This window comes from Balaenoptera ricei, chromosome 3 (genome assembly GCF_028023285.1).
Source record: "Balaenoptera ricei isolate mBalRic1 chromosome 3, mBalRic1.hap2, whole genome shotgun sequence".
NCBI lineage: Eukaryota > Metazoa > Chordata > Mammalia > Artiodactyla > Balaenopteridae > Balaenoptera > Balaenoptera ricei.
The window spans coordinates 22486410-22558498 of record NC_082641.1 but is presented as its reverse complement, the minus strand read 5'-3'; positions in this window follow the sequence as shown (position 1 = coordinate 22558498).

The following is a 72089-nucleotide window of genomic DNA, read 5'->3' as shown; positions in this document are numbered from 1 at the left end:
CTCTCTATTCCTCAAAATCAACTCCTGGGAAGAGGGAAAGAATGGTCTTTTAGATGCGTGGTCCCCTTCATGTGTGGATTTCCATGCAAAGAGGGACAGGTGCACAATATCTTTAGCTGGTAATGAACCACTTTCTTTGTTGGAGGACACAAGTTTGTGAATCTCATGACCTAGCTGGGATCACTTCATGTATTAGCCTGGATTTAACCTCCAAGAATCCTTTATCATCCACATACCATGTAGCTAGGAAGCAGAAATGAGAGGATAATTGAGAACTTGGATAAAAGGCTGTGTCCCTATGTGAAGGCAATAAGTTGGTCAGTCATTGCATTAGTCACTTGGAAAAAGGCAAACAGAAGTATTAGGTGGAAAAATACCAAAGGGAAAAATCAAAATGCCATAAATTCTACATTTTTATCTCAATAGGAGGAAAATCAGCCCGCCCTTCCTATACAGACTGCCAGTGGAGCTGATGACGTTGCAAAGCTACCCAGGCCTCCTATGTAATCCACCTGTTTTCCTTACCTGCTGTTATTACTCATTTAAAGTTTTTTTTTTTTTCTTTTACGCCTGTGCTCTCTTGCTGACTGTTCAAACTCATGTGAGCAAAAAGTGAGGTAGGGTGGCAAAGATAGACTATTACTTAAATCTTAGCAGCAGCTACTCAGTTTAGGGACAACATAGAGACAAGACAAAGAAAAGAAGAAATAATTTAAAGAATACAGTGTCTGCTGCTGCTGAGTTAGAACTATTTACTCAATATAACCCTTACTCTGTACATCCTCTGAAGGGAGCTACGAAAGAAACACTGTGTATCATTACTGCAAGAGGCCAGGACACTAGAAGATGGATTGTAGACAGAGACTCTGAGAAACACAGAAATTGCAGGAACAGGGCTTCAGGAAATCCCAGAAGGACAAAGTCCTCAGCTACGGAATAATTGGCAAATGGCTTAAAATTGATGGATTGAGGGAATCTCAGAGGTAATAACTGGTGAAATATGTTTCAATACATTTCCTGTATGCTATCTTATTCCTTGCCTTTTCTAGTACATACTGGTGATATTTATTCCATACAAGTTTCTTTCTTTCGAACTGATGAAAAATCAATATCAGCTGTTGGTATTTTTAGTCAGCCTTTCACTCTTTACTTTTCCTTTTCTTCAGTATTTTTCAATACAAATATGTTCTTCTAACTGAGGAACATGCTTTTTTCCCCCTCCCAATTCACCTGTAAATCAACTGTGGAGACATAGGTTATGCAAATTAAAGGCCTCCATATTCTGTATTCCAGATGGAATGATTATAGAGCTTCCTGGGGGAATAAAAGGCATTTTATTTGGTTATTTTGTCCTTTCTGAAAGAAAAGGGGGTATGACAGAGTGTCAGTCTCACAGTATGTTGGAAAAATATCCTCAATGGAAACAAATAAATGTATCACTTTGGGCCCTGGAGAATAATGATACTGGTTTAATTTGATATGTAAAACTAATAAATATAGCTAATAAAATAATAAGCCATGACCAGGAAGAAAATAATATCTTTTGTCAAGCACTCAATTAGGAGGAAAACAGTCATACAAGAATTAGAAAATGAGGGATAGGTAAAAAGGGAAGTCATTCTGCAATACTCCCATACTTTCAGTAAAGAGGAAGATAAATTTGATCAAGGTGTCACCACTCCACTGATGCCTTTTTCCCCCTATTCCTCTAGTGAATGAGTATTGAAGTTTTGTTGGTGCTTGCTTATAAATGAGTCCAGTATTTATGGCAAAGGAGTTCACAAGATTTCAGGTTTCTTCTTATTTTCTCTTGTTATTTACAGGAAAACTTGAAGAAATTTGTCCCACCAGAGAGATTTATGAATTATTTACAATGTAGATTATTTGCTGGTACTCTTGGAAACTAGACAGCAAAGGAAAACTGATACTTGTATTTGGCTAAGTATCCTTGCTTCACAGGGGCATAAGACCTCAGTAGACAAATTACAATACTGCCAAAATGAAATAAAGTATTTAGGGCATCTGTTGTCAGCTGAAGCCAGCAAGTGTTACAATCTAGGAGTCAGCTAATTGAGCATGAGACGGGCTACTAAAAACCAAAGAAGCAAACAACACCCAAATTGACAATTTGGGGACAAGTAGGATATCACAGACAGTGGGTCTCAGCTTTTGCAAAAGCCACAAAAACCACCAATGGAGCAATTATGTGGTAATTCTCTAGATCAGCAGTCCCCAACCTTTTTGGTACCCGGGACCGGTTCCATGGAAGACAATTTTTCCACAGGGGTGAGGGGGAGATGGTTCAGGTGGTAATGCGAGCGATGGGGAGCGACAGATGCTCGCCTGACACTCACCTCCTGCTGTGCGGCCCGGTTCCTAACAGGCTGTGGACCTCTACTGGTCCGCGGCCTGGGGGTTGGGGACCCCTGCTCTAGATCGTCTGGGTTTGCTCCTAGGAGCTGTAGAGATCTGTGAAAAATTGAAATGGGCTACAGTCTCTCTTTCTGCTTTGGGGATTCCAGACTTTGGGAAGCTTTTCCACTTGCTTTGTTATGAGAATAAATGTGCTGATAGTGAAATTTTAACTTAAAACTTGTGAGTAGACTAGAGATCAATAACATATTTCTCCATTCTTCTGCAAGTAGTGGCACTGGGGATGCCTGGATGCCTCCAAAAAGGTAAACAGAAGCCACACTTTTTTTGTGTGAGGGGGGGTTAATTTTTACTGGAATATAGTTGATTTACAATGTTGTGTTAGTTTCTACTGTACGGCAAAGTGAATCAGCTATACATATACATATATATATATCCCCTCTTTTTTTAGATTTTCTTCCCACTAAGGTCACCACAGAGCATTGAGTACAGTTCCCTGAGCTATACAGTAGGTTCTCATTAGATATCTATTTTATACATGGAATCTAGAAGCCACACTTTTGACAGAGCTCAAGCCCTACCTTGGGTTACCTGACAGCTACCTTACAGGTGCATAAGACCTGTAAACATTCATCAATGCACTGTCAAACTAGCTATGAATGAGTGCTATTTTCTAATCATGATATTACTTAGGAAATGCAGTTCCCTAAACCTTACTTTTAAAAAAAAATAAAATAAAATCAGATCCTGAGGAAACAGATGATCATGATTGCACAGTGATAACAGAGGACATTAGTCCCTGACTGGAATAACAGATATTCCTGTTCCGAATACATATGATTATATATAATTAGTGTGTGAGAGGGAGTAGGTGCACATAAGTGCATGTGTGTGAGTATTTGGTCTTTATCAAGCAATAGGGAACATTTGGAAAAATAGGGAATTCTTGATTTTGATGGGAACTAAAATGTCTCATGGAAAATTCATAGCCAATTTGTCAAAGGCTTTACAACGAGTTGCCTGCTTAGGTATCAGTAATCCATTGTAGAGCTTACACAAGGCAGAACAACAGAATTTCTAAAGGCAATGATTTTTTTGACAAAGCTGGAAAAAAAGCATTGTTAAAACGTGGCAGACTCCAAACTCAGAAGCCCCACTTTTAATACAATAAGAGATTTTCAAAGAATAGATACATGTATATGTGTAACTGAATCAGTTTGCTGTATACCTGAAACTAACACAATATTGTTAATCAATTATACTCCAATATAAAATAAAAATTTAAAACATCAAGTAATCCTATCTGGAATTGGACATGCAGATAGCTAGTATCAGTGTTGCCATGTACTCAAATACAATTTTGATTTTTTTTTATTCTAACAAGTCCTAATATCTTATATAATTCTCTGCAATAAACCCTCAGTGTATGAAGAAACAATTCTGAATGACATAGTTTTGTGAATAATGAAAATGCTGGAGGCAGAAGTTAAACTCATGATTACAAAGGAAAGAAAGTCTTATTGAAGTTAAATCATTCAAATATATTGAAACTTTATGATTTTTGCAACATGATTATCACTGTAAAGTGCTCAAAATTTCTCTTAGGAATAAAAATGTGAGTTGTACCTGACACCTGCCCCCCACAAAAGAAATTTTCATTCATTGAAAAAAGGCTTCACAGAGGAATTACATGTATTTAGAATGATAAAAACTCAGTAAGTAATGGGAATTATCTGATGAAATAATTCCTGTATCAGTCTTTATTTGCTTTGGTAAAATTGTTGTGTCACCAATAAAGCCATGTGAGTAACTAGACTCTTAGTACACCTACCAAAAAAGATGAAATTATTCAAAACATATTATAGAGACATGCTCTTTGTCAGAGTTCTTTATAGGCCACTTCCAAGATATATGCAGAAGTTTCCCCATTAACTTTATAAGGAATCTGGTGGCAGTTGGGTTTCATAAAATCAACACCTGTGGAATGTAAGAGATTTGGTATAATTATGGTATGTATGATATCTGGATCACCTAAAATCTTTTCCTTCTAAAAAGTTGATTATCAGACAGGAGTAATAGCTCTTATAATACACAAAATTCCTACTTTGGGGTATCAGAGCATATTGAATCATATAGGAATTAATTTTGTTTTCACTGCCATGTAGAAGTTACACAAACGTTTGTGGATATCTATTAGATATCACATTTCTTTACCCTCAGCCCTTTGAACAAATAGAATGGATGAACTGAACTCTAAAAAGAAAACAAAACCCAACAAAACAATTCAACAATTCATTGGCTAAGATTCAACAGTCTACCAGGTTAAAACGGCCTGGAGCTTTACTATTATACTAGCCTTGGTAAAAAGTACAGTAATCCTGCAAGCAAGAAATACCTTTCCCTTTGAACTTACGTTTGACAGGTCTACAGACTTGGGTCCATGATCCTGTCCTGTGCCTGATTTCACTGAATCCTCCATAATTGTTTTCAACATTTAAAAAAGGGCTTCTCATCAGGCTCCCAGACTTCAGATTTTACTACAAAGCTACAGTAATCAAGACAGTATGGTACTGGCACAAAAACAGAAATATAGATCAATGGAACAGGATAGAAAGGCCAGAGATAAACCCACCCACATATGGTCACCTTATTTTTGATAAAGGAGGCAAGAATATACAGTGGAGAAAAGACAGCCTCTTCAGTAAGTGGTGCTGGGAAGACAGGACAGCTACATGTAAAAGAATGAAATTAGAACACTCCCTAACACCATACACAAAAATAAACTCAAAATGGATTAAAGACCTAAGTGTAAGGCCAGACACTATCAAACTCTTAGAGGAAAACATAGGCAGAACACTATGACATAAACCACAGCAAGATCCTTTTTGACCCACCTCCTAGAGAAATGCAAATAAAAACAAAAATAAACAAATGGGACCTAATGAAACTTAAAAGCTTTTGCACAGCAAAGGAAACCATAAACAAGACGAAAAGACAACCCTCAGAATGGGAGAAAATCTTTGCAAATGAAGCAACTGACAAAGGATTAATCTCCAAAATTTACAAGCAGCTCATGCAGCTCAATATCAAAAAAACAAACAACCCAATCCAAAAATGGACAGAAGACCTAAATAGACATTTCTCCAAAGAAGATACACAGATTGCCAACAAACACATGAAAGAATGCTCAACATCATTAATCATTAGAGAAATGCAAATCAAAACTACAATGAGGTATCACCTCACACCAGTCAGAATGGCCATCATCAAAAAATCTACAAACAATAAATGCTGGAGAGAGTGTGGAGGAAAGGGAACCCTCTTGCACTGTTGGCGGGAATGTAAATTGATACAGCCATTATGGAGAACAGTATGGAGGTTCCTTAAAAAACTAAAAACAGAACTACCATATGACCCAGCAATCCCACTACTGGGCATATACCCTGAGAAAACCATAATTCAAAAAGAGTCATGTACCACAATGTTCATTGCAGCTCTATTTACAATAGTCAGGACATGGAGGCAACCTAAGTGTCCATCGACAGATCAATGGATAAAGAAGATGTGACACGTATGTACAATGAAATATTACTCAGCCACAAAAAGAAATGAAATTGAGTTATTTGTAGTGAGGTGGATGGACCTAGAGTCTGTCATACAGAATAAGTCAGAAAGAGAAAAACAAATACCGTATGCTAACACGTATATATGGAATCTAAAAAAAAAAAAAAAAAAAGATGGTTCTGAAGAACCTAGGAGCAGGACAGCAGTAAAGATGCAGACATAGAGAATGAAATTGAGGACACAGGGAGGGGGAAGGGTAAGCTGGGGCGAAGTGAGAGAGTAGCATTGACATATATACACTACCAAATGTAATATAGATAGCTAGTGGGAAGCAGTCGCATAGCACAGGGAGATCAGCTTGGTGCTTTGTGACCACCTAGAGGGGTGGGATAGGGAGGATGGGAGGGAGATGCAAGAGGGAGGAGATATGGGGATTATATGTATATGTATAGCTGATTCACTTTGTTATAAAGCAGAAACTAACCAAAAATATCCTTTCTATTTGATTTATAAATAAATAAATAAATAAATAAATAAATAAATTGCTGAGATGAAAGAGGAGGCTCATAAAGAAGTTTTGAAGTATATTTCTCTTTTCCTCCTCTGGGCAGGACAGTTGTGTTAAAAAACAGTTTAGCAAAAGAAATAGGATCAATCTGAAAGGGTCTGTGGAAAGAAAAAAAATGTAATGAAGCCTGTATTCTGTCACTGTCGCTGTTGTTATGATATAAGCGAGAAAGGATTGTATTCTTAAAGTGGGGAGGGAGGAAAGGCGGGGGTCCAGGAAGGCTAAATACGAAAAGTTAAGTGTCAACTGGGATGAGAACTTTAGATCCAAGTACTTAGTCATTGATAGCATCCTGGTGTGAGAGAAGTCATCTTACCTTTGACTGTGGTTTTTGCTTAACTCATCTATTACAACAAGTGACTGGAAACCCAGAGAGTTTGAATCATTTATCTATCAACTTGCTCAAGCCCAGGCTAACCCAGAGAGAAAATAGCGATGAGAAAACCATCTATCATTTTGAATTAAACACTTGTTACTAAATCATGAAAATTTGTCCTTTATCCAACCTATGTCCAAGATCAATAACAAAAGGTCATGTCTTGGAAACAAGGTGACTTGAAGGCTTCCACTAAATCTCTAGCCTTCCATGAACTTGAGCTTAAACCTTCAAAGACAACAGGGCATGGACTTTGGCAGCAAATGATCAATTACTTTAATTCTGATGTGAAAATAGTGACTCTCTTCATTTAAAACATAGTTTCACTGTGGATATTTCAAATTTTGTTTTGATTCTGGCTTTTAATAATTACTGATAAGTATGCAGAAAGGGATACTTTGGGACTTTTTATTTCCATATTGCCTATTACTGCCTCTGTTTAAAAAATCTGCTTATTCCAAGTAGGGTACAGTCAACTTGTGCATATTGGATTTAATTTTCTACTAAGCAAATAAAAATGTCTAAATGCAAAAAATACCAAAAAAACAAAAAAAAGGGCTTCTCCCTTCCCTGGAAACCAAAGTCATAAGGACCTAGGAGGACTGACATAGAGAAGTCTGTCCTTTCTATTGGGAGGTTTCATCTACATAAGTGTTCCAGAGGAAAGATGGGTTGTCCCATGCTGAAAGGGATCCTTTCAAGGACTGCTGATCATTCAGAAAACTATTACAGTGAAATGAATACCCAGTGGGATTCATGCTTCCCATGTGAAGCAGCACCTCAGGAGTACTGAATTGTGGCCTCAATAAAATAAATACCTGAAATCTAAGCTTTCCAGAGTAACTGATACTGGTACTAAACTCCGTTGAAAGGAGGTGTTCTAGAGAACTTACTATTCTAATATTTTACCTTACTATATACTATTCTTATATTTTATCTTAATGTCATATTCATTATTTCAACGACTTGAAGGATCAAATTGACAAAATTTAACTTGCAATACTACTTTTCTTCCTGTACTTCTCGTAAAGCATGCAGAAGGGAACAGCTGGGTACTGAGACTATGAGGCTACCCCAGAAAAGAGTGAAAGATGTAGAAAAGGAAAGCTTTTAATTAATAGACAAAATCTGGCATTTACAGACAGAGGGCTGCAAAAGACAGGTCTAATGTCACTCAGTTAATATTGGAACGTAAGTTCTTGCTGGTAAAAGTGAAGATAAACAAAGGTGGATGCCTATTATTCGTGGAGACATAATTAATTTATCATAATATACCTATTGATTTTGACCAATGTGAAAAATGGCCCACTGGTTGTATTTGTTCTAATGACTTAAAACAATTAGAGCTATGTACATTAAACACTAGAATTGCAATCTGAACACTTCAGTGAGCACCTCGTAATAAGACTTTGAAACCTTCTAATGGCCATGGGCATCATTGTGTTTCACATCCAGGAAAAATTATCTGTGAAGGCAGAATAATTACCAAAGCACCTAGATTAGTGTGTAAATGTAATGTTACTTATGTGATTGATGAAAACTCAAGAAAATTTATTGGCTTTACAACAAAAACTCAGATAAAAAAATTATCAAGCTAAAGAGTCAAGCAGTAAAGATATAACAAGTTGTGTAATTAATGTATGATAAGGAACAATTTTATCATATTGCTAATCAAGAATCTGCCTTAACCATTCATTATTAGTATGATATATTGAAAGGTAATTCCCCCAAGACAAACACTGTACTTGATTTAAAAAATTCATCCTATTGTAATTCTGATAATTGCTTTTTTAAAAATTTTATTAGGGACTTCATAGATATTTAGACAGCCAGATTTCTCTGTAGCTGCCTAGAGAAAGGTGGAACTAGAAATGGGGATAATGGAAAAATTGTAGTGTTAGCAACAAATATGAACAAAACAGGAGACAACATAAAGGTAAACACAAATCTAATAATAAATCTTAGATTTTCCTAGTGCCAAAAGGGAAACTGAACTAAACCCCTCTTTTAGCATTTTCCATAAAAAAAAAAAAAAAAAAGTGTTTGTAAATCATTTCTCCGTATCTTTGAGATGTATGCAATTTTTCAAAAAGATAAATGAGCCTCTTGCATTCCAGGGGTTTCTTTCTTGAGGATCTTGGAATATTAACATCAAGGAGGGGGGCAACCTGTAATCTATTCTCTGTGGGAGTTTAGCCAAGGCACTTGGCTCCAAGTTACAACTTCCACTTGTCAAAAAGATACAAGAAGTGAATGCAGTAGCAAAATTAAACTCATTTTCTGAAACTGAAACCAATAAGTGTAATATTGCCTTTTGGAACACTAAACATGTCTATAAGAATAAAATCCACAGCACAATATTTTTCTTCTTTACATATCTACCCTCATTACTCATTATTGTACTCACTTCCACTACTGGGCTTCTCATATACCCATAAATACTAATAAGGTATACATACCATTTTATTTCTCGTCTTGGTAGGACATATCATCAGTGTCTGTGTGAATAACCCCTACCTTGTACACTTGGAATTTAAAAAAATTATCCACATTGATGCTATAATTTTTATATTTTATAAACTATTGTTTGCTAAATGTTGTCAAACATCTTGGGAAAAATTAATTTTGGTGAAGTTCCGACCATTAGATGATTTCTCAAAGCTTCAACTTTTAAAAACATGGCTTCAAATGATTTAGGATGCCTTCAGTAGTATTTTTCTTTGCCCACTTTTTAGTGAATCCCTATAGTTTATAATAAAATACTACTGTACCAGTGTGAATACAATATAATATAGTTTTTAAGAAAAAGTAAATGTTTAATTTAGTTCCTGAACAGGTTTTCAAATGGCTATATATTTAAAATTTCTACATCTACTTCTAAATATTCCTAAAAGAAAATGTTTACAACTGTTGCCTAGAGAAGTAGTAACTGCTAAAATTGTGTCCATAGCATCTAGTGTGTACCTGTTCATATTTTCTTTTGATAAAACTACACATTAAACTTGAGAAGATCTTAATTTTTATGCCACTGGATGTGAAAAATAATTTTCCATGAACTGACTGTCTCCTATGACATACTACTGGATAGACGTTATCAATATTTCTTTTGAATATAAAAAAATATAATGGATCTAATAAAGTAAGAGGAGAGAGGCAGCAACAATTGGGCTATGGAAAAATGAATAGTTCATTAGTATAGAGACTTTCATTTCATCTGCATCTTTCAGAATTAGACTACAGTCTAGGAGTTTGTGTATTGCCATTTTTGACTGTTATTTATGAGTTTCTGGAGATAATATATCTGAATATTTGGTAAATTCAGATAACTTGATTTACATATAATTTATACAAATAGCATTTTGATATGCTAAATTTTGATTAGTCAAAGGGTCTGACTTCCTTTAGAAACAATAAAATAGCGGTTCATTAAATTGGTTAGGTCAAAAACAATAAATTGTTTTAATTATACTATGGTACTCTTTGTCAAGAAATAAAAAGTTTCTCTATTTTCACTTAGCTAGAAAGAGTCAATGCAGAGGGGAGAAAAAGAGTTCATATTTTACAATAAGAAACTCAGTTATACAGATATAAAATGTCAATTTGAAAAAAAAAATTAGAACATGGTGCAGCATTAGTCATACAACAGATAAGATTTTACTTTACATTGAAACTTCTACATTGTTTCACAGAGTTCATTCTAACTCCAGTATAACCTGAATCAAGATGGACAGTATATAATTTCGAAGGTATACCTAATTCTAGAGGGGAAAAAACATGATATTTAGTAATTGCCAACTATCCAATTTGCAGTAGTGTCCTTTCGGATATGAGCAACTGGAGATCATGTTTACCTTGAAATTACTGGTCTGTTTTAAAGAATTTTAGGAACCTCACCCCATCAGTTTCTGTAGCACCATGGATTCCAGGATATGAATAGATAGTTCCTGCAGTTGAGCTTTATCTTGAGTTTCACATTCACTTAATTGCCTAATTTGTATTTCCATCTGAATTTGTCAATACACTTCAATGATTCCAGTGACTTTGTATGACACGATATCAAAAGTGAAGAATTGGAATGATAGAAAGCAAACAGGCAATTGCTTGGGGTAGAAACATAGTGAATGATATGCCTAGAAGTGAAAATGGACATGGAAATTATTATGACAAAAGTAGGAAAGGCTGCAGTTATGTTTAGAGTTCTATGAGGCCACAGATATGGGAGAAATATATTCCCTCTCGCAGTCAGAGAACTCCGAGAGAAGAGAAACAAGGATAAGTCCCTAAGGAACACATTTAATGAACAAGTATTAAATACAGTTAGAAAATAAAAATATAGTTGGAGAATCAGATTTCCTGGTCATAGAAAAGAAGAAACAGAAAAGAAGTCAGGATGCCAAGATCTCCATGCAGAAAACTGTCAGCCAAACAGATGAGTGTTATTAAAGACTGGGTGCTCAAGTTGTGACTGAAAATAAATCTGTTGAAGCTCTGCCTGAATGGGGTAAACTTACTGTAAAGAGTAAATGAGTTAAAGCGATGCCAAAGGTGCCATGCCAAGATCCATTTAAGAGTCTGGGACACCCATCCTAGAACTGTTTTAACTATTGGATACTGCTGATGGTAACTAATTGTAAGACAGGCTGGGACCTGGGACCCTTTGCTGCAGTGCTTGCACCTAGACAAATGTCTCCTAGAGCAAAAAATACAAAGAAACTATAAGGGACTAAAAAATGAGTGCATGCGCAGTAGGGGTAAATTATGAACAACAAGATACAAAAAGACCGAAAACCCAGCAAAAGCAGAGCGTTGGGAGCAAAAGCAGGGTACTGAACATGCATGCACCCTGCACACAACATCTGCCACCAAAGCCACCCCTCCGGCCCAACCCCTGGACCCACCCCTACTCTCACCCCATATAAGAAACCAGCTCCCCACGCCTCCTCCAGGGAGGGGAGCAGGGGGATCTGTTACTTGTTTTCACTCTCTCCTGCTGCAGCATGAGTCCCAGTAAAGGCTTGCCTGAATTTCTTGTCTGCCCTCTTATCAAATTCTCTTAACAACTGAAAAATTGCTCCCTTCTCCAGAACGAATAACCCTAAATAGCGGCTATCTGGCCTGGGAGATTATGCACCACCACGCAGCCAGTATTTCATGAGTGAATGAATGGCATAATGTCATGAAAGTACAAAAGATCCACATTAAAAATGGGTAAATATGCAAGTATGTAAAATCATTATTGTCTGGGACATATTAAGTACTCTATTATTTCTCTACTACACCATCATTAAATATAGAAAGGTGAAATATTATTAAAGACAATCACCAAACACATCAACCATAACTTTGCTCACTTTGAAGGACATAGTTCATTGGGTTTCCCAGATGGGTTTCTATGCATAACCCTCATCCAACACACACTTGTTTTTAATTGCCTGAAAATACTAGTGATCAAATTGATTTTATATTAAAAAACTGAATTATTTAAAATAAAAGCTATTAAAAAGACCTACGGAATAGCACTATAAATAGCATAATGGATTGCAATTTTAAAATTTCTGTCATTTAGGTTTATTTCATATATTAACAGCAGATTGGCTAAAGCCAAAATATATTATAAAAGTGCAAATTAACCTTATGTATTAATGGAGATTTTATATACCCAGAAAAACACTATTAGTATTAGAATAGAAGAAATAATGAAGTAGACTCTCTAGAGTTTTAGGAAGAAAATGAGATGTCAGGGTCAAATCAACTTTAGCTTCCTCCTGAGAAAATTTTGTATCTTTTGATTTTATATAGTATAAATATCAAACTCAGAATTTAGAAAAAAACAATATTTAGGCTACTATCACAAAACATTAAATTATATAAGCACTGAATTGGGACATTCATCTGAATAGAAGAAACACATGGCTATTTATTATGTAAATATTTTGTGAGGTTATAAATGTAAAATTTGTATCTTACATAAAATGGCAAAATTATAAATTTCAATCTTAAAAGTATAAAATTAAGTTAGAGAATGTAAAATTATTTTGGTATATAACAAATACTGATTTTTAAAAATTTTTACAAAATTATGTAAACAGAAATTAGCATAAAATGAACAAATCAAACACTAACATATTAGTTTAGTTCATATATATAATCAAGTTAAAGCATAATTAGCATAAAGCTAAATATTTTCAGATTCCTCACATCTCCCTGATATTTTAATCTATTTGAAATACTTATTGAGTAAACAAATACATTCAAATAATTATTATTGAGTTTGTGATCTGGAGAATTTTTGAAAAGTACATTCACCACAAGATATAAATTAATTTAAAAACAATGTCAAGTACATTAGAAACAGTATATTAAATTAGGAGTTTAAAAGGAGAAAGGTGTAAAAATTAGTTGGAAGATGCAATGAACAGGAAAGACACTTATTCTATTAAACACCAGGATCACTGGAACGTTCATTCATCCTTCATCCAAGAAGTATTCGTTGAACTGTTACGTGTGCTAATAACGTAGTCATATGAGTTGTTAAGTTTGTAGTCATGGATAGATTATTTATTAGCCACTATCCTAACCTTCCCACTAGCACTACTCTCCTACACCCTGACCTTTACTTCAGAACCCCTAAACTCCCTGCAGTTAAAGACTCGAATCCAAGGAGAACTGGTGGTCTCATGGACACTACTTCAACTCTGACTCCAATCTACTGTGAATAGCCAATACTAGCATCATATGGCTTTAAACATTCTATTGTGGATACTATTGTGGATTTGTATTGAGTCAACTACATTTCCCAGAATTCTCCTCCCTGTAGGGAAGGGAACAGAGATACTTTGAGATGTTGAAGATGGAAGTGAAGCAGCAGACATATTCTTCTTTCAATCTCAAAGAGTCAGTGCAGGGCATGAAAGATTATAGCTCGTCACATAATTGTCTCTTCTGCCATTGGTATGAGGCAGCAACTAGGCTTCTCTACTTCCTGATGGATTTCTTAAGATTGTCCAACTACTGGACCAGGTGTATTTTTTGCTTCATGATGAAGGGCATCATCCTCTCCTGTGGAACATCTCTATCATTGAAGGTGAAGATGTCCTGGTATTGAGAGACTGAGGAGGGTTCTAGGCTATCCTTGTGGGTTCCAGCACATCCTCACTGGTTCAAGTTTTTCCTTGCTTCCCCAAATTTGTGTTTATTTCTCCTTGCCGATGGCCCTACTGACTTCAGGGTCTAACTGCAGATGTAAAAAAAATAAAAAAATAAAAAAAAATAAAAAATCACCCTCACCTAGACTTTTTAATTATCCCCAATGATGCCTGTAAAAAATGCTTCTATACATATTCTTTAGTGAGTTCTGCTGCTCTAATTTTCTGATACAGAATTTAGTACAGGAAGTGTTTCCAGTGAAACAGAACCTTAAAATGGATTATTTGAACTGTGTAGTTTATCCACAGTGATCTTATATGATTACAGACATTAATGACAGTATTTCCAATAGTAAAGACAATGCTAGTACATCATATAATGTGGAAAAACAGGGAAAGTGACAAAACAATGACTTAACATATCAGCTGTAATCCAGTGATTAAAGAACAAAACGTATTAGGTGACAGATTATTTGCTGCCATAAGAAATATAGTGGAAATAAACAGTATAAGGGTTAGGTGATTGTTTCAAAATATACTGGAGAACTTAGGGAATAAAACATGATTTTAACTACAAAACCCAAGGTCTTGCTTCTTTGAATACTCTAAATTCTTATAGCTCCAAGGTTAAGATTTCTGAAAACAAAACCCTAAACCTAATCCTCCTTGTGATCGAGTTATACCACAAAAGAAATTCCAAAATTTTCAAGGTCCATTATTTTAAAGTAGGGAATCAATTTAGTAGTAGAATTTTGAAAATTGGGATGCATCTATAATTAAATTCCAAGGAACTTACACTTTGAAATTGTTCTGATCCTCCTTCAACAGAAGTGTCTTTTCACACCTTCTGCAGGGAGGTTAATCTTCCCTTGCCTGAAAAAACTATAACTTCCTATGAAATAATGGCTTTATAAGACATATGACCCTCTTCAGGATTTATCCCCTTGTATTAGTTTCCTATTGCTTTTGTAAACAAACTATAACAAATTTTGACAGTACTTCTGCCAAGTACTAGAGAATATGTTTCCTTATCTTTTCCACCTTGTAGAGGATTCTTACATTCCTTGGCTTGGGTCCTCTTTCTCCATTTTCAGAGACAGCAGTGTAGCATCTTCCAATCTCCTACTCTTTCATCATCACCATGTCTCCTTATCTGACTCTGGCCTTCCTATCTTACTCGTAGACCCACCCAGGTAACCAAGGATAAAATTTCATCTCTTCTCTTAACTTAATCATAATTTGCAAAGTCCCTTTTGCCATAACAGGTAACATATTCACAGGTTCCAGGGATTAAGACAGGGACATTTTAGGGCGACTATTATTTGGTTTATTACACTCTTCCACTTTCTATCATTAGACTCAAGTTAAAAAGGACTTAGAGTGTGAGTGACAAAGTATGACCCCTTAGGAGATGTGATACACAATATAATCACTTGATTTTAGCAATTGATATCAACAGAAACTTGGGAACATGTGGAGATATATTTTAAAACTGGGGATCATTGTGGAAAGAACGTTGGCTGGATCAGTTTGAGTTTATTAAAATGATCTCTCTAAACAGATTTACGACTAGTTACAACAATGCGACCCAATTTAGAAGAGAATTTTAATATGTATAAGTATTTACTTGGTTTGAAATAATTTCTATATAATCATTTTTTTCTCCTTTCCTGTTTCCTAGCCCATGGATAATAGTTTAAGAGTAGTTAACCACATATCTCAGTATTAAGTTATGGGATATTAAAGGAGGAATTCCACAGCTTGAAGAGGAAAAGATCTCAAGATCGGTAAAAGTACTTTCCATCCAATTTGGAAACGGTTGCTGTTTAGAATATTTTATGAGTGAGAAGCATGATTTTGTCAATATTACTTGTATATTAAATTTGGTTGAAAGTAGTATGTATGAATACCAAGTTGATAATGTTAATTTGTGGTGGGTTTTGGATGGCATCAACCTAATTAAACTAGAACTCCATTTCCTAGCATTCCTTTTTTTGCATTGTTCCAAATTATTGTGGGCCATAAGATATTTTACAAGACTTGAAAGACAGAAGTTAGGGAAACAATTTTTTTTAAAGACATAGAGATTATCTGCATAAAAAAAAGAGAACTAAAATAGTCATTAAAACAAGGAATAAAGAAAAAAGGAGTTAATTTAGGAAGACAGCATAAGAGGCAAGAGGTAGTAAGTGCCAAACAGAGGAAGTGAAGGCTAGTTAAAAGAAAACAATTTACCCTGTGGTAGCAGTGATGAAGTCTTCATTAGATTTAGAAGAGAAAAATTCTACAGCACTTTGAAAAAAGAATGAGTAGAATATTGTTACATTATAGGTAATAACAGAAATACAGAAATTAGAACTGGAATTATTAAAATCTCTGCTTGATTCTAGATTTTGTTGGAGTTTTCTAAACTACAGAGATAAATTTACAGTAACAGAGTCAATCTCAATAATTTAAAACTCCGCACATTGTAATCTCATTTCCCACTTACTGAGAGAGATTAATCTTTGGGATTCAGAAACTAGAAATCAGAATTCTTAGGAATTCTATAAAATTTCAGAACCATGAGTTATTTTTTTAAATATTTTAAACATTTTCACACTTTTTATCATTATTATATATATATCTAAAAATTAAAGCATGAGAAATATAGGCTTACAATGGACTGCAGCCCGTGTTGAATAATGATGCACTGAGAAATTCCAGCAAATGTTATCAAGTAGTATTCAAGTAAACATAACCTTCGAATTTCCTTGAAAATTACCAAAGTTAGGGCACAATTTGCTCCAAAAGCAATTGTTTGTATTACCACTCATAGGGTTTGTATAACATGTACTATGTATATAAACAATATTTATGTTGTTTGCACAATGGCTCACTTTTTACAGAAGACAGGGCCATGAACACACACTTATAACACTTCAGTGAATACAAGCAGGACTCACTGACTAGATCATGACCACTTCTTGTCCTGTCTGGTCCTTCTCTGGGTCTCAGAAATGTTCAACTTATCCCTTGACAGCACAGCAGCATATCCTGATCTTGCTTTTGAACTGATGTCAGTGGATCCCTCTGAACCAGTAACATCTGTTGACTGTTATAAACCTAGTTCTCACAGGCGTAAGTTCCTAACCCATTTTCCCCAGAAGATAAGATTCAGAAAAAAATAAAAAACATAAATTTCTTAAGAATGCCAAGAAAATTCCTACCTGGGACCTATTCTAACTAGACTTGTTAGGGTTTTTACATCAGTTCCCCAGGATCAAGGAAGAAAAGCTGTCCCACTTCTATCTATATACAAGAAGCAGAAAACTCTTAATGTCCTCTCTTTTATTTGACTGTGCTGAGGTATGTAGGCATTTTGACTTTCCTCATTCCTCATTCTACTCGACCCTACCTTGTAGTTTCCTGGCCTATTAAGCAAAGTAATTTTTTAAACTTATCTAAATGTTCTGTTATATAACCCATTTTTCCTGTGGGTATGTGGTATTTTATACCCTATTTCTTATCCAAATTAAAGCCAATTGTACTTTGTCTTTTCAGAAGATAAAGATCTGAATGTGTATTGAGATCCTTATAAATATATTGACTTTTCTAAAAAGTCGTTTGATCTTCCTATAAAAAAAAACAAAACAGTGCTTTGGCACAAATATCAGCCGACAAAATAGATGTAAAGTGATTTTATACATAATAAATGAATACATATATCTCATATGAGAGGTACAAAGGAAAAGAACAGGCAAAAGAAGTCTCTTTCCGGAGAAAGAAGGTGAAAGAGATCATTCTGTGGATTTTAAGAAGTAAAATATAGAAAAGGACCTATTCTAATGGTAGAGGTGGGGTATAAAATAAATTCAACTTTATATATGTTGTTTCAAGACAGTTGTGACATCTGAGTAGTCATGTGTTACATTAGCTAGAAACGTAGAGTCAAATTTAACATGAAGACCCATTTTATTTAGAGAAATAAAAGCACATTGATGCTAGAGAGAAATTTCTCAGGTATTTAGTGAATGCAAATAAGAGATGTGACTAAAAGAAACACAAGAAAGTGACAGTGAGATACAGGGAAATTAAAGATGGTATTAATATAGAGGGTGATAAAGGATTAGCTGAGATGACTAATGAGCATCATTGAATGTTGAAAAAAAGTTAAAGGGAGTGAGGCCTGAGGAAAGAAATTATATTTGCCCTTGAAGATAGCACAGGTGATGCTATAGGATGGGTTTTAAAAAGAAGCCAGTTCACTAAATATAGATAAGAGCACACCCGAGCTTTGAGGACCTTCACTATGGAGAAAACAAGTGAAACCCAAATGCCCACTAAGTCCTTCTGATATATTAGTCAATAATTCTTGTGTAACAACTGGAAGAAAATAGACATATTTGGTAGATGATCATACTATTTATTTCTCTGCAAAAAAATTTTATTAGAATTGTTGATATTAGCAAAGAAAAAATATCCAATTAGGTTGGTCAATATTTCTAAATGTACTAGCCTAGAAATCAGCTGAAAATTCTGTTCATAATTTTTGTCATTAAAAACCCCTCCCTACTAAGAACCAATGAATGCATGATAAACTCATACTAATTCCTTTAAAGAAAAATAAATCATAAAAAATACTTCTCAAACCCATCTCTCATTGCCTTTATATTTTTCCTATTTTCTTCCCTCCCAGAAAAAAAAATCTGAGTGGATGGATTTATTTTCTTCTATTGTAAAAATCGCTGCAAAGAAATAAACCACATGAGAATTGCCTTTATTCCCAAAATCTGCAAAAGGCTGAAAAATAGGAAAAAGCTATTTTTTATTTATTTACCCTAAGAATAGTCACTGAAACTACAGTTTTTAGTATAAAAGTTCTTACTTCTAATACCAAAATAATTTTTATTTGTTTTTAGTGACATATATTCATAAGATAATCTGGGACTGGACAAATAACAATAAATCAGTTGGACAATTTTCCCATGAATGCCACTTGAATCAACAAAGATCGAGGCCTCTCAGCACCTCCGTGACTCACTGCTGCAGGATGCTACACTTATTCAGAAAGCTCAGTCATGCGTGCACCAAGCACTGCTTGCTCAGCAGGAAAGAAGCCCTTTTAGAACTATGGACTCAGCAGGATCACTAGATATAAGCTCCATAACAGACTCAGAAAGCTATAAACACTCCTTTCTTGTCTCCATATAGCAGTTTTCACTCTACATTTACAATGATGTACCATCTATATAAATATATATGTTGTATATATAAATGCCATATATGCATATGTATATATACATATATTTATGTAATCCATGATAATATACTGGAGAAGCAGACACTTTTCTCCAGTTGAACATGTTAGATGCCAAATATTCATTATATTACTTTTGCTACTGTTCTATAGTAATTTGAATTTATAAGCCACTTCATTAACTCTTAATTTACATCGAGCACTGTAAATTGAGCTCCATGCTAAAGGCTCTAAGATTTGAAGAGTAATTAAAGGATACATTGTTTTAAAACTGTAGGTGCTCAAAATTTGTATGGCATATGGATAAGAACATTAATAATTAATATATAGCAGCAGAATGTGGTACCATAATATTATAAAGATTTTTGATTAAAGTATACCTGTGAATTTATATCAGGCGCCCACCTCTACCATCAGAATACTATAGCTCCCTTTCTAAATTTTAACTCTTCTGAAAATTCACAGAATGCTATACTACTTCATATTTGTCCAGAAAAAAAAAGTCATTTCTTGTTACTTTCTAGTAATAAAATCTTGGGAAATAAACTTGGAAAGTAATGAGAACTTTCTAAGCCTTGGATTATTCAAATAAGATTTTATCATACAAAAATTATTTAATTTTTAAAAGTATATAATTGTGACATTTCTAACACATAAAAATGGGTATTGGGCCATTGGTCAGGTATTCCTTACAACAGCCCTTTTATACATCACCACTTTACAGTTAAGAAACAAAATATTTAACATTATCCAATTATAATGTTCAGGAGCTTTGTTTTCTTATTCACTTATTTTGATAGTTCAATAGTCTTCCTATTATAGTTTCATAATGAAAGTGTTTCATGAACTGATACAGAACATGAAGGAGCAAGATACTACTTTTCACTGCCCCAGAAAGTGGGAAGAAGGAAATGTGAACTAAGCTTGGCCACCAATTTGATGCTTCCACATAAAACCTCAAATCTTCCAGGTGACAATACAAGACAATGAGACAACTGAAAATTATAGTTCATGTGTTGCAACTGGAACTCTCATCGATGGTGGAAATGCAAAATGGTTCAAACACTTAAGAAATTTTGGCAGTTTCTTACAAAACTAGACATACCAATCCAGAAATCGTGCTCGTTAGTATTTGCCCAAATGTGCTGAAAACTTATGTCTACACAAAAGCCTGCACACGAATGTTTATAGCAGCTTTATTAATAATTGCCAAAACTTAGAAGAAACCAAGATATCCTTTAGCGGGTGAATGGATAAATTGTCTTACACGCAGACAGTAAAATATTATCCAGCTCTAAAAAGAAATGAGCTATCAAGCTATGAAAACACATGGAGGAACTTTAATACCTACTACTAAGTAAAACAAGCCAATCTAAGAAGGATACACACTGCTTGATTCCAACTACTTAATGCTACGAAAAAGGAGATATTACAGAGATAGTAAAAAAAACTCTCTCTCATTGCTTTCCTAATGAGTATAGTGGAATGTCATTGTGGTTTGTAGAAATTTGCATTTCTCTAACGATTAGTGATGTTAAGCATCTTTTTCTGTGCTACAGGCCATATGTATGTCATGGTCAGAGAAATGTTTATTCAAGCACTTTGCCTATTTTTGATTTTTTTTTTTTTTTTTTTTTGCTGTTGTTATTGTGTTATAGGAGTTCTTTACATGTTCTGGATATTAACCTATCATCAGATATGATTTGCAAACATTTCCTACTATTTGGTTTGCTGCCCTTTCACTGTTAATAGTGTCATTCGAGGCACAAATATTGTTAATTTTTATGTAGTTCAACATATCTACTATGAAGGAGCCTAAACACCGCTCTTTCCACTTTCATTGGCTACCTGGCTGCTGGTTTTCAAAGCCACTACAGAGGTGGGTCTTGGAGAATAGGAACAGGGCAAGTTAAAACATACAAAATGCTGTTAATGCTGGAATTCCATTGTTTTTGAAATAAACATTTCCTACTTTATGCAAGACTTTGGTTGATTTCCAGAGTTCTGGAAGAGTTGTCTGACTTTTTTTTGCCAGTTTTCCCATTGTTGTTATGGAAGAGAATTTTCAGATGTCTTTACTATTTTCACTGACATCACTCCTAGCATGTATACTAGTGACACATTTGTCAATGAATTATGAGAAATAAAAACTCAGGGGAAAGAATGGAGTAAAATAACATTTACAGGCTGAAGAAAATCATCTTATATAGCTCAACCTGAAACTTAATGAGTACGTTGAAAAATTACAACAATTCCTATTTTCTGTAAATTCAGCTTTACTTAATGTTTTATAACAGTCTGATATTTTTGATGTAACAATCTAAATAGGAATAGAATTTGAAAAAGAATAGATACAGGTACATGTATAACTGAATCACTTTGCTGTACACACCTGAAATTATCACAACATTGTTAATCAACTATAATCCAATATAAAATAAAAAGTTAAAAATAGGTGAACTATTTTAGGAAACTCACGTACTTTATCTAGACTGAAATGAGACACCATAATTATCCTGTTTATTCCAGCCCTAGCTTCTTTCTCTATTTCACATATTCTTGATTCAGTAAATCATTTATTTAAAAATTTGAAACATTTTTAAAGCTATATTAAATTAATGCTTATTGTCTATTTTCCTGTTGATTTTGTTTCTCTCAAACTTTTTTTTCCCCTGTGGTAGATAAGAAGAGTCCTTGGGAAGTAATTTTTTATTAACTTTTTTATCCTTGTAGTGGAGATATTAGTATCTATTTCATTTTTATGCCCCTTAAGATAGTCTACCTTTTCTAAAAGTGGGTGTTTAATGTTAATACGGTCTAAATTAAACATAATAACCACTGAATTTCTTATTTCTTCAGGATATGCTTCCATAGTACACAGCATTTTGGTGTTTCTATTTCTTATTTACAGCACACTGTACCCCAAAGAACAGAATTTGCATATAATTTGTGTCCTAATCTTCTCTTCATATTGGCATATAACACTGCTACTATTTGGAATTAAATTAAAGGAAGGGTGATTTCCTTGTAGAAATCAAACCTCATTACTCACCTGCCTGATTGTTTCATTAATTTCCACACATTTAATGTTAAATTCAAAAGTAGTTTTGTGCTTTTTGGGATTTATCCAAGTAATTTTTATGCATAAATTCTTTCACCTTTGTTTTTCATATCTGATTTTTTCCCCCCACATACATATCTTTCACGTGAAACAGAGCAAAGCGAACACTAAAATTAACACCTAAGTGTCAGAGATAGTGTGTGTGAGCAAGCATGCGTGTCTGTGCTTGCATGCATGGGGGGCAAGAAGAGAGAGGGAATCATGCAGTTGTTCATTCGTTCTTTCCTTCACTCTCTCCCAGCCAACAGTACATTTTTTAGTTGTTGTTTAATATTTAAGAAATCAGTTTGTAAACTATTTATGTTTATACTAAAAAAGAATCCAATAATATGTAAGAATTTATTCCATGATATCACAAAAAACTTGAGTATAAATTCTGCTTTCACCATTTATTAGCTTTGTGGCCTTAAGGGAATAAAACATCGTCTCTAAACCTCTACTCCATAATCTACCAAGACGTTACATTTGTTATACATATTTGTAAAGGGTTCAGAGAACTAGATAAAAGTTTTACTTCTAAGATTTATTGGAAATTTTAAACTTATGTCATTTAAAAATTATGATAACTTTTCCTCTGTATTGACGTAAAAATGAGTTGTTTCCAGAGTCTTTAAAAAGGCAACCTCCATGAAAGTTTGCATTAATACACATTTTATACATTAATATGTATGTTGAACATAACAATACACTACTGAATATCTAGTTGTTGTATTTAATATCTTCAATTAAAAGATGATGTTAAGTTTTATCTTTGCCACTCAGTCCTTCTGAAAACACATCTAGAAGTTTGAGTGTGCTAAGATGGCCCTAGATCAAACATTAAAGGTTCTAAACTCCATAGCAAAGAGCCATTTCATTCTAAGAGGTCAATGTGTCAACTTTCTAATGGAAAGTATAAGTAAACATAAGTTTATCTAGGCAAATTTGGAACCAAATCAATGGAAACAAAATGTTGCTGGCACTGGAGATTTTTGTGAGAATACAGTTCATAATAGACCAATAAATGTTCTGTACATCAATAATATAAATGAATGAAAAAGAATCTATTTTCACCATTTGTTTCTTTAGAATCAGGTGAACCAAAAGAATGATTCACATTATACTGCAGGAAAGATGAATCTCATTGATATTAACTAATTTTGGACACAGAAAATGTTATTAGTTATCTAAATGTGATAGAGACACATTTTTACTTAAAAACTAAAGTAACTTTGCATATATACCCTTTTATAAATTTTCCTTAGTAACGAATGAAATGAGCCTATCTGCTCACATTTTTTCTTCAACAGAAAAGATAAAGAGTTTATTTTAGAAGTAAATCCATACTGAATATACATATTATATGAAGCATTTTTTAAATTTATTCTACAGAAAACATTGGTAGATTTCTTTCTTTACTTAGGGGGAGGAGGTGTATCAAAAAACCTCCTCCAGGGACTTCCCTAGCGGTCAGTGGTTAAGACTCTGCGCTTCCATTGCAGGGGGCATGGGTTCAATCCCTGGTTGGGGAATTACGATCCTGCATGCTGCACGGTGCAGCCAAAAATTTAAAACAATGAAAACAAAACAAAAAAACCCCCAAAAACCTCTTCTGCCTCGTAAAGATGTACTAAATAACACATAACTTAAACATTTACATTTTTTCCTACCAGAGTTTATTGTTCATTATCACATCTATAACTAAAGAGAAAGGATATGAATCAATCCAGGATATGAATCAATCCATAACAATTTATTAAACTATTACAGTTAAATGTTTCCATCAGTTCTGACAAATCTAACATACTAAAAGGCTGTTTCTAAATTTTTTCATGAGTTTTATGTCATTTAAATATTAATAGGCAATTAGGTAAAACTCTTTACAGTACATTAGAAACACAAGCAAAACTGATTTATAAAGATCTCACTAATTTGCTTAAGGGATTAAACACATACCTGCACAAAGGGAAAACTTGCTTTGAAAATAGAAATAGCTTGAGTAATTTAATAATATAGAAATAAATCAGCAGTATATTTTTCTATTCCTTTTGCCTATTAGAAATTGTAGATAATGCTACACGTAATGTATTTAAGGAAGTTAGGAAGTTATTTTAATATACATTGCTTCAGATTTCAGAGTGATGGGAAATCATGTTCTAAATTGTCAGTTTGTTTTTAATTAGCATATGTGCTCAGATATAATTGTTGGTTACTTTCCTTCTATATATTACTTGGATATTATACCAATTTTGGTATCAAAATTTGAAAAACCATGAAGTTCTCTTGGTATATAGTACAACACTGTGGCTAACACTTTGTTCCTTCCCCTTTATGGCCTTTTAGGATTTGTTAATAGGATTTATTACTGGTCTAGAAACAAAGAAGGGTGATTGGGGTAGGTTCTGAAGAGGATTATCAATTCCTTGAATGGCAGCTAATTCAGTGGAGACCATCACAGGTTCTTTGGGAAAAGAAGGGTTAAACTCCATAGCCAATGGTGGAAGAGCCATTTCTATAGGCGAAGACAACTTGGTAACATCTAGATGTCAATGTCCCTAGGTTCATCAGGATCTAACCATATGTTCCCATTTCACTTTTCAGGATGCCATTTTCCCCCCGTAAGTGCCATAACTTTAACAGAAGTTTCACTGCTAAGTTGAGAATTCAATCTGTGTTGTAATTTAGCTTCTCTAAGAACTTGACTTTCAGAAAGCATGGCCCTGTGGCTCCAGGACATAGGATTTATTTGACAAAAGATATAAAAGATTCTCAGGTCATTTATGTGTAACTTAAGCTGGTAATTTGAAGCCCAGAGATCATGTCTTTCTTTCCTTATTTTCTCTAGCTCGATTATTAGCAACTAGCCAACCTCATCATAGAATATTTTCCACATTAAAATATATGCACACAAATCTTGCCTCAAGCTCTTTCTTGGAGAAGCCAAAGCTAATACAATAATACAATCAGTACCATCGGTAGTCCTAGAAAGAACTTCAGGATGGAATTTTAGAATATGACCTCCATCTCTGGTTGAGTGGTGATAAGACCCCATTGATGCTGGTATGTTGGGTGATGAGGACCCCTGGCGTATAGGGTAGTATTGCAGTTATTGACGTTTTATCGTGAGGGACAACAAGGAGCATTGCTATATGTGGAAGCAGTGGCACCTGAATGCAATCTAGTTGTAACTGGGCCAGGGGAAAATAATGAAATTCCAGCTCAACTGTAAAACACACTGAAGCTGTGGATACAGCTGGTGGTTATTTCCCATACTCAGTTGCATTAACAAGACAGAAAAAGCAGCAGGCAAAACAGTCACATTGGTTCTGTGACCTGTGGAGTTCTAGCCATTATTTTAGAAGGAGCGAAGTCTGGAGGTACCCCCTCCACATCACTTAGAGTTAAAATATAATTCTAAATATTACATGAATCAAGAGAATTCATAAAATAGAGAAACAAGTGTTATATTTCAAAACATGTATCTGAGTCTAAAAGCTCAGAGGGAAATTTATGGTTAGATATATGAAAGAAAAGGGATAAGTCTGAGATATGTGATATATTCTTCATATTAAAGTTTAGGGGAAAATACAAATCAAACTAAAAGAAAATACGAGGAACTAAATAAGGACAACAGCAGAAAATTAATGAGCTAGTATATAATGGAGAAAAAAAAGTGGATATCAGCAACAGCTTTACTGTAAAACATAAAATTGGATTTAAATAAAAATTCTTCAAAAGCACAACTAAATAAGACTGAATGAATAATTATAATTTTGTCTGATTCACAGTAATTGTTAAAAATCACTCACACCCCAAAAAAACCTACACAACTTTATAGCTTCACTAATGAAACATTTGAAACATTTAACGAATAAATAACACCAAATTTACATAAACTCTCAATACGAATAAAGGAAACATCCCCAATATTTTTATGAGTCCAGAGTAACCTACCTAGTAAAAACCACTAACAAGGACAGTACAGGAAAAGAAAGTTATCTCCTGAATATAGATGCAAAAACATAATATATTGGAAGGTCAAATCCAACAATACATAAAAAGATAAATCAAAGGTAAGTTGTTTTCATACCAGGAATGTCTATTAGAATAATATTCAGAACTCAATCAATGTAACAATAATAGAAGCAGAAAAATCATGATAAAAGCCAACATATTACCCAGATATGTTATAGTAAAAATGCTGAGAGCCAAAGACAATGAAATCTTGAAAGGAGCAGAGTAAAGCTACTCATAACATACAAACACCCAATGCAAATAAAGGCTGACTACTCAACAGAAACAACGCAGTTCAGAGGGCAATGCAAAGACAGAGTCACAGTCTTAAAGTATTGGTCAACCAAGAATCTTATAAATGGCAAAACTGTCTTTCCAAAACAGGATTGTAGTTTTGGCCCTGACTTGGGTGTTCTCAATCCCATTCTTACAACAAGAAAAATTCTGAACAAACTGAGAATCAGTAACTTTTCTTGAACCCATCGGAGAAAGGAGAGCACAGGCCAAACTGACATTGAAATCTGGAGAGATAGACAAACACAAAATATTGCAGATAAAGCTCACCTGGAGCAGAAACTGCTGGAGCCATAAACTGGTTGGAATACATAAATGTTAATTTTGACAAATTGCTGGAGGATGTGTGTGAAATAGAGAGTGTGAATCTCATGGGGTTTGCCATTTTAGGGGAGCCCCATGTTTTTGCGAGTTTTTCCTATGAGAAACCCACAAGGTTCTAAACTTTAAAAATCAAGAACAAGAAAAAAACTCACCTCATACCTCTGGCAGGAAGAGAGGAAAGTAACCATTCTGAAATAAGCTGAAAGTGTTTTCCATAACAGAGGCTTACTTTCCAGCAAAACAGACTTCTCAAGAGCCTTAGTTCCCTGGTGGAAGGGCATCTCCCTGATTCCACCTTCTTCTAGCCTTCCTTTTTCACCTATAGAAGAGAGAGGATGAACAGACACTTTGAAGGTTGCAGTCCAGAAATACAGGCTCACCAAAATACTGAAACTTAATCATAATACCATAGAAGGTTTTTTTCCTCTGCGTCTACTCACCACCGCACCATCAGGACTCAACAATGGAGGAAAGCTGAAAGAGCTGCAGGGGTCAGCCTCTATTTAAGAGGCGGTCTTAGAGAAAAGGATACACCTGGGAAGACAAAACCAGAACACCTGAGAATTTTGAAGCCCTTTGCATTTAAAGTTACAGCAAACATTAAAAACATCCCAGTGTTCATCAGATTAACATAAAGTCTCACATGAAAGGTTTACTTACATCAATTTCTATTACCCAATGTTGTGACTTGAATTGTATCTCCCAAATATATGTTGAATTTCTAACTCCTGGTACCTGGGAATATGACCTTATCTGTAAATAGGGTCTTTGCCAGTGTAATCAAGTTAATATGGGGTCATACTGTATTACAGTGGGCCCTAATCCAATGACTGATGCCTTCATAAGAACAGGGAAATTTGAACATAGAGACACACAGAAATAATACTGTGTGACAAGGAAGGCAGATATTGGAGTGATACATCTGCAAGCCAAGGAATACCAGCGGTTTCTGGCAACCACACAAAGCTAGAGAAAGGCAAAGAAAGATACTTCACTAGAGCCTTCAGAGAGAATGGCCTTTTCAACAACTTTATTTTGGACTTCTAGGTTACAAAACTGAAAGAACAAATAAATTTCTGTTGTTTAAAGCCACCTGGATTATCACTCGTTACGGCATACTGAGGATACTAATAAAGATTTTGGTAATGATTGTGCGGTGCTAGTGTAACAATTACTTGAAAACTTTGAAGTTGATTTGGAATTGAGTAATCACTAGAGTCTGGAAGTGTCTTGAGGTTCATGATAGAAACTTAGTCTGAAGTTTATATGGAAAGAAAAAAGATGTAGAATAGTGATAATAACAATGAAAACGAACAACAAATTTGGAGGACTGACACTACCCAACATCAAAATTAACTATAAAGCAACGATAATAGAGACAGTGGGGTCTTTGCAAAAAATGGACATCTAGATTAAAGGGAAAGAAAAGAAAGCCCAGAAATAAGTCTACAAATATATTCTACAAATTTTTGACTAAGGCACAAAGAGAATGGGGGAAAAATAGTCTATTCAACAAATGGCTGGAAAAATTGTACAACAAAATGCAAAAAAGATGTTAATCTTGACAAAGAATTTATAAATCTCACAAAAATTACCTCAAGATGAATCATAAACCTAAATGTAAAATGCAAAATTATCAAAATTCTAGAAGAAAACATAGTAGAAAATTTGGTGTACCTTAGGTTTGCAAATAAGCTCTTAGACACAACACGAAAATCATGATCTATGAAAAAAACAAAAACAGAAAAATTAAATTTTATTAATTTAAAACCTACTCTGTGAAAAACACTATTAAAAGAAGGAAAAACAAACCCCATGTAAGGCAAAACTTGCAAAGCCCTTATCTGATAAAAAAAACTTGTATTCAAAGCTTCTAAAGAACTTTTCAATCTCATGATAAGAAAATAAAACAGCCTAATTTTAAGAAAATAAAACAGCCTAATTTTAAAACACAAGAAAGGTCCTCCAGAAAAATAAGGTGGAATCTAGGAGATAATGTAAGGTCTAATCTCTTCTTTTGTGCTTGGTCTAGTTTTGCTAGCCTCCAGGGGGACGTGTGCAGAGGTCTTGCACCTAACATGTAGGAATAGAGTTCCCAGCACAGAACCACTGTGCTCGCCCAACACCCCAACTTGGCGGGACCTTGTGCAGAAACACTGCTCAGGACTGCAATTCCAGACAGCGACGGCATACTGTGTACAGAGATGCTGCACCCCACACTTCAGACTGAAGCAACAGGACTGCAAGAACCCCCTCCTCCCTCTGCAGACTAAAGGAGGGCTAACAAAGGTCAGCAAAAACTTTTTATAAGGGAAATTTGCACAAGCAAGGGAAAATGATCAGTGGAGTCTGACAGGAACAGTGTCTTCCTGCAGCCAGCCAGTTCCCAGGATGAGCTGACAAGGGGCATGATCCACTCTTGCAGCTCCTGCTCAGACTTGAGAGAAGTTAAAATTCAGGAACTTGTAGGGAGGAGAAAAGCCAGACTAATTGTTTGGTCAAGACAAAGCAGAGTGTATGAAATGGGCAACTGAGAACATTCATCAGTGGAGATGAAAAATTTTCTCTACTCCAGGAAATGCGGTTTCTCTGTTCAGAACTGGACCGTGATGGGCAGGGGCTACTTGGTTTATGGACAAACCCAATTCCACTAACACCAGCTCCTCCAATAACCCAACCCTTTCCCTATGGGGAAACACTCCCTTGGGAACATCGTCACAGGCAAAGCCCATTAACAATTCCCGGGAACTGAAAATAGAATCCGGGTAATAAAGTCTAAACTTTTTTTTTTTCCTTTGTGCTTACTCGTTTCAATTGCTGGTGGGGTGTCACGTGCAGAGGCCCTGCCCCCGGCACTTCAGACCCGAGTTCTCAGTGCAAAACAGCCCCACCCGCGCCTCAGCTCGGCGCGCCTCTTGCAGAGGCACTGCGTGCCACACTGCAATCCGGAGCCTGCGAGCAGCACAATGGCCTGTGCGTCTGGGAGTTTGTGCTCTAGAGTACAAGCTCATCCCTCTCCATTCTTTTATCAAAGAATAAAACTTTCCTTTGCCCTGTCATATATACACTACCAAATGTAAAATAGAAAGCTAGTGGGAAGCAGCCGCATAGCACAGGGAGATCAGCTCGGTGCTTTGTGACCACCTACAGGGGTGGGATAGGGAGGGTGGGAGGGAGGGAGATGCAAGAGGGAAGAGATATGGGAACATATGTATATGTATAACTGATTCACTTTGTTATAAAGCAGAAGCTAACACACCATTGTAAAGCAATTATACTTCAATAAAGATGTTAAAAAACAAAAAAAAAACAAAAACTTTCCTTTGCTTTTGAACCAGACTCGGCAGGAGGCTCCTTGTTCGGGACCAGCCAGGGCCTTTTCGCCTGCATCCGTCCATTCACTGCTCTGGGCTCACCTGGCTCCAGGGGGAAGACGGCAGAGGCTTTGGGAGGTTGGCATGAAGGTGACTGCCTCCGGCCTCTGAGGACACTCTGATGGGGTACGATGGTGGCATCGCTGGGCATCAGAGACTGACACTCACGCGTGTCTGCCCGCTGTCCCTGGCCTCCCTCCCCTTGGTGCTGGACGCCCGGGGACGGTGGGCACCTGTGGACAAGAGGGAGCCGCGGCAGTGTGCCCACTGTCTTGCCAGCAGTGCTGCCCTCCTGACCCCTGTACAAGGCGGCAGCAGCTGCTCCAGGGCTTTTTGCCCTCCTTGCCGACTTCCGGGAGTTAACAGCAGATTTTTCCGTCATCACTTCCGGTTTGGTAAAGGAAACGAGCAGCCCCGTGAGTCAGGAGGCGATACCGGAAAAGATCCAGGTAGTGCGGACCGCCTGACAAAATGGGTGAGGACGCTCAGTCCGGGGTCAGGAAAAGGCACCGGGGATGCCCGAATATGAAAGGGTCCCAATGTACGTACGCGACCCGACCTGGGACTGACCTCTTCTGGTCAGAGCTAATTTCTCTGAAGTGGGCTGGGGAACCCTGTGAGTTGCTCTCAAGACCAGGAACCCCATTATCTGGAAACCTCGTGAGCTGCTGGCGAGAACGAGAAACACCCACCGCCCCACCTCTCCTCCCCTTCTGCTTGTGAAGCGAACTTTAGGTGATTCTTCATCCACCAAGGTTCTCCCAGCTCTCCTCCAGGATCAGCACAGGATACCAGCTGCCCCGGTGAGATGGTGAGTACCCCATGGGAATTCTGCGTGCTTTTAGCTCTCACCCGGCTGGAAGTCTGAAAACTCCTCCTGTTTGTCTGAAAGGGGGAAAGAGAAGACCCCCCACCTCAGAGAGCTGTGCCACCCCCTAAGAGACCAGGTTGGTCAGGAACTAGCATGGCTAAGCTGCTCTGGCCCGAGGCGGTCCCGTCTAACCTCCTGTGAGACGTTCTGACTGAGGAGAGACTAATGGGCCATTACACATTCAAGGGGGACCCCCAGTTAAATCAGAGTCCATGCCATTTGGACTCCTCTTATTTTGGCCTTTTGAGGAATGTATTAACAGTTTGGTGCTAGTTCCAAATTTCTGAACTGGAATTCTTATTTGGGTCATTTCCCAAAGTGCCCCCGACGTTAGGTGTAAACTTGGAAACTAGAAACCCAGTGGTTACCATAAAAAACTGTCACGCACAAAATTCTGCCACTGTACTACCTACAGAAACAGGGCCCTTAGTACAAGATTGTATAGAAACAATAGACACAGTCTATTACAGTTGCCCTGACCCAGGAATTGAGCCTCTCCTGAACACTGAAGAGGAATGGCTTATAGATAGGAGTAGTTTTATGAGGAAAGGAAAAAGGTTGGTGGGATACTCAGTAAGCTCCCTCAGTAAGTTCCCAGACTCAAGTCATAGAAACAAGAAGATACCCCCAGGGGCTTCTGGGAGCTGACAACCCTCACCCAAGCCTTAGAGCTCAGGACAGGAAAGATATTAAATGTTTATACAGATTCCCAGTATGCATATGCCATCCTACACACACACACACACACACACACACACACACACACACACACACACACACACACACACGGCTATTTGGAAGGAAAGAGGTATGCTTACTGCAGAGAATAAACAGGTGAAACATGGCTTAAGCATATTGAAGACTGCTTCTAAAAAAGGGGGCAGTGATTCATTGCAGTGGTAACCAAAAGGGGGAATGCAGAGGTAATAAAAGGAAACAACTGCCGAAAGAGTGACTCTAGAACCAGTAATTTGTCAAGTAAACCCCAATAACCAAGGAGGAAGCACTACCATCAGACACATTTAAGAGGAAATACCACCTCCTCCCAGCAGGTGATAAACTGTAAACAAATTGAAGTGTTAGCTGGTCCCAGTTGTGACACTTATGGACCAACAGCACCAACAATATGTGAATAAGGCAGTCCAATGAGGGAAGACACAGTTGAGTTTGGCACATGAGTGCCCCAGTAGGACTCTAAATATACTTACGTGGATGAAAAACCAGAGCACCAACCCATCGAGGACTCCAGCCAATGGTACAAGGCCCATGTATTTGCAAAGAGGGTACAGGTTCTTGGATAAGCCCCTAAACTCAGTGAGGGGCTGGGCATCCTAATGTTTAGAATTGCCCTAGATTATCTATTAGCTGATCAAGGAGAGGTTTGTGGGCTGGCCGGTATGTCATGTTGCTTTTACGTCAATGCAGGTGGCCTGATTGAGGAAAGTGCAGACAGGCTACCAGGAAAAGCAACTCAACTAACAGAAGCCAGCCAGCCTCATCTGGCCGAACAAATTCGCAATGGGATAAAACAGGCCCTCCCTAGCGCTGCTTGGTTTCTACCTTTTCTGAGCTCCTTAATAACCATTGCTCTCTGGCTAATATTTGGGAATCCATAAAACTTCAAATGGTGGTCACTCAGGGATATGAACAATTTGGGCTAAGGCCTGGTGACAATCAAAATATCTAAAGGTAGCTAAGGAAAAGTTCTGCTCCTCAACATCTTTGGATGTTGTGTTATGACAACATCCAAATTTGTCAGAAAGCAGCTACAGAAGAAAGACAATTGCCCCTCAGCAGGGTAAAGAATGAGGAGCAGGACAAAAGACAGGGGAGGGATGTGTTAGTGGCAAAGCCCACTGGGGTCCCTGGGGGGAAAAATAAGATGGTAGGTGATAAGGTCTAATCTCTTCTTTTGTGCTTAGTCTAGATTTACTTGCCTATTATAGGGGGCTGTGTGCAGAGACCTTGCACCTAACACGTAGGATTAGAGTTCCCAGTGCAGAACCACTGCACCCAACACACCAACTTGGCAGACTGTGTGTAGAAGAGCTGCACACAACACCTCAATTCAAGGTGTTGACCTCTAAGAACTGCGCCCCTCCCTCCCCATTGACGAGAACCCTATAAAGCAGCCCTGCCAATGGCCTGTTGGTGAAAGTATGTACTCTAGAGCAAGAGCTCGCACCTCTCCATTCTTTAATCAAAGGATAAAACTTTCCTTTGTTTCTGAACCAAACTCCTTCTATTGACATGAGTGACACTGGGCAGGAGAACCCTTTTTGGAGCCCGACTTTAAAGGGTTGGTAACAGAAAGTAGACTCTGAGGATCTACCTGTATGATAAATGTATGAAACAACTTCACTGCCTGGGATTGGAGAAAAAGGTGCTGACCTAAGTAACTTCGGAAATGAATGGAATCTTTTGGACTAAGAACAAAAGAAACTTCCCATCATCATTCTATCTAGTTGATAAAGTTGCTTCCCATGGAGTATGGGTCAACATTTCTGATGCTGCTATACATGTATGCTGAAATTAAATAAATGGCTGGTGAATAATGGAAGCCATGTTTCTCACTCCTGTGGTGGAAATTTATAGATAAGCAAGGGGGGATGCTAGAGTGATTCATTTGGTTGGTAACAGATTAGAGTTGAAGTCATTAGTCTGAACTCATGTTTAGGAGTACCAGAGTAGGAACACCTGAACTGTAATTGCTGAATTGCTAGCATCTCAATGGACAAGTCTGAGAGTTAAAAACTTCAGGGGGACCCAGAGACTTTTCTGAGACTTACCTCCAGGAGCTTGACCAGGTTCCCACAGCAAATATTAGAGAAATGTTCCCTCCTAATTACTAAGAAGGGGGAGGGGAACAGGAACCATTTTGAAATAAGCCAGAGCATTCAGCTCTTCTTAACAAGCTTGTCCTTAGGGGAAACTAGTTAACCAGAAGCCTAACCTGCTGGGGTTTTATCAGAACCTAATTCACCAGGGGGAAAGGAAACAGCCAGCTCCAGTCACTGCCAGCCTTCCATATAGAAGGGAAGTATGCAACTTCAGCTGCTTTTAGCCATCCTGTCCCACCTAAGAAGGGAGAAGAAAAATAAAATCACTTGTGAAGTTCACAGTCCATAGGCATAGACTCATTAAAAAAAGTGAGACCTAATCATAGGACTATAGAAAGTTTCCCCTCCTCCCATGCCTCACCACCACATTACTAAAGGCTTATTTGCAGCAGTTCATTTTATGTAGTACATCGTATCTGGTTATCAACATAAAAATAAAAGTATTACCAAAAGGTAAAAGGTACAATTTGGAAAACAAGAGCAAGCATCAAAACCAGACATGGCAGGGATGTTAGAATTATCAGACTGGGTATTTAAAACAACTATGATTAATATGCTAAGGGCCCTGGTGGAGGAAGTAGACAGCATACAAGAACAAATGGGCCGGGGCTTCCCTGGTGGCGCAGTGGTTGAGAGTCTGCCTACCAGTGCAGGGGACACGGGTTCGAGCCCTGGTCTGGGAGGATCCCGCGTGCCGCGGAGCAACTAGGCCCGTGAGCCACAATTACTGAGCCTGCATGTCTGTAGCTTGTGTTCCGCAACGGGAGAGGCCGCGACGGTGAGAGGCCCGCGCACCGCCATGAAGAGTGGTCCCCGCTTGCCGTAACTAGAGAAAGCCCTCGCACAGAAGCGAAGACCCAACACAGCCATGAATAAATAAATAAATGAATAAATAAATGGATCATCACTTTAAAAAAAAAAAAAGAACAAATGGGCCATGTAAGCAAAGAGATGAAAATCCTAAAAAACAAAACAAAAAACAAAAAAAAAAACAAAAAAAATGCTACAGATCAAAACCATTGTAACACAAATAAAGGATGCCTTTGATAGGTTTTTAGTAGACTGGACACAGTTGCAGAAAGAATCTCTGAGGTGGAGGATATATCAACAGAATTCTTAAAAACTGAAAAGCAAAGAGAACAGACTGAAAAAACAAATAAACAAACAAGCAAAAAAAAAAAAAAAAACCAGAACAGAATATCCAGGGACTGTGGGACAACAACAGGAGCTGTAGCATATTCATAATGAGAATACCAAAAGGAGAAGCAATAGAGAAAGGGACAGAAGAAATATTTTGAAAGAATAATAATGGAGGATATCCCCAAATTAATATCAGACACCAAACCAGAGATCTAGGAAGCTCAGAGAACACCCAGCAGGATAAATTCCAAAAACAATCAAACAAACCAACAAAAAACACTACACCTAGACATAATCATTTTTAAGCTGTAGAAAATCAAAGATAAAGAAAAAAATCCTGAAGGAAGCCCGGGGGCTGGGGGGTGGGGGAATACCTTACCTACAAAGGAGCAAAGAAGAATTACATCTGCTTCTCTTCAAAAACCATACAAGAAGAAGAGAGTGGAGTGAAATATTTAATATGTTGAAAGAAAAAAAAAACATTGCCCTAGAATTCTGCACTTTGTGAAATTATCCTTCAAAAGTGAAGGAGAAATAAGGACTTTCTCAGACAAACATTGAGGAAGTTTGTGTCCAGGAGAACTGCCCTGCAAAAAATTGTTAAATGAAGTTCTTTAGAGAGTGAGAAAATAATATAACTCAGAAACTAGATCTATGTAAAGAAAGGAAGAACATAAAAATGAATAAAGTAAAAGAAAAACCTTTAATTTCTTATTTTTATTCTGAATTGAACTAACGGACAATAGTTTGTTCAAAATAATAATACAATCTAGATCTCAAAGAAGAAGTCTGGGTTGATTATGTGTGTATATATATATACACATATATATATTTATATTTGAAATATTCCAACATGTATATGGTGTTCAAAATCACTAAAATAATAATACCAATAATATATTTGTTTATGGAGATATATACATAAATTTCAGAAGCAGAGACCTGATTGAAATAAAGAGGCATTTATTTGGGGTTTTTTAGGACTGCAGCCTAGGAGACATAGATTCAAGAACACTTGCCAATATTGTGTTCCCACGAACTAGAAAATGCAGGAGGCTTATAAAGGTTACTGCAAGGTTACATTAAGTTGTTTGTCAAGAATTAGAACTGGAGCTGGCAAGAAGTAAAGGTGCTTGTTAAGCCAGGATTGGTTGGGGTTTGAAATTATTACAGAGTTGTGAAGCAGGGAGAACTTTGAAACTACAAGGTTGCAGCTAGCAGCTGCTTGCAGGTATTGTTTTGAACGTGGCTAGTGGTGTCCTTGAGTGTGATACAGTTCTCAGTGGTGCAGGGGTGTGTCTGAGGCCAGATCCTCGGTGGTTGCCTGACTCCATTTTTGTATGCCTGAATAATAATTACTTCATTAAAATTTCAATTGTCATATATATATGTATATATGTACATATACCTGTATCTATCTATCTGCCTATCTATCTATATATGTACATGCTTACATATATGCTTACACATGCTTAATTATAAGTGAAATGATTGACAACAATGATACAAAGGATGGGAGGGAAGAATTGGTATTATTTTATTATGTAAGGTACTCACATTACCTGTGAAGTAGTGCAGTGTTACTTGAAAGTGGACTTGGATTAGTCATAAAGGTATATTGCAAATTCTAGAGCAGCCAGTCAAAAAAAGTAGAAAGAAGTATAACTGATACTGTAAGAAAATAGAAAAAAATAGAATTATATAAAATGCTCAATTAAAAGCACAAAAAAGAAGAAAGAGTGAAAGACAACTAGGAAGAAAGAACAAGAGTAACAAATAGAAAAGAGTAACAAATATGGTAGATATTAATCTAACTATACCAATAATCATTCTGAATGTCAATGTTTTAAATGCACCAATTAAAAGAGATTGTCAGAGCGGATTGAAAACAAAGACCCAATTAAATGTTCACTACAGGAAACCCGCTTTAAATATAAATACACCTATAAAGATAAATTTTTTTAAAAAGTAAAATATTTCATTCTTTTTTTATGGCTGAGTAATATTCCATTGTGTATAAGTACCACATCTTCTTTATCCATTCATCTGTCGATGGACATTTAGGTTGCTTCCATGTCTTGGCTATTGTAAATAGTGCTGCTGTGAACATTGGGGTGCATTTATCTTTTTGAATTAGAGTTTTCTCTGGATATATGCTCAGGAGTGGCATTGCTGGGTCATGTGGTAGTTCTATTGGATGGACCTAGAAATTATCATATTAAGTGAAGTAAGTCAGAGAGAGAAAGACAAATATCATATGATATCATTTATATGTGGAATCTAAAAAATGATACAAATAAACATATTTACAAAGCAGAAATAGGGTAAAAGATGTAGAAAACACACTGTGGTTACCAGGGGGAAAGAGTGGGGAGGGAGATTGGGATTGAAATATACACACTACTATATATAAAATAGAAAACTAATAAGGACCTACTGTATAGCACAGGGAATTCTACTCAATACTGTGTAATGACCTATATGTGAAAATAATCTAAAAAAGAACGGATATATGCATATGTATAACTGATTCACTTTGCTATACAACAGAAACTAACACAACATTGTAAATAACTATACTCTAAAAAAAATAAATAAATATAAATACAGAAAGGTATACCATGTTTACAATAATCAAAAGAAAGAGGAGTAACTGTTAATTTCAGACAGCAGACCTCAAGGTGAGGAAAGTTATCAGGGATAAAATATAATGGAATATCTCTAATACCTTAGTAAAGTGTTGAATAAAATATCCACTACCATGCTGCTTGTGAATTGTAAGACTGTAAGTTGAACACTTCATGTAAAGCATGTTTACTTATTTATTTTTAGTTAATTTAATTTATTTATTTTTGGCTGCGTTGGGTCTTCGCTGCTGCACGTGGGCTTTTCTCTAGTTGCAGAGAGCAGGGGCTACTCTTTGTTGCGGTGTGTGGACTTCTCATTGAGGTGCCTTCTCTTTTTGCAGAGCACGGGCTCTAGGTGCGTGGGCTTCAGTAGTTGTGGCTCGTGGGCTCCAGAGCACAGGCTCAGTAGTTGTGGCACACGGGCTTAGCTGCTCCGCAGCATGTGCGATCTTCCCGGACCAGGGCTTGAACCCGTGTCCCCTGCATTGGCAGGCGGATTCTTAACCACTGCACCACCAATATGTATGCATGTGAATGTGTTTGTGTGTTTGCATGTGTAGACTGCACATTCCCAACATAGGTAGCAAACTAAGTAGCTTGTTACATCTCATCATTTTGACTGGGCAGTTTGTAAGAGAATTAGTCTTATTAGTCAATCATAATCTTGTATATGTTTTTAACTCATCCTAACCATGCATTATTTTTACAATAGTAATTAGTTTCAATAATAGTCAATAACTAATAAAAATAGTTCCTAGACGTTTACAAATACTCTGAAAATTATAAAGTGGCTTTCAAAAGCAGGTTAGAGCAGAGAGATGAGATTAGGAACATTTAGAATACAAGGAAACTATGAAGAATAAGAAGAATAGAAAATTAAAGTAATAACAGTGGTTACTCCATGGACTGAAATTACATCGTGATGCTTTGAAAGTTTTATTCTGTATCAACCAGGAAGTGATAGACTCACTCTGAAGTTTGGCTTCTGAGTCTTTGACTTCTGGAGAATTGAATACAGAGATTCTCCCCTGCACTTTTTCAGGTTGAATATGTGACTAACTGATTTGTAATCTGAAGTGTCTTATATAGCAAATTAAAAATATGTCATGTCTATTCATTATAATTTATCTACCAAGTGCCAATGCCTTCCACACTCACTATTCCACTGCAAAGTCCGTCCTGTGTTTACCTGCATTTACGAGAATTTTCTTGTTGAACATATTATTTTTCGTATAATATCATCACCTCCTGTTTTATTGCAAGACTACACTTTGCAGTTTTTTTTGTATCTCTATTTCTCAACCTCATTAACATACTTATTCTTATCTCGTATTTTATTAGATGTTCCATTTCTTTTATGTTTTATAGAATAAAACAAGCAATTCTAAATTAAACTATTCTGCATCTTATGCAGCAATCACATGTCTATGTTTACCTATATAGCCAACTTCTTCAAACAGTTGGTGAAGGTTGCCATACCTATTTTATAATCACTCATTTTTCACCTCACTGTAATTTGGACTTCCCCCATCCCATTCCCTAAAATATATTTTTCTAAGATCAATAGTGATTTATATGGCACTAAATCCTACAGCAGTTTATATTGCTGACCACTGTCTTCTTGAAACCCTCACCTTTTTTGGTTTCTTTGGTTTTTTTTTTTTTTTTAACACTGGCCTCTTGATCTTCTCCCCCCGCCCCACATCCTTTCTTGAATTTCTTCAAATCTTGTTTGTAGAACATCATTCTCCTTATTTCAGGTTTTTCCCCAATAAAAAAATATTCATGTCAGTGAATTAAATTGCCACTTTTATCAGATTTTTCTCACATTAATACTTTTAGCCCAACTCTGTCCTCTGAGCTTCATACCTATGTATTTATATTCCTCTATGACAGCTTTCTTTGAAGTCTCAATTCACCTTAAAAAGAACAAGTTTGAAATAAAAACCATGAACTCTCCTTCCACAATTTTATACTCTAGCAGGGTTCCTTATTTTAATACATGACACCACTATAAATTTTAAACTTGAAAACCTAGGAACCAAATTCAACATTTTCCAACATTTTTTAGTCATTTTATTACTTAAATATCCCTTGAATCTATCAGCTTTTCTTCTTTACTATCTGGCAATTTTCAGCCACCATAATCCTTAGTTGGAAATATTGCACATACCCAATGGGATAATTCAGTCTCTCTCAGTATATACAAAGCTGATTCTAACAAAGCCATTTCCTATGTGACAAGTAGAGTCCTCCTATCAAAATTCAGATCTGAATATATTGCTCTCTGCTTAAAATATCTCAGTTATTTTCATTTGTTCTTAGGCAAAATGTATTAAATGTATTAAATGTATTAAAATAGAAAACAAGCCTAGATATTCTGACTCTACCTACCTGTCTACCTTCATCTAAACATATTCCCATCTTGATCGTGGTGCTCCAGATGCACTACAATTATTTTATTTTATTATGTACTCCATGTTTGCTCCAGCACAAGGCCTTTGCTTATACTCTCTTCTCTCAGCCTAGAACATTTCCATTCATTCCTCCATTTGCCATGTTAATTTCAATTCTGTTTTCAATTTCAGCTCTATCATTTCATTAGATAATCCTTTGCTAACCTCCCTAACTATAAATTTTCTTCATGGTGCATTTTCATAACACCAAGCGTCTATTTAGCACTTTATAAATAACTTTTAATTTTATATTTATTTGTGTGATTCATTGATTAATATCTGTCCTTTAGTAGATTCTGTGCTAAAGAATTTGTCTTTTCATTTTTCTTTCATTATTTTATTCCCAGTGTCTAGAAAAAACCTGATAGATGGAAGGTGTCCCTTAAATATATGTAAAATGGATTAATAGGTAATGTATGAATAAAATAAGTTCCATGATTTTTACTAAATATCTTATTATTCTCATATACATGTTATTATGACACGCATTTTCATGGTATTCTTATAGAGTGTGAAGTGGTTTTGTATTTTGGAAAATAAAATATCTGTCAGACTTTCCTATTATTAAGAACACTTAATCCCAAGCATTATCCATGCCAACTCTATAGGAATTTGGGAGGGGAACATAGATCTGAAAGCTCTATATTTGTAGTTAGATATCCAGATGAATAGACTAGTCTAGATTTTTCCAGAAATAGAGCTCCTTCATGGAACCACACACTCAGTATTAGTTTAGTAGGGAAATTGTGACTTTTGCTTTAATTTATACCTAGTGGTTCACTCAGTTAAAATGCTATTTGCATAATGTATACCCTTCCAGTATTCATAATCAGCATAGGTAAAAAATTAAAATGTCAAAAGGTCAAAAGAAACTCCATAACTGACTGTATTGCTACTCAGTTAAAAGACATCTGGGGACATTATTCAGTAGGACCAACCACAGAATAAATTAGTGGATTAAAAATGGATATGGTTATTCAGGGAATTGTGTGAGATGATAATAAAATACCTGGGAAGGTTTAATGATGAAAATTTCCCTAAGGAAAACTGCTGAACAATCATTAAAAGTGTACTCTAACATCTCTTATATTTTTTATCATTCCTCCCAGTGATTCAAATGTTAATAATCACATTTCTAAAAAGGCATGTAATGACATCTATAAGAGAAACTGTAGGAGTAGTTATGCCTGAAAAGACATAGGTGGCATTTTAAGAGTCCTGCAAAGAGCAACCCTTTTTGAATTAAAAAGCATGCGACCTTATAATCTAATATTGGTTAAATCTAACATTTAATGAATGCAGATTATGCTCCAGACATTCTCTTAGGAGCTATCTTATTTAATTTCTATAATAACATTCTTTTAACTTATTCATAATTCACAAAAAGGAAACTGAGGCTCAGTGGAGTAGAATGCATTTGTGAGATTTTGTAGCCGAGATGGGGCTGAGCCAAGGTATAATTAATTGACTCCAAACTCTAGGTATGTTTCATTATGCCATATGATCCTTAGACTGCCAAGGCATTTTTCCCCTTAGAGAAAGATAAAATGTTAATACCCACAAGATTGTATCTCTGTTCTACACTGTGCATAATAACTAATAAAACTGCTTACATTTTAAATTATTCTCTGTCACAATGTTACCACTTAACCTGAGAAGAACACACTAATTTACATTCCAAAGGCAGTTTGCGATTTGAATTAAACATGAGTATACACAAGAAAGGCATCCTATGATGTTTTCCAGGAAGTTAACTTCTAAGCACTCATTAACTAATATATTTCCTTGGCAGATAAGTGGTAAACTAAAATATATTGTGCTGTCAGTGGAAAGACACTGAACTGAGGGCTATTCTGCCTTCTAGTCTCAGCTATCACAGTAACTTGTGTGACCTTGGAGAAGTCATTTCATGTTTCTCGGTCATTTTTCTTTTTTTTTTTTTACTTTTAATATAAGGGAATTGACTAGATAATCTATATGCTTATTTTGAGCCTTAAAATAATTTTTTAAAAATAAAATGAATATAGAACCCTTCTTACAAATATGACAATCCTCCTAGTTCCCGCATCTTAATCAATCCCCTTGGACTGTCTTCAAACCAGAAAACATTTTCACTTCATTCCTTTCCCTTATCTCCAATGGAATAATGAGACATATGCACAAAGAAGGTTCTTATCACATGGACATACTGCAGATTGTTCTTCCATAAAGCCTTCCTATCCCACTGCTACCCAGCATTTTTCATAACAGATGTGTGAAGGTGGTGAATTTTGTTAGCATTCCAATGACCTGGCATACAGGATGGGGGCATTGGGAGCTTGGGTACCAGCTGCTTAGGGAGCTACACACAACTCTGTACAAAGCAGCTACCAAGCAGAGTTGCATATTAGTGCCTGTACCTCTACAGCACTCTACAGCAACTGGGGGAGGTGAAGCTACCTGGGTATTTAGGAAGTGGGTTGACTTTGTGGCTTTTTATGCTGTAGCTTCATGTATTTACACTTACCGAAAGTTTTTTGTTTTACACTTCCAAAATTTGGCCTGAATTTGATCACTTCTCTTCATATCTACAACTGTCACTCCAATCAAAGCCTACCTGATCATGAATACAATTTTGTTAATTGCTCCTTGGTATCATTCTTCATCTGATATGATCCATTTTCTTTATAAGGCAAAAATATCGATGCCAATTCATCCTTTCTGACTCAGACCATCCACATACTCCATTGCAATGCTAAATCCGCCTTTAACACCAGCTCCTTTACCCGTTCTGAATTAGCCACTGTCGACTTGAAAAAATGCACAACATGAGAGCTGTGAGTGAAGTTTTACTTGGGGCAAAATGAGGACTGCAGCCCGGGAGACAGCATTTCAGATAGCTCTGACAAACTGCTCCAAAGAGGCAGGGGGGAAGGTCAGTAAATATGTGATTTTGGTGAAGGAGAAATACATGCAATCAAGCACATATTTTTTTACAGAAGGTCTCTGCTAGTCTCGTGCAGGTTACTGCTAGTCATGAGAAGCAGACGTCACCATGAAGGATTTTTTCTAGATATGAGGAGATACAAGAATTTAGCTCATAAAATTGGCTCCTGAAAAATATTGACTATCTGAAGACCTATTCTGCCAGTGTTTCCCAGAGCACAGAGTGCCTCATTTCTGCTCTTCACCTGAACTCCTTTCAGGGGGTGTTGAAAGTCAGCAGCTGCAACAGCACATGACTTAATCCTTGTAGAGGTAGATGGCAAGTGCCAATGGAAAATGCCAATTTGTAGTTGACACCACACTGGCTTCTATGTGTTCCCAGATTAAGTTAAACCAGTTCTCACCTTAGTTTTTGGGCCCTGCTCATTCTCTTTTACCCCACATTTTACATGGTTACCTCCTGTAATTATTCATGCCTCAGCTTTCAGAAAATCCTTCTTGAATACCTGTTTAAAGTTTCCCAACTCTCTGCCCCTCCCTAATTATCACTCTGTTTTATTTTATTAATTTTACTAGTCACTCTCATATTATTGCTTATTTTTTAACATTAATATTTTTTCTATTAGGTTGTGTCTTTCACGAGAACACAAGATTGTCTTGTTTAATTGTGAATTCCTAGCAAAATCATTTTAATATATATTAGATTATATAATAAAGAAAATGAGAGACAGTAAGAGGTAAATGAGTACAGGAGTAAAGACAAACCAAAGTACAGCTAGAGATATCTGTGGCACTTGGGACACAGCATTTTTCTTGCATGTGTTCACTGCATGTTTTCTTAATGCATGTGTTCCTATTCATGTATGATGTACATCTGATGTAAATTGATCTCTATGATCTCTTCCCACTATAATAAGCTTTATGTATATTCATATATAGTTAAAAATCCTACCTTCAGAAGAAAATAATCTCATCAGGGTCAACATTATGAAAAAGTATAAAACACAGAATGCTGAACTTGTTCCTTTTAGATTAATATTTGCTTAATAAGAAGGTGAAAAATTCATATTTCCTCAAAATGCTACAGTTGTTTCTATACTTAGATAAAAATACTCAGATACTTAGATCTGGATTTACTTTATTATTAAACAAAAAGTTTTAGATAAGATAGTCTAGCTTGCCATGTTTTACACATCACAAGTAGTTTATTTGCTGATGCAAGTTGATTTGGACTTTTTGTAACTTTATTTCTTGCTATAAAATAAAATATTGGAACTTGGCTCGTGAGTAGCAGAAATTCTTTAGAATTGCTCCCTCGAGAGAATGAGTCCTCAATAGAATATTGTTCTGAAAAGATGAATAGTATTGCTGGAACATAGAAATCTTAATTGAGATATATTTTTGTTTTGTTGTATTATAGTGTTATTCTTTTTCTCCAAGCATCATTTGGAATATTAGTTTAAAAATGATTCTGAAACTTAGTTGAAATAAAGACAGAAAGAAGAGTAGCAAGGTAACAATGATAAAGTTCCAAAGACGGAAACTAAAAGTAGTCAAGGGGGAAAGATTAACTAAAATTGCTAAAAGAAAAAAATAAATTGATAAAAGAAACATCACTTTAAGACATCAGAATAAAATGAAAGACAGATAGGTTCAATTTAACGACTACTTGGTGGCTTATATGAAACGGATTGATTTTCCCAGTCTAACATTTAATAGAAAATCATCTATATTCCAAGACAAGGCTAAAATTTGAGTTAAAGAAAACTTTATGCATTAAAGACTTCACATGATGTTTTCCACTGAAACAGCTATGAAAACTTCTTAGAAAATATTTTAAAAGACTAGAAGAAAATTCTAGGTTTTATTTGATAATTTTTATTGTTCTCAGCTCTAGATTGAACTTTATACATCAAAACCTATTAATGAAATTACCTGTATTTGTCTACAACATGTTTAAAGATTTCTGACTCATTTTATGTTTGTTATAATTTAAGTCACTGGTAATGATGTCACCATTCATTACAAGAGAAATCTAATTTAAATTCATCTTACTTTAAAAAAAAAATATTCTTAGTAGTGGTATAATTGTGTCAGCCATAGTTTCAGAAAACTAGATAGAAGATGTCAAAACTTAAAGTATTGTTATGATAATCTTTTCAAAAATGATGATAAAAACTTATTTAGTAATAACTTGCTTTCTTGACCAGTATTCACAACTTTTCCACCACTAATCAATTTTAACATTTTCAATCCGATTCATTTTCATCAGCTTTATCAATATGAATTTTTTGGAGGGCTTAAAATTTGTCTAAGCTATGTGTCTTAAATGTTAATGAACATATAGAATCAGTGTTCTTATAATAAGGTAATATTTTAAGTTAAAAGCAAAGGCACATCTTTTATTAACTTAAATGACCTTGTTTTATGAATACTATAGAATTTCATTTTAGAAACTAATTCGGATATAGTGGGTTATCTGATAATCTTATATCCCATAAAACTAATGCTTTTAAAGTGATATTAATTATAAGGACACCAATGACATTGAATTTAGGACCCACTCTGGCCCAATATATCTTATCTTAACTAGTTACATCTGCAGAAGACACTATTTCCAAACAAAAACACTTTCTAAGGTACCATTAGACATAAATTTTTGAGTACACTCCTCAACCCACTGCACACAGTGTAAGGAAAAAGAAAAGATCTACACAAATTGTATTAAACCTAACAATTTTACAGGCCAGTTTTAATAATCTTCAAGAAACAGATATTGTCTTATAGAAACTCGAGGGTCTAGAGCAGGAAATTTACTCACCTTATATGAGACCCGTGTAACACTGCTCCAAAGTGGGTAAGAACACCACTGCAAAGGAAATGGAGATCTATATGTATATGTATATGTATATCTATCTATCTATCTATATAAATATGTAAATATATTATATATGAAAATATATTATATATATGTAAATATTAGGTTAATGAACAGCAATGCATTAAATATATATCTGTCTATATCAGGGAAAGTTTATTTTAGAAGAATTCCTTATATAACTGAATACGTTAACAGATTAAAGGAGATGAAGCCTATGCTTCTTTGAGTTGAAGTTAAAAAATTCTAACTTGATAAAAATTCATCATCTATTCATAATAGTTTTATTCAAGCAACCAACTATAGAGACATTTCTCAATAGATGCTAGGTATATAGGGAAATATAAGCTTTAAAATGAAATAAAAGCTTTAACTTGAAGGCATATATCTAGCCAGCATCCATTTATTATCTTTTATTTTTCAAGAGGCACTTAAGCAAGTGTCTAAATGTTTTCTGTCTAGAAAGAGAAGACGTGTAATTTTATTATGGTAGAGTAATCAATGTAAGTTTAATAAGTTATCCATCAAAAGCAGAGATGTCCTATGAATGATTCACCTAAATTTCCCCTAATAAGCATCCTTGCAAACACTATTGACTGCAGCAAATTTGAAATTAAACACTGAAATAATTTTACCCTTGCAGGTGATGGCTGTTTTCCGTAGGATCTTTGTGTACATTTTTTGTAACTAATTGCAGAATATCACATGGAAGCTATTTTTTTTTCCTGGAGAAACATCTTAAATGCAATTTAATTAGCACAGTTACAGAACATATATAAATTTAACTCAAGAAATTCATCTCATTTACAGTTACCCTTATGTAACCATCTTCTTACATTCTCCCCTACTTTTGCAACCAAGCACAATAATTAATCTGACACTTTTTATATTCACAATATTGTGTAAACAGTTTTATTTCCTCCCAAGTTTTGCCATTAAATGCAAAAGAGATTTGTGGTCTCTGGTTTCTTTTCATTTTAATCAAGAATGAATGAGGATATTTTGGTCTTATCATTTTCTAATTCCATTTTTCAGTTCTAGTGCTTCCTTTGAACCAATTTGCTTCACGATCAAATGTTTTGAGTAGAAACATTCTCCTGATTATGTCAGTCTTATTTCTAAATAAATATAACATTTCCATCAGTAAATATTTTTTCTTTTTATTAGTAATGTAGCCTAGGTAGCATTTTATCACCATTTCTACCACATTTAAGCCAGAGATATAATATACCATGCAATTTAGATTTTAATTTCCCTTATAATTTAAGGAACACAAGGACACAATCCTTTCTAATCTGGTGTGATATTGCCCTTCCCTTTCTAACAAAATTAGTAAACAATTTTGGATAATTTCTGAATTATCAGGAATGTATGTTAACTTGTCTTTAACAAAGAGAGGACATACTCCTTCATTATTCAACTGAATAATTCCAAGATATTAATTAAGAATTATCAACCATATATTTTATTTTAATTATGTCCTGAGAGTTAGATTTATTAACACTAAATTCCTTTAAATTGTTGCCCTTTCTTCCCTCCAAAGAGATCACACAATCCATATGTTGAGAGTGCCTGTATTTTTTGAAAGTTCCATGAGCCACAAAATCTAATGATATCCACAAATAGGTATATATCCTAGAAAACAAATACATTCCCTTATGAGTTGCTATACCTTCTTTTTTGGAGCACATGAACTCGGATTAGTTCAGCCGAGTGGGGAAAGGGCTTATTATCATTAAGGTGGCTCTATGATGGAGGTATGAATATAGTTAATTAGGAGAAGAAAATGCCTTTCCCCTTATTGTGGCAAAGATAAGCATTCTGGGAGTGTTAAGCCTTGTATTTGTACTAGGCATATGAAAATTCATTATGTAATAATTAGCATCACATGAAAGACAATTAGCAAGTCACTTCCACAAGGCATCAATTGCACAAAGATCTTGAACAAAATAATATATGATCTACAGCATTGTTTGATACAAAACTAGTTGTTTGATACAGTGTTTAAAACATTCAACAGATAATACGTCTCCAAAAATACTAGCCTTCCTGACAGGTGGATTGCTCAGTCTATTTCGGAAAATCAAAAAGAAAACAAACCAAACCAAAACAAAAAGCTAATAATTAGGAGCAAGTGAAAAATAACACCTCTAACTCTCAGGTTATAATTAAAAATAATCACTAATAATAAGCAAAAAGTAATAGTAAATTATATGACAATATAATGATAATTTCTTTTTATCATTATCTCAATAATTTTTCATTACCTCAATTATCTCAATTTCAAACATTTATCTCAGTGTTTTTTCCCATATGAAGTTTTAAGCATATGGGAAAAAACATTGAGAAATATCTAGTTGAGAACATTCTTGCAGCCTTTAATAGCTCATCAAAATGATCTTTATGAGAAAGAGTCTTTCTAGGGTTGAGAAAATTCTCCTCATGTAATGAGGGAAGACAATTCCTAAATCAAGTACATATTATTCTGAAATTCTATAGTCATGTATCTGTTTTTAATAAGTTACTTCTGTCAATATTGGGGTTTCCAAATCTCAATTAATTGGATACGCCTTAGGGATATTTTTATAGACCAAATTAAAATGTACTGACTCAAATAATCAGCTTCCTATAAAACAAAATGAATGTATTTATAGTAGAAAATTAGATGCTACAGTAGTACATATATGTTTCCTAATGTTAACCCTACAAAATATAAATAGAATACATTTTAAGATTGTTTAAATATATATCAAGATTCACATATTTCCACAAGTGTAGTATCAAATATTCAATAAACTTGCTATCAAATTTGTAATAAAGTGTTAAGGATATTACTATTCCTTTCCTTGAATACATAGTGAGGAGTAAAAAATACTGGCTCTAATTAGCAAAGCATCCGTGTATGTACTTTACTCAAGAAAGACATTTTTTTTTTTTAAACATCTTTATTGGAGTATAATTGCTTTACAATGGTGTGTTAGTTTCTGCTTTATAACAAAGTGAATCAGTTATACATATACCTATGTTCCCATATCTCTTCCCTCTTGCATCTCCCTCCCTCCCACCCTCCCTATCCCACCCCTCTAGGTGGTCACAAAGCACCAGGCTGATTTCCCTGTGCTATGCGACTGCTTCCCACTAGCTATCTATTTTACATTTGGTAGTGTATATATGTCTATGCCACTCTCTCACCCTGTCACATCTTACCCCTCCCCCTCCCCATATCCTCAAGTCCATTCTCTAGTAGGTCTATGTCTTTATTCCCGTCTTGCCACTAGGTTCTTCATGACCTCTATTTTCCCTTAGATTCCATATATATATGTTAGCATACTGTATTTGTTTTTCTCTTTCTGACTTACTTCACTCTGTATGACAGACTCTAACTCCATCCACCTCACTACAGATACCTCCATTTCATTTCTTTTTATGGCTGAGTAATATTCCATTGTATATATGTGCCACATCTTCTTTATCCATTCATCCGATGATGGACACTTAGGTTGCTTCCATGTCCTGGCTATTGTAAATAAAGCTGCAATGAACATTTTGGTACATGACTCTTTTTGAAGTATGGTTTTCTCAGGGTATATGCCCAGTAGTGGGATTGCTGGGTCGTGTGGTAGCTCTATTTGTAGTTTTTTAAGGAACCTCCATACTGTTCTCCATAGTGGCTGTATCAATTTACATTCCCACCAACAGTGCAAGAGTGTTCCCTTTTCCCCACACCCTCTCCAGTATTTATTGTTTCTAGATTTTTTGATGATGGCCATTCTGACCGGTGTGAGATGATATCTCATTATAGTTTTGATTTGCATTTCTCTAATGATTAATGATGTTGAGCATTCTTTCATGTGTCTGTTGGCCATCTGTATATCTTCTTTGGAGAAATGTCTATTTAGGTCTTCTGCCCATTTTTGGATTGGGTTGTTTGTTTTTTTGTTATTGAGCTGCATGAGCTGCTTGTAAATCTTGGAAATTAATCCTTTGTCAGTTGCTTCATTTGCAAAGATTTTCTCCCATTCTGAGGGTTGTCTTTTGGTCTTGTTTATGGTTTCCTTTGCTGTGCAAAAGCTTTTAAGTTTCATTAGGTCCCATTTGTTTATTTGTGTTTTTATTTCCGTTTCTCACAGCAAGATCCTTTTTGACCCAGCTCCTAGAGAAATGGAAAGAAAGACCTTTGAAGAGCCTCGTGTTAACTTTTTTTTAAAAAATTAATTAATTAATTAATTTTTTTATGGCTGTGTTGGGTCTTCGTTTCTGTGTGAGGGCTTTCTCTAGTTGTGGCAAGCGGGGGCCACTCCTCATCGCGGTGCGTGGGCCTCTCACTATCACGGCCTCTCTTGTTGCGGAGCACAGGCTCCAGACACGCAGGCTCAGTAATTGTGGCTCACGGGCCCAGCTGCTCCGCGGCATGTGGGATCTTCCCAGACCAGGGCTCGAACCTGTGTCCCCTGCATTGGCAGGCAGATTCTCAACCACTGCGCCACCAGGGAAGCCCTGATGTTAACTTTTTTTTTGTTTTTAAATTTTTTTTTTTATAATTTTGCTTTGCAATTTAGTTTTTGTTTTGTTTTGTTTTGTTTTTAATTTTATTTATTTATTTATGGCTGTGTTGGGTCTTCATTTCTGTGCGAGGGCTTTCTGTAGTTGCGGCAAGTGGGGGCCACTCTTCATTGCGGTGCGTGGGCCTCTCACTATCGCGGCCTCTCTTGTTGCGGAGCACAGGCTCCAGACGCGCAGGCTCAGTAGTTGTGGCTCACGGGCCTAGTCGCTCCGCGGCATGTGGGATCTTCCCAGACCAGGGCTCAAACCCATGTCCCCTGCATTGGCAGGCAGATTCTCAACCACTGCGCCACCAGGGAAGCCCCTGATGTTAACTTTTAAAAGCACGTTTCTGTTGCAAACAAAAGACAGAAACTTCAGAATCTTTTCCTATCTTAGGAAGGTATTGCCCTTATCTATGCCAGGTTGGAGGAAAGATTATTCACATTTTTGGGAAAAAATAATTGCACCCTATTATATAGCCTGAGACCAATCATCTGATCTGAAATTGATTCCTCATGTGACATTTTTCATAAATTAAATACATCCACAATGAAAATATGTGCCTTGGTATTTAAATCCAACTCTTCTCTGCACTCCCCTACCTCACTAGACCTCTGAATGCTTGAAGCCCATCTGTGCAAGGTCACCATTTAACGTGTTGTTGTGTCATAACTTCCATTCACATCAATACTCACGGTATTCAATGTGCAACATAAATTACTTAAATATTGTTAATCCAAGTCCATACACTGTGTATGCTGTAGAAAGTATGCACTTAAAAATTTTTTTTCAATAAAGGGCTAACTTGCTAGATAATACACATTTTCTGATTTGAGGTTTGGCATCATCATTTTTAAACGTCCATGGAAATGCAGAAGAGAATTGACAGAGTGCTGCTGTCAAAATGCCTTCTAAAACTTTATCGAAAGTATAACAAAATTATAGAAAGTATTATATATCAAAGGGGAAATAAGGCAAGTATAGACCTTTCATTCATTTAAAAAAAAATGTTTCTCCAAGGAAACAATTTTGTGATTAAACTGTGTTTGATTCTGATTCTTATTAGGTTATTATTTGTACTATAGTTACAAAAAACATGCTATTTAAACACTTAGTTTATTATTATGTCTAACTAAACTCACAAGGGATTCCTGTCAAAACCCATGTTTTTATATGTTCTTGTAAATATTCTTAGGGACCCAGTAACTCTGTGTTGTTCAATCTACTAACAGCTAAAAATATATAAAATTGATTTTATATTTAAACAAAAAAGTAATTGGTCATAATCACTCAAAATACAAGTTACTTATATGTATAATGCTAAATATTGTTAAAAAATAAAAACACAACTATATTTATTTATTCTGGTACCTTAAGTTAGGTATGACCTCTAAACCTTTTATTCTTTTAAATCTCATATACTTTCATATGTTTAGTGATTCATATTAAACTCAGTTCATGAAGGAGGAATTAATACGAAGCTGCATGCATGTTTAGTGTTACTTCAAAAAATTATTTTTGAAGAAAATAGTTTTCTTATCCATGAACATCCCAATAAGGCACAAAATTCATTGTGAATCTACCTTAGGTTTAAATTTTATTACAATGTTATTGATCACACCCTTTACATTTACATTATATTTGGCAAACCCAGTATATGCTCTGTGATTTTTATGGATTTCTGATACAATATATAAAGGGCTATCAAAAACTCTTCCAGATCAAAGCCCTCTAACAGAATTAGATATCACTAGCAGTATAATAGAAGTGTTCCTTTATGCAAACATCACATTAAAATGAGATAAATGCAAGAAATGGTCACATAGGCACATATGTAAATATCACATGGCGAACTATTTTGAAGTAGGTATTAAGTACTCTGAGAGACCGTCGCTCTAAGAATAACCAGATTTTACATAAGCCACATTCTTTGAGGTAATGATGGTTACCCAAATGGTAGGGAAGTGCCAAGAAATGCCTCTTCATGAATGTTAAATACTATAGTTAGAGCTGGGGGCACCAAGAATCAAGCAGCAGGCAAACTTCTGGGAAAGGGAAACATGAGTCTCCTTCAGGGCAAACGTAAATAGACACTAAGAGAAGCAGGGACATCTGATACAAAACTTACAGCAGTAGTAAAGTGAAATCCCTGAGCCTGGATCTCTAGTTCTCCACTCTCTGTCTTTCTCTCTCTCTTTCTCCCTCACCCACCACACTCACTGAGCCAGGTCATCCATTGCATCCAAGAAATCCCCAGTTTGATGTTGCTTCTGGTTGCAATCCAAAGCAGAGGCAGATTTTCTATGGAAGAAAATGTTCCCCTTTTAAGTTCATAGGACAAATATTGAAGGAATGAGTGCATGTGCAGAGAAAAAGCAAACTACTTTAAGTCTGGGTTATCAGAAACATACAAACAAAGCAAATAATAACAAAACAAATCTAGATCCTTGAAGACTGTAGACTTAAGTATCAATATCTATATTAGTCAGGGTTCTCCACAACCAATAGGAGATTTTATACATATATTAAGTAAGGTGTTGGCTCACACAATTATGTAGGCTAAATCCCCACAATCTGCCATCTGCAAGCTGGAGACTGTGGTGTAGTCCGAAGGCCTGAGAGCCAGAGCCAATGGAAGGTATTTATGATGCCTGGATTAGCTGCTATGATGAAAGCCAACATACAAGAAAGGACAGAGTCAAGAAAACCACAAAGAAATTGTAGTAGGGCCTCCTTAACACCAGACTTGATTTTTTTTTTTTTTTTTTTTTCAAGAATGTAGCGAGGGCTTTTTTTTTTTTTTTTTTTTTTTTTTTATTTTATTTTATTTTTTTTTTAAAGACAGTGAATAGAGAGAAAGTCTTTATTTATTTATTTATTTATTTATGGCTGTGTTGGGTCTTCGTTTCTGTGTGAGGGCTTTCTCTAGTTGTGGCAAGTGGGGGCCACTCTTCATCGCGGTGCGCGGGCCTCTATCGCGGCCTCTCTTGTTGCGGAGCACAGGCTCCAGACGCGCAGGCTCAGTAATTGTGGCTCACGGGCCCAGTTGCTCCACAGCATGTGGGATCTTCCCAGACCAGGGCTCGAACCCGCGTCCCCTGCATTGGCAGGCAGACTCTCAACCACTGCGCCACCAGGGAAGCCCGAGACTTGATATTTTTTGATTCATATATTTCCTTCATTGTTTAAGACAGTTTGAGTAAGTTTTCACCTCTTCGATATAAAATATTTCTAATGAATAGACATTAAATTGGCTCTCTTGTGTATAAATAATTTTATAACAAATTAATACCTTATTTGTGTAAGACTATACACTATGTGTTATGTTAGCTACTCATTCCTTGAGAATTATATGAATATAGCAGCAAAATGTTCTTTCTTCACCATGAAAGTTTATAAAAGGACAGTGTAGGATTGATCTTAATCAGTTAATTTTATATACTCGTGTACAAAATGGAAACAAGATACTCAGAAAACCATGATAGATTCCTCCTTTCTGAGTCTCTCTAAGGAAGATCTCTAGTCCAATAGGACAAGGGCGTCATCACAAGCCCTTTAGATGTTAGTAACTAAGAAACTTTAGAAAACTGATAGCCATTCTTTATAAGTGCACACATACGGAGATTAGAGATGACTTTGCTGAATCAGCATAGTATTATGAACTGACAATCAGCCTGAAGAAGACAGCTCATTAGCAACCTAAACCATGAAAACACACCACAGAGAACTAAAGATCTCCATGGGTGACATGGAGCTGGAAGCTGTCAGTGAATACTGCTTCTTCTTCAGCACAATTGCCTTTAAAAGGAAAGTTAATGGGAAAAAATAGCAAACCAGATCAATAAAATCAGCATGACCTTCAAGATGGCAGGAGGCAGAACACGTTATCCAACCAAGTTAATGGTTTCTCGAGCAGAGACTCCACTTATTTTGAGGATTTTGTTATTTGTATCTGACTTGAACATTATATACACAACCTTGAAACATAATTACTTAAAAATTGACCAAATATGTTCTATATTTGACAGGAAATCACAGGGAACCGTTATTAAGGCCATATAAAGATGAAAAAGGCAGAGAGTATTTGAAGCAGTTTTACAGAAGTATCAAATAAAACAAGAATTTTTAATGAAAGGAAAAGAATAGGTGGGGTATCTGTATAGTTTGTGTTAGAAAAATAAAGAAATGGGAGTATTTGTTCAAAAGCATAGATATAATTGGCAAGTTCACAGAGGAAAATGTCAAATAACTGAGAAATAGTTATACTTTATGATTAAAATGACTATATAAAACCAATAAGTAATTTCAGACTCTAATAACCTCTATGAAATAATTCTCCATTTTCTTTGAATTTGTAAAATTTAAACACAAGTGAAGAGTACAAATATAATCAGTAGTCATTAAGGTATAAATAAATATATAGAAATTAAAGATATATATAGAAACATATTTGTATAGATATAAAAACATCTAAGTTTTGTGAGCAAAATTAACACATATATACACATATACATACAGATAAAAGGAACATTATATGTAGATATGCACATATAAAGCATGTCTGTGTCTATATATATGTTTAGATGTATATATATGATATAAATAATATATCATTGGTTACTATACTTAAATATAAAACAGAATTTCTGTTAGCAGGGAAGTAAAAAAGTTACCTTAAATCTAAATCACAAATGTCAGAATAAGTATTACTTTTTAATCATTGTGCATCATAACAATTGACATACATTTACTTGAACAAAAATAATAAATAAAAATAAGTTAAAAATATAAGTTCAAAATGCCACAAGTAGACTTACAGTAACACTTTGACACAAAAACCTTGTAGGCTTAGAAAAGAAAAATTACCGTTAAAAACAATATTTCATTTTATAGAAAGTAAAATGAAACAAAATTGAGTGAGATCTATGCTAATATTCTAAAGATGCATAAATGTATTTCATACTTTGGCTTTTCAAGGTAATGCTATGAGTAAAATATAATATGGCAATTAGAAAATATACAATTGCAGAATATAGCAGTTATTTTTGTAGGAAAAATGCATATTCATAAGAATATTATACACTTCAAAAATCACCATGTTTTCAAACTTTTTCTAAAATTAGAGTGAATTTCTTTGTTGAAACCTATTGCAAATCATAAATCTCTTTTTTTGTGAATGTAGAAACAGAGATTATAGGCAAATGACAGATACTTGAATCAAAAGTAGTTTGAAACAAGTGATCCGCAGATGATTCATATTTGTAGGAAACAGTCTATCATTTGGCATTAAGAGAAAAGAAAAGCTGCATTGTTGAAAAAAATAATTCTTCAAGTCAGTTGGCTGGGGAGAAATAAAGACTAAAACTTTTTAAATAAGGAAGTTCTCAGTTAGGAATATTGCTCTAGCCTCTCTACAACACAAACTTCCCTTAAATAGTTGGTCCAGAAAAAAACCTTACCTCCTATAAATATTAATAACTTAAAAATGAGTCATATAAATTTAAAAAATAAAAAGGAAATGAAAGAAGTGAAATATGAAGTACTCTTATTAAGAAAAATAATATTGTTTGAGGTGCTGCATTAATGTTGTGAACAAACATTATTATTCAAAAATCATAAATCTGTGTCTTACATAAAGAGTTCAAAAATGTAAACTACAGTATATCAGGAAAGAGAGTGATAATATATGAGAGAAGATGAAACTTCCATTGGCAGAATTAAGAAAAGAGAAAAAGAAGAATAGATTGTCCAAAAAAAAATGAAGGCAAGCCTCAAAAGATCCAATGGAAGAAGAGATTCCAAAAGAAAATTCAGTAAGGAACATTATATAATTCTGGGCTATGTTACTAAAACAGATACCATCTTTGGCTTCCAGGTCTAAAGGTTTTAATTATAAGACAGTGTTTCTCAAACTTTTTCAGCTCAGAAATCTTTTACTTTCTTAAAAACTGCTGAGAATCCGAAAAAGCTTTTGATGATGTGGGATATAGCCAATAATATTTACCATATTTGAAATTAAAACTGAGATATTTATATTTATTAAGTGATATTAAAATAATCTTAATAAGCCCAATTTATGTTAACATAAATAGTATATTTTTATTTAAAACACATTTCCATTATAAAAATTGTGAAAAGAATAGCATCATTTACATTGCTGTCTCCCTTAATTGAAGACAGGTGGATTCTCATATCTGCTTCTGCATTCAATATGTTATACCATGTTATTTTTGTTGAATGGCATTTAAAAAAAATCTAGCCTCACAGAAATATGTAGTTGGAAAAGGGCAAACATTTTTAAAAGACTTTTCAGATAATTGTGGATATTCTTCTTTGATACTACAGCAAACATGGTGTGGAATCTAATCAATGATAAAATCCATTGGTCTATCTTGTACTTTGAATGCATCGTTAATCAAATATGATTTTGTTTTTGTTATTGTATTTTCTTATCACCCATCTTTCCTAATCCTTAAGACTTACGTTACATACTTGTGGTGTGACTGAGTGGGTATGATGCCTAGTCACTATCACATGAGTGGATAGTGTAGTGATATGACATTGATGTCATAGGAATTATTTCTACCCAAAACTGAGATGCTAGGTCTGGGTAAAATAGCTCACCATATAGAGATTTTTGAAAATATATATATAAGAAAATTATCCTGGAATTACTTGGGTATGTGGCTAGGCTACAAGAAGTCTGAAAGCTCGGCCCCAACCTGAGATTGTGGACTCCACCCTACTCATGCTGGCAACCATTGGCAAACAGAGTGATTGCTCATAGGAGTAAGGAGTAGGGAGACACAGCAGGTATGTTCATGAATATTCCTCAGGCTGAAACCTATGAATAGTAAAAGTAACATTTATTTTGTGCACATTTTGTGTGTGTGTTGGGATGTCTATTTTTGCCAATCCTTAAATCCAGTTCTCTATGGAACTGATTCAAATAGTAAGGGATGGCACGGTATAATTACAACCCAAGGAGAAAAGCCACTTATGGTGTAAAACCTAAGTGTGTACCTCTCTTAAATTTCTTGTGTACATTGATATATGACATTTGGAATATTTTTTGAAACGGCATAAAACCTTTTATGAAATCTGTCAGGATGTATACATGGGAAGAGTTATCTCCATCATTCTATAATATAACAGTTTTGTAATTATTTAGAAAAGTAAATCAAAAAGTTATTTATGCTTTTTAAAACCCACTCATAGCTTAATAACAGTAAACACTGCTACTGCTTTTCTCCCTCAGATGTGATTTTATCTGTTTATAAATATATAAACTAGATAAAATATATGGGAAATGTAGTTTCTTCTAGAGAAAATTCTAAAACCTCTTTCTTGGGTTGGAAATTCAAATGGGTAGTTAGTGATATTCAATATTCTGGGATATTATTATAAACGATAATCTAAAAGATACAGTGAAATTGAATTTTGACCCCTTATTCACCTCTGGGTAAAAATGATAAAAGTCCACAGGGACTAGAGAATTTTAAACTGAAAGAAAAAAAAAATCAATAAAATTAGGTAGACTTTCCTCAGTAGCCTGGAGTGTATTTTTATGTCTGTGCTAAACTGCATTTAAAAATCGTTTTTTTCCTTTTGCTTTGACAAACAGCTCTTTACATTATTGTAGAAATTAAAACCTTTTATAACCATTTCAGGTTAATATCTTTAAAGGAAATTATTTAGCTTTCCAAAGTTTTTGCTCTGTTTTTTAGTTTAAGTCACTTCAATAATTCTTGAAATAACTAAAGAAAAATTATACTTTAAGAGAGAATTTTTATTTGTTATTTTCTAATCTAGTTCAAAAAATTTCTTTTCATGAGTCTTAGTGATTGTTTATTTTTTCAAATTTCTTAAGCATTCCAGTTGCTTATTTCTCCATGTCAGAAACATTGGTATGAATATTCTTAAACAACTTGCTAAAGTCACTTCAAACTAAAGCAGTTCTCATTTTTGACGCTCTTTATTATATCCTAGGTCATGGAACATATATGTGTGTATACACATTAATATGCGACAGATGCATTTTTGCACACTAAATGTACATATTTCAATTTGAAAGCTATATGTGCTTAAATTTTGAAGACTGAATTTGATGTGTAAACGAGAATAAGTTATAAAAGCATGCCGTCCAAATGATACTGTAGCTCAAAAAGTCATATTGGCTCATGTGCTGTCTTCATCTCATGTATATATTTTGTTTGATTTAGTTATTAACATTTTAAATGGGAAGATTTTACTTGCATACCCCATAGGCTGAAGTTTTGACTTTTGTTCTCCTATGGCACATTGATGAGAAAAGTTGAGGAGGTGGGGAAGAAGTAGTTTTCACATTATTAAAAAATTAAATATTTCAATGTGTCAGTATGAGACAGGCTGGGACCTCGGACTCTTTGCTACAGTGCTGCAATGCTTGTACCTGGACAAACATCTTCTGGAGCAAAAAAATACTAAGAAACTATATGGGACTAAAAATAACTGCATGCATGTGCAGTTGGGGCAAATTCTGGACCAAAGATACAGAAGACCAATAAAAAACTCAACTGCCGCTTCTGAAAAGCTGGGGGAGCAAAAACTGGGTGTTGGGAGCAAAAGCAGGGTACTGCACATGCTCCCTGCACACAACACCACCTAAGGGATGGGCAAACCACCTAAGTCACACTTCCAGCCGGACCCGTAGACACACCACTACCCTCACCCCATATAAAGGACAAGCTCGCCCCCACTGACCTAGTGGGCAAACAAGGGAACTGTTGTTTGTTCTCACTCCTCCCTGCTGCAGCAGGGACCCCAGTAAAGCCTTGTCTGAATTTGTTGTCTGACCTCTGATCAATTTCTATTGATTAAAGAGGCCAAGAACCTTAGCCAGCAACAAGTAGAGAAAGTTTCCATACGTAATTCATGGCTGTTAAAAAAAAAAAAAAAAAGCTTAAGAATTGTTATATACCTCTCTTAGCTCATGCTGCTATATATTATAGAGTGTTTGGCTTAAACAACAGACGTTTATTTCTCACAATTCTGAAGGTTGGGAAGTCCAAGTCAAGGGGCAGGCCAAATCACTTCCTGGTGAGAACTCTCTTCCTGACTTGCACAGGACAGTCTTCTTTGATGAGTATTCACATCCCAGAAAGATCTCTCTTATATCTTTTCTTGTCAGGGTATTAATTCCATTCTGGGGACTCTACCCTGATGACTTCATCTAGACGTAACTACCTTCCACTTCCTAAAACTGTTACATTGTGGACTAGGGCTTCAACATATAAATATGGGGGGCACACATTCAGTCCATAGCAATACCCATAAAAACCTACCTCCTTTTCTCTCTTTTAATATAAAAGCAATATAAAAGGATTTTCTAATAAACCTTCAAAATAGGAGATTCTTAATATCACTCAAAATGACTGTGAAGATATGATCTTATATAAAACAACTTATTTAGAACATTGAAATTTCCTCTTACCTTCTCTGCAGTTCTGTATGCTATATAGAATCAATGAGCACAATATCACCCTCTAAATCAGGTTTAAAAATAAAGTAAGCAAGGGAATGAAAAGTAACTGAAGTCAGATTTCATTAAGTGCAGAACCACAAAAGTGAGAGGTAAAGGAAAATGCCCCCCCTAAATTGAATGATTTACAATTACCATATTTTTCTAAGATGGTATAAATTCTAGTCCCTCCCAGCAAGGAGGGATTAGAAATCAACATCATATTTCCATATTATTCCAAAGTTTAGCTGCTTCTAAACTTGGAGGAAATTATAGAATCTGCTCTTCCTATCATTTATCAATCTGTTCTTTGGAGAAAAAGCTGGTATGGAGCAGTGCCAGGAATGGTGTCAGAAGAGGGTCTTCACACTTGCCCCACCTTACTTCACCCCCCACAGTGCATTCAGAATGAGAAGTCTCATAAAATCTCGTCTCATTATGTTGAGCCTACACATTGCTCTCAGAGTAAAGAAGAGATTCTTCTGCTGACCCTACCAACACTCCGTAGATTCTCCTATGGAGATGGCATCATTTTGTATGTCACATATTGTCACTAACTCGGCAAGGCCCAGAAATCACTTGCATCAAGAAGCAGAATCAGGAAGGAACATTTGTAAATGCACATAGTCACACTGGTTTTTGGAAAGTCATTTTCATTTGCTGAAATTACATTTAAAACTCTTTTGCCCATATTAGAGACTATGCTTCTGAGAAATAGCCAGAGGGTAAATCCCCATGACTTTACCAAATGTCACACTATAGAGGGTAGGATTACAGAAGCAGCAATAAATAACATAAACAATGGAAAAGCATTTTATATGTACAGTCTGATTTAATCTTCTCAACCAGTTTGTAAAGTGAAAATTAGATTCTCCTTTTTCAAGGATGAAAACAGACTTTATGGTTATGTAAGTAACTTCAACAGGAGTATGAATCTAGTAAGGACTGAGATAAAAATCCGGTTTTATTTCATTTCAAAAGCATATTCTCTTAGTGACTTTACTATTCTTCTTTCTAGAAAATGCAGAGTTGATGATACAGAATCACATATGTAATCATTCACAATCCCTCTTTCATTTCCCCCCAATGACCTGTCTAAAAATAAAACAGAAAACAAAAACACACATATACAAACATATCTATATTTCAGAATCTCTCTATTTCACATCACTCTATTAAACTAGAATCAGAATAAGAATCAGAAATCTATATTTCTCTTAATCTTCAGGTGTGATGATTTATTTATATTGCCTCATATATAGCTAACTATTTTATGTATAATTATAGAAATTTGTCATTTTAAATCATAATTTACCATTTCCAACTTTGCACCTTAAACAGTATTTTAAGGTGATGCTAGAACATTGTCTTTCATGAACAAAGTATTTCATTTCTACATGAATTAATTCAAAACATTTTTACATTTCTGGGAAAATCATAATATGCAGCCAAAATAGAGAATGACTGATACCTCAAGTGACCAGAAAGAGCAATTTATCTGAAGCCTTATTCCTAAGTGCCTGGTATCTTTCTTTGATAACAGAAAAGTACCTAGGTTTTCTGATACTCATTTCCTTCAAGCTGTGCCATTCATATATAAAACAAAAGTCTCATTTAGCCCAAATCTCTACCATTCCACCTCTATAAGAAGAGAGGAAATTGAGAGTTTAACCCAAATGTCTCCGTCCACAAAGCTAAAAGGTTTTTCTCAAATTGTTCCACAAAAAGTTAGTGTGGTAGAAGGAGATTTATATAAAATTCCTTCTCACATCTCACCATCTTATTTTCTTTATAACTCTAACCTTGAAATGAAGCACGTCTGGATTGGGAATAGTTTTGAAAATAGTGCATATGTATAGGGATTTTTCCTTAGTAATTTATCTGTATTAAATTGGAGGCCAATAAACTGTGACAGAGCTAAGTCCATCTCATCACCTGTTTCCTGCCCCTCATCTATGTGACCCATGGGTACCTGAGTGAGATATAGTTGGCCTGACTAGATGTTTAAGTAAAAGCATTATATACTTTTATAATCATTAAGATGCATAGAATTAATACTTAAAATCCAATTTCCAGAGGTTTGTACTTAGACTCCTGCAAAATTTTGTGCATCAGTACTTTCTTATTATTACTATTTTATCACTGGAGTCTCATAAAAAATAGAGTGTCTAAAACTCTGCATAAGTACATTCTTGCCAATCTTTTATAATAAGTTTAATATGCATTCGATCAAAACTCTAAATGGCTTTATTCAAATGAATTTTAACTTGCCTTCTTATAAAATAGTTGCGATTAACTAATGTGTAATTATTATAATGACAAACACAGCTAACATTAATAAAGTTTTAATAACAAAGACTTCAGTAACAAAGTAGCAAGCCTTCAGCAAATATTAAAAGTCATTGACTCATAAAAGCAAAATGTAATGTGAGAGCCTAAATTAGATCATGAAACAGAAAAAAGAATTCAGTGGAAAATGGAGGTGACTTCTAAATAAAATCTGTAGTTTAGTTAATAATATTATATCAATATTACTTACTTATTTATTTTTAGTTTTGATCATTATACTGTAGTTATGTAAGATGCTAACATTAGGAAATCTGGGTGAAGAATGTGTGCAACTCTGTACATTTTTGCAACTTCTTCCATAAATCTAAAATTATTTCACACTAACAAGTTAAACAAAAAAGTCATCACAGTTCGATTCCATTTTTGGACAGTTCTAAAAGTAAAGAAAAAGAATTTTTATACTGAGCCATTATTTGTCTTCCTGAAGCTTCCACCCATACATTCTAACCTTATCTCTTGAGAAACTATAGAACACAGTTAATCCCTTGTCTGTGACGGGTAGTTTCAGATATTTGAATGGACTTACCACATCGCCAAAACTTTAACTTTTCCACGTTAAACACTCTCTAGTCCTTCAGCTTTATATCATGTAAAAGGTTTTTAATACCTTCACCATCCAGTTACTTTCTCTCTAAAAGTGAAGGTACAGGATCTGCCTTGTCCTCAGGGCTGTACTGACAGCAGTGCCTCTTGGCAGATGAAGAGACACTTGACAGAAACATTTCCTGATGCAGACCCTCAATAGCTAGGCCTACCAGCAGTGTCTCCCTCAGCTGTCAAACCTTGCTAGAGACAGGAGTTCCTGGCTGCTTGTGAAACTAACAGTGACAGTTCTTGTTAATGTTAGCTAGTAATGTAAGTAGCAATTTATAGCAGTATTCAGGGCTTTTCAAAATTTCCTTGGGGTGACTGGTATTTTTGAAGCATCCTTCTACTCGTCACCATAGCTATATTATATCTAGTCAGAGGCTTCTTGGATACCAGGGGAGTGGATTCATGTGGCTATAAAACTCATTGTTTTATTCTACTCAGGCTGCCTTAACAAAATACTATAGACTGGGTGGCTTAAACAACAAATTAATTTCTCACAGTACTGGAGACTAGGAAGTCCAGGGTCAAGGTGCCAGCCAGTTCAGTTTCTGGTGATAGCTCTCTTCCTGCCTTGTAGATAGCTGCCTTCTTTACAGTGTTCTCATGTGGCCTTTCCTAGGTCCTTGCACATGGAGAGAGAGCTCAGGTGTCTCTTTGCCTTAGTAAAAGTGCAGTTCTATCAGATTAGAGCTCCAATTTATGACCTCACCTGAATCACCTCTTTAAATCCCTAATCTCCAATAAGGTTCATGGGGAGCTGGGGAGGAGGGAGGGCTACAACATATGAATCTGGCCGGGGGTCGGGGGGGGCACCACAGTTCAGTCCATAGCATTCTTACCCTGAACAACCAAAATTCAGGTCCTTCTGGCATTCCATCCTAACATCTCCAAAAGTTTTAACTCATTCCAGCATCAACTCTAAAATGTGTCATCTAAATCGAAGTATGATTTGTCCTGAGGAAAAATTTCTCTCCAGCTGTGAACCTGTGAAACCAGACAAGTTATGTGCTTCCAAAATACAATGGTGGACATGTATAAGATAGACTTTCTCATTCAAGAGGAAGGGGTGATGAGTCCCATGCAAGTCCAAATCCTAGCAAGGCAAATTCCATTAGATTTAAGGCTTGAGAATAATCCTCTTGAGTTCAATACTTTGCCCTCCAGGCTTAGGGCAGTGCAGAGTCACCCCTAAGGCTCTGTGGGTGGTGTTGGCCCTTCAGCTCTTACAAGGGCAGTCCTACCCCTGAGGCACTGGGCAGGATCATCCTGGCTCCTTGAAACCACAGAGGTAGCCCTATGCTCTGATACAAGCAAGGAAAAAAACCTTGCCCACTAGGCCAATGGGGATATGATGATCTCTGAATCACCTTCTGGGTCATTCTTTACTTTCCTTGAAGAATAACACACATTTGTAGCAAAATAGCTCTATGGTCTGGTCCTTCAGAATTCAAGAAGTCCAACAGCCTTCCTTCACTTCCTCCTGCTATTTCTGTCTCCTATAATTCAAACTGTCTGTGTCCCTGTTGGTATAAGCTCATCTTTATTCCTGATTTCTGCAGAGATTGCTAATTAAGTCCATAATTCATACCCCTGATCTGTTAATCAAATGGTTATTCAGCCACAACCTTAGTAAAGAACAAGCTTTTTCATTTTTTTCCGGTATGGATTGGATGAGAATTTTCCAAAATTTCAAGCTGTATTTACTTTTTGCTTAACAATTCCTTATTAAATTTTTCTCTCTCTTTTTGCATTTTACTATAAACAGGAAGAACCAAGCCACTCCTGCAGCATTTTACTTACAGATCTCCTCAGCTAAATATCAAATTTCATCACTCACAAGTTCTACCTTCCACAAGACACTAGAACACAGTTCAGCCAAGTTCTTTGCCACTTAATAACAAGAGTTACCTTTCCCCCAGTTTCCAAATAAGGTGTTCCTCATTTCTGTGTAAGACCTCACTAGAATTGTCTTTAGTGTCCCTATTCCTAACATGCATCTCAAAATTCTTTTAGCCTCTACCTATTACCCAGTTCCAAAGCTGCTCCCGTATTTTTAGGTATTGCACCCCACTTCTCAGCTCCAAAATTAATGTTAGTCAGGATTCTCCAGAGAAACTGTCCCAATGGAATATGCTTATGTGCACACACACATACACACACATTTATTTATTTATTATAAAGAATTGGCTCATGAGATCATGGGGAGATCTCTTTTGGCAAGCTGGAGACCCAAAAAGCTGATGATATAAATTCAAATGTGAAAGCTGGCAGTCTTAAAATCCAAGAAGAACCAGTTTTTTGGTTTGAGTCCAAAGGCAGGAGAACAGTAATGTCCCATCTCAAACAGTTAGGCAGGAGGAGTTCCCTCTTATTTTTAGGAGGACCAGCCTTTTTTTTCCCTATTCAGACCTTCAGCTGATTCCATGAAGGCCAACCATATTAGGGAGGGAAATCTGCTTTACTCAGTCTGTGAATTCAAATGTTAATCTCACCCCAAAACACTTTCACAGACACTCCCAGAATAATGTTTGATCAAGTATCTGGATATCTCATGGCCCAGTCAAGTTGAAACATAAAATTAACCATCACGCCCACGTAGTCAAAATTCTGCTTATAAGATACATATTTCTTTAGATAGTATGGCCATGGTTTACCATTAGCTCTTTCTCAGAAAAAAAAACCAAAAACACAAATATTACAAAAAACTTGTAAATGGCTCCAATTTAAAAGGCTCCTTCCAGTAGAGTTCCTGCTGTGTTTTCTAGTGGCAACCACAGTGAGGCTCATTTGTTTCTAAGAAATTGCATTAGGAAAGCAATGTTCTCTGTATAACAGAATCTTAGCTGCCATTTTAGTATTCTTTGAAAGAGATCATTGAATCACCCTGGGCTCAGCTGAGCAAGTGTTCCCAAATTGGTGCCCTTCTAAAGTTTGTAGTAAAGTATATTAAAAACTCTCATGGAGAGTTTGAACTCAGGTAACTAAAGGAATTGGTAGGAATCCCATTTTCTTTCTACATGGTTGCTTCTAAATAAAAAGAATTACATTTAAGCATTAAATCATATTCTAAATAACATTTCAGGACATATTATAGTTCTCCAATTTAGATACACAAACTGTCACAGAGTAATCATTCCTGTGTTGCATAGTTATTAAAAATAATATTTTTCATAATTTTGCCACATTTGAAAATAACTTTTATTTTTATTTTATAATCAGTACGTATCCATTATAGAATATTTCAAAATGAAAAAATAGAAGGTAGAAAAAAAAATTTCCTGCCACCAGAGACAGGAAGTACTAATAACACTTTGTGTTATGTACTTACACACACATGCACACACACACAATCTGGTGTAATTCTTTTTTTTAAATTATTTATTTATTTATTTATTTATTTGGCTGATCCGGGTCTTAGTTGTGGCACACGGGATTGTTAGTTGCTGCGGCATGCGGGATCTAGTTCCCTGGCCAGGGATCAAACCCAGGGCCCCTGGCATTGGGAGTGCAGAGTCTTAACCATGGAAGTCCATTCTGATGTAATTTTTTAAAAAAAATTTAATTCTTTCAACTGAGTATTTTGTTCTGCTTCATGTGTATTACTCATGCCATTTAATGATTCCTTTTAATTTTAGATGCTTCACTAATTTCCTTTAAATACATTATGAAACATTTTAGGCTTACAAAAAGTTGTAAAGAAGAGGGTAATAAGTACCCAACACTCTGATTATTTCTGTAAAATTTTTAAAAAATATCAAATAGTTGATTATCACTCTTCAATCATATCACTTTTCCCTCATCTGAGAAGTAAACCCTATCCTTAATTATCATCAATAATCACAGTGGTTTTCCTTATACTGTTATTAGTGCATACATTCTTAACTATAAATATTTCTCTCTTTTTATGTCTTTTTTGGGAAGAAGGGAAATTTTTCATACTCTTCATGTCTTCAGCTGGTTTTGAAGATATACTCTTTATTGCTATTTACCTCTTTTACCCACAAAATTTTAAAATGCACATTAACCTTGTAAAGACTAAAAAAGTTCCAAAAATTTAGCTCTCATTATGCTTCTCACATTCTGATGTAGATAATATTGCTGTCCAGTATTTAGGTTCTATCTTGTGTTTTGTATTTCACCCTAAAATATTACATCGCTCTTACTGCTTTAAATGATATTACAGTGCCAACTTAGATTTACCTACATAGCCCTTAGTGTTGTAAGTCAACTGACCTTATACTTCAAACTTCCCTTCTAAGCTAATTCATATCCCATATTAAGTACAACTATTTTTGTTTGAGGCCTCTGGAATCAGAGCTTGAAATAAGGATGAAGATGCCGGCAGTTTTGGAGACTGTCCCAGAAAACAGGCCTGAAGGAGCTGAGAGAGTTAGAAAAGGGTCAAGATGGTAAAAGTCCTCCCAGAATCGTCTGGTTTTTTGTCTACCAGCTACTATTCCTCTTATTTGAGAGGGGGCTCTGGAGCTATTTGTTTCTTGGCTTGTTTGCCGGGACATCCAGAGAACTCTGTAGAGAATGCCTGGAGGAAGAAAGCAGAAAGCAACAAGGCTGGTATTAATTCTGGCAGCTGTGAAGAGAACGTGAGTGCACAGGGTACTGTTCAATACGGGTCTGGCTGAAATCACAGGTGGGCTAACCTTCTGTCAAGAACCACTGAAAATACTTCAACAACATGATTTAGAAGTTCCGCTTGTCACTGTTAAGGGGTCACAGTTAAATTTTTGTTTTTCTGAAAATATCTATTTATATTCATGATTAAAAGTAACTTTGCTGAAAATTCAATTCAATGTACAATAGTTTGTCTCAAAACTGTAAAGGTAAGGAGAAGTCATTTATCTTTCATTGTCGAGGTGAGCAATCTACCAGTAGTATGCTTGGCATTCCATTTGATGTGATCCTCCTTTCTCTTTGGCTGTTTTTAAGATATTCTCTTTTATAGGATGATTTTGACACCCATTTCCATGCATCTAAGTGTGTGTTTCTTGTACTTGCTTGTCTGAAATTCATTGTGATTCTGGAATTGGAAGACACTTGACTTTAACATTTTTGGAATTTTATCAGATATAACTTCTTTGAATGCTACCATCCCATACTGTCTCTATTCCTTTTGTCTGCAACTCAAATTAGGTGTGTTTTAGACATTTTCATTTTAATCTTTGTAACTTAACTTTTTTCATATTTTCTATATTTTTTACTCCAAACTCAATACTACGTAATTTCTTCTGATATGCATTTCGGCTAGGTAATCTCAACTTCCTCTGTTTCCAAATTGCAATTTAACTCAATTTAAATTGTATTTTCCATATTTTGTTTTTATTTTAAGATATATTATTTGGTTTTACCACAATCTATCTTTTATTTATTGTTAGCCTGTCTTTTGTTCATGTAATTTTTTCTAAGAAACAAACATTTTTATATTATTTAACTGTTAATTCTGTTAACTGGAGTGCTTGGGTTTTATTTGGCTATTGTTTGATATTACTCTCAGTTGTGTAGATTTATGAAATATATGTGTGTTGTGTGTACACATGATTATTATTGCATGTATATCTGAGTGTTTGTTTTTATATGATACAATCACTTAAAGCAAGGCTAAGGCTTCAAACTACTAGTGATAATTTACATTTATTTTTGCCATATTCCCTGAAATTATTTATGAACACTCAAACCCTATTAGAGGGTACTCCCAAAAGTGAATAGAAATTCAGATACCACTCCTGCATCTTGACAAGGTTGTGATCCCAAAATTTCAAGAGGAGCTTTTTATTGGTTTGATTTTTGTATGTTTCTTTTCTGTTTTGTTTTGTTTTAGATTCTGTTCCACAAGGAGCTCAGAACAAGCTAGGCATAGTATGTTGTATTGTCTTAAACCAATAAAATAGCACAGGATGGCAGGTTTTGAATGTTCTGTAGGATTCCCTGTGAAGCCAGCTGGACCAGTTGTATTTCTGTGAGCTGGCCCTTTAAAAATTTTCTCTATTCCTCCCTTGGAAATTTATCTGTTTAAAAATGTTATCTTTAGGCTCGTTTTTAAAAAATATATTCTTTTGGAAATTATACATTTAAAATAATTGGAAAATATTTGCATAAAGTTTTAGAAATAAATATTTTATAAATAGACTAAATTATTCTCATTCCAATAATTATTTCTCCCCTGTAATTTCTTATGTTTGTAATTCTTCTTTTTCTTTCATTAGATTGGTGAATAGTTTGTCAATTTTGTATATATTTTTGGACATATTTAGCATTTTCATTTACTTAAAAGCTCCATTTTATGGATATTTTAGGTCAGTGATTTTGACTTTTTATATTATTCCTTATTTCTGCTTCATTTTGGTTTACTTTGTTGAAGTTTCATATAGTTTTGAAGTTGTTCCTTAACCCATTTATTTTTCATTCTTTCATTTCACTTATATGAATATTGAACAGCACTCTCTAACTTTATTTTGTCTCATGATTTCAGGTATATTTTATGTTCATTAACTTTAAAAAATATTTTCCATCTATTTTTATTTTTGCTTCGACCTAAAGTATTTAACTGAGTGGGAAATCCATTATTTTTTCTACGAATATCTCCTTCTTTGTACTTTGATCATACACTGTGTTTTATTAGATTTACTTTATGGTGTGTATTGTGACTTTTTAACAAATGCTTTGATATAGGTAATATGGCTTTTGTAAATGTTCATGAATCCTGGAAAACAATTTTTTTTTTATTACAAGGATTCAAAGACACATAAACATAACTATAAATAAGTATAGAAACACATACTCATATGTGAAATATCTTGATTGTATTAAACTTACTTCATATTGAATTATTTTTTGTGTGTGAATGAGAGGAACTGATTCTAGCATTCATATAGGAAAATAAATAAGTATAAATAGCAAAAATAACCCTAAAATGATGTGCTATCGTACAGGGTGGAAGATACTCTACTAGAAGATAAAATATATAAGATACCATGTTATGGACTGAATGTTTGTGTTCACACAAAATTCATATGTTGAAGCTCTTTCTCCTAATGTGACTGAATTTGGAGATAGGGGCTTTAAAAAATAATTAGGTTTAAATGAGATCTTAAGGATAAGACCTTTATCAGATAAAATTAGTGTCCTTCTAAGAATAGATACCAGAGCACACTCTCTCTATCCTTTCCCCTTCTCCTTCTCCCTCTCCCTCTTCTCTCTCTTTCTCTCTCACATATGCACAGAAGAAGGGCTTTGTGAACTCATCTACAAGTCATAAAGGGAGCTCTCAGTAGGAACTAAATCAGCTAGTACCTTGATCTTGAACTTCCCAGCATCCAAAACTGTGAAAAATTAATTTGTTATTTAAACCACCCAGCTTGTGGCATTTTGTTACAGCAGCCTTGGTAGACTAATACATCCCATAATAAAACATGTTTTGGCATTGGTTTATGATGAATATTAAAAACCAATGGAATAGAATAGAAATCCAGAAATAGAACCAACCTATTATGATGATTTGTTACATACGAAGGAGAATATCTCAAATCAATGGAGTTAAGAAAACTGTATAAAAGATACTGGTAAAGTAGACAGTCATTTGAAACAAGATGAAATTGGATCCATCACACAACATACACCAGAATAAACTCAAATGGAACCAAATGTATAAAACAAAAAAAAAAAAAAAAAGAAAAAAAATATATTTTATAAATATTTATGTGAAGCATTTAAAAAAATTTATCTATACTTGGACATACATTGTTTATGTCGTATGTAGAGCATGTATTTTTAGATTTGGGATTCTTGGATCAAACTCATTTCCCATCAAGTTTCTGACACTGTTACCTGTTAATTTATAGATTTTAGAATTATAGAAAACACTAAACCTATCCTGGGTTGTAGGGGTAGAAGTTAAACAGCTGGCCTGAAATCCATGTCTCTCCAAATTACAAAAGAATGCCGTGGGGAAAAAAAAGTCCTCAGGAAGGAGAGTGGTGTCTTGGTCTTATTTTCTTGTAAATATAATTATATGTTGATCTACTGGTAAATAAACTTCTGATATTTGCTAGGAAGAGAGTACTATCTATCGTTTAGTCCTAGCAGAATGACTATACTTTAGGATTGCTTAAAGTAAACAAACCTAGAATCTATGGATTTATGAAGCATGACTCCTTGGAAAATGTCATACAAGTCCTGAAATCATCTGGGTATAAAACAAAGGTGCTTCACAATTTAAACTCTCTTGGGTGAGGTAGCCCACAAATTGCACTTAGTGACCTCATCTATCACACTGAGCCAGAGCGAATGTCTCCAATATGAGACTGGAGTACCAAGGAGCTATGCAGAATATGCCAGAGCCCTCCCACCTTTGCCTTTGCTTCTTACTTGATTGTATCTTTCAGATTATTAGTAGAATTTAATGCTGGGTAACGTCTCTGATTTGTGTGAGTCAGATCTGACAATTCAATTTTTGTGTTAGCTTTCAGTAGGATTGTGAACAGGATTACTTTACAGACTCATAAATCATAATAGCTAGAACACTTTTTGAAAGATAAGGGTGGGGATGGGAAAATGTAATGAGGCTCTGATGACAGAATTACTACCTACCCATCCTTTGTATGAGGGAAATAATGGGGTAAATTCATGTGGGATATCTTATCAGTGGAATTTGGAGAAAATAGATCCAGTGGAACTGGCTAAATAGATTGTTGGGCAGTATAAGGCTGAAGGAAAAGTAACAAAATTTCTATTCCTTAGTTTTTACTAACAGCTCTTGTCCAGTCTAAAAACCGAAAAGAAGAGTAGATGGAATTGGCAGAAAAATCCATATTTAAGACTAATTTTTCCTGTCACTGGAAAGCTTTCTTAAGCCTTTGGCATAAGCAGCCTTATGGCTGTGGGGAAATGTAATATTCACCTACAAAGTAAGTCAGTAAAGGTCATCTATTATCTGTAAGAATATACAGATATCTGGATGTCAAGGAGAGTATTCTTTTAAATAGT